Raw genomic sequence first — 60,948 nt, 5'->3', positions numbered from 1 at the left:
TGAATGCATTGTTAAGGGTGGTGGAGTCAAGTAAATTAAGTCCTCCTAATGCATATGTATTCATAATAACTGATTCTTTAACACAGAGAATTTTATTTTTCCAGATGAAATTGAAAGGATATTGTCAACTGTTTTAGGTTTTTTAACTTTTTTGTTAGTAGCGTCCGGTCACTGAACGTAAAACAGGAAGTCCCTCCCTCTTAATCCCCTTGAAACCGCAGTATGAATTTACAAAATAAAAGTATTTCCTATCCCACACAACAATGTCATATATTTATGATCTCTTCACTATTATATAGATCAAAGGACGCATAATTTAGTCAACACTTTGGTTACCAACAACTAATAGAGTTTCATGAGGCAGCTACAAAAACGACCTTAGCAAGGATTGCAACCTTATTTTGAACACAGAATAGGTTACAGCTGTCAGATGGAACAGAACACTAATCTAATAATTGGAATGCCTATCCAGTATTCCAGGGGTCCATATTATAGGTCTGATATAGGTTGTTTAAACAACCACAGATTTATTGAAAAATGGTTCATTTCTAATGGATACTTTTTACACCGTTTGCCGTGGACATCCATTGTCTTGAAATTTATGAATTTATAAATTTATAAATGTGGCCTGAAAATGTCAGTCGTGTGATCAATATTGTACTCTGAATTATGATTAACGCTTTAGTCAATTTATTTTGAAAAAATCATACCTATGTTCACAGGAAGTGGACGCTTCCCAATCCCTTTTGTGGATTTTCAGTGACTCGGCTCGCCGTAGACAGCTAACCTGCATTGTAGCCAGTCTAGATATTTTTCCAAGCTAGCTGCTGCTAGCAGTAGCCTATGTAGTTACTTAAAATAGTTGATTCCTTCTTATTTTATATGAAAATAATAGCTGTTACTCATGATGTTCTAACTGCATCTATTTTTCTGGCATGATTGTTTGAGCCTCGCCCTGCAGTGATACAGCATTTTTGGATTACAATATACCGTCAAAATAAGGTAACGTTACTGTAGGCTAAAGAGATGATTATGCTCGGTGATCCTAATAAAATACATGCCACTGTCAGCTGTAAGTGAATTATGTCAGACGTTGCCTGCTAATAATGTCGCTGATATTTGTAGCGATGTAGCTGTAGCTATAATGGGAGAGAAGTTGGTCACCTCACGATTTGCATTATCCTCGTTGATGGGTACAGCAGCTAGCCTTTAGTGAACACATTTAGGTAAGGTTAGTGGTTGGCTTGCCCCAAGGATACATTAGGTAAGTAAGCTAATAGATAAGGAAATGAACAATTAAAGGGAGTGACAGGTCATTGTAAACCTTTCAGTAGGTTTCTCTGAAAACTAACGTGCTTGTTCTCAACAGATTTTTGTAACTGAAGCAGTTGTGAATGCAAACGGCTTGTAGAATGTGACGCTTAGTTGGATATATATATATATATGCATATAAATTAAGCAGTGTTTGCGTGAAAAGCAAGCATCCATCGTTAGCCTATATTGAATTAGTTGAGGCAGATTTGTTTCTTGGACCGAAGCTGATCATTTACAATTGCACACCGACTTGCCTGTGTCATTGTTCTGTCGTCATTGTCTTCAGATCAGTGTCTTACAAGTACCAGGATGGCATAATTTCTGCCTGTAGGAATGATACATTTGGAGTAAACATAGATTTTTGCATTTGGAATTTCAGCTCCATTTCGAGTGCTAAATTAAAATAGTAAATTAAACTGCAGTTCAATGTAAAATTGGAATCAAAAGATGAATATCAGACAATAAGATTCTATTTCATGATATTCACATATGTATATGTTTTACCATTTTACAGAAATTGCATTTTTTGTGTTTAGTCCCCCTATTTTCAGCTGTGCTGAAGTTAACGGATAAATGACGAGTATTTCCTTTCGCATGTATCGTTCAGAAATAAAAGAGCAGCGAGTGTCTAGGCCAGTGGTCTCCAACCCTGGTCCTGGAGAGCTACAGGGTCTGCTGGTTTTTGTTTTCACCTTAAAATCAGCACCCAATTGAGACCCAAGACCAGGTGAGTTGAGTTAACTGTGTAATCAACTGTTCTAATTGATTCATGAAGTGCAGCGTCACTATGAAAACCAGCAGACCCTGTAGCTCTCCAGGACCAGCGTTGGAGACCACTTATCTCGGCCTATCTTTAGCCTTCGTATTTTGTGGAGATTGCACTTGGATTCTGAGGCATGCACCATCATGGCATGAAGACCAGATAACTATCTCTTAAAAGCAAATAACCCTTAAGCTGAGAGGGCAGAATAATTCATTAAGAAGGACAGCCTAGAAACTGGGTGTATCAAGTACAGCTGTTTGGAAAGTCTTGAAAAAGAAACCACTAGTGTTCTCAGAAATGAACACCATATAGGTTAGGCAAGGAAGACAATTGCAGTTGAAAGAGTCCTAAGGGCTGTGAAGAAAAAACCTAAAACAACACTCATTGACATCATCACCAGTCTCCAGAGGGTAGAGTTGAAACTATCACAAATCACTGCGCACAGATGACTTTGAGAGCAGAATTATAGAGCCTACACCACAAGATGCAAACCTCTAATCAGCAATAAGAATTGAATGTACAGATTAGTGTGTTACGATGCTACACAAAGTCAGTTAACATATGCTTATTAGGAACATTTTATCATTAGTTGAAAGCATAGGGAAGATAATATTAACTATTGTTAGCTAGTGAGCTAAAATAATTGCTTACTCATTTTAATGAACTAACGACACTTCTGAATTTTACAGTAGTATTGTTACATTACACACTCACATCTGGTTATGCAAACTTGACAAGTAGACTCCTTTCTAAATTGTCAAACATTCTAGCTGTACTGTAAAATTACAAAAATCTAGAAACTTGACAGAAAACTGACGCGAGATATGTTCATCTGGATGTTGTCATTTACATAAGTGGTGAATGTGCAAAGCAGTGGTCTTTTTTGCCATATAGTCTATCTTTCTACAGTTATGTCATGACACTGATAATAATTATTTGTTGCGATCTCACTAGCTAGCTAGTGATATAGCTATCTCACTAGCTAGCTATCTAGCGACATCTCTGTATATCTCTCTCAGTACTTAGATATAGAGAAATAAATCACATTGACACGAAAACATGTTGTTTTATACTCTGCTAGCGAGCTGGCTATAGCTATCTAGCAATTTCTATGTCTCACTAGTTAGCAAGCTAGCAATCTCTCTGTCTAATAGCTAGCTAGGTAGCTCTCACTACAACAGCTTGTCATAAAATGTTATTTACGTATGTGTGGTACAGATTGGGTAGCGTGCACATGCACAGTACAAATCGGGCAGCAGGTACAGATCGGACAGCGACAATGCCTCTTATGCTTTCCAATTGCCCTACAGGTCAATTCCGTATTTTATGGGACAGTTGGTAACCTTAAATCAAGATAAACTGCTCGTCTAGTTACAGTAGAAATTATCATTGTCCATGTTTGTGTTATCTAGTCAGGCTGTTGATGCATATTCATTTGGAATCGTGATTAAGCTTTTGCTTGCAGAACTACTTCATAGCCAAGTGTTTATGTATAAATAATGCACAACTCCTGGCCAATCAGAATTAAGTATTCAGCCAAGCTGTTGTACAGGTAAGGGATAATCCACGACAAGGTGTCAGCTATCAAAAAATAATGCCGCAATTGTGGAGTACAGAGCAAAATGTAGAAGAAAAAAAATGTCCCAAACATTATGGTGCTCGCTGTATACAGATTTTATATGACTTTACATACAAATATAGAGACTAGCAATTAGTATGCCAAGTAATAATTTTGCATTGAGCTGTAATGTCATTTAGCACTTGTAATGGAGCTGAAATTCCAAATTCAAAAATGTATGTTTACTCCAACTGTCATTCCTACAGGCAGAAATGATGCCTTCCTGATACTTTTAAGACATTGATCTGAAACAACACAAAAAAACAAAACAAAATGGAAGATAACGACGACAGTGCAATGACACTGGCAAGTTCGTGGAAATGACAGCTTCTGTCCAAGGAACCTATCTGCCTCAACAATACAATACAGGCTAACAATATCATTTTTTTATGCTGATGGAGCCTAGTTTCATATATATATATGTGTGTGTGTGTGTGTGTGTGTGTGTGTGCCTTTAAACCAATAACTTTACAAAACTTTGGTATTGTTAAATGGCGCAAAATATAATAAGGGCTAAAAATTATTTAAATTGTTTGTGGGACTGCTTGTTTTTCATTTTTGTTTATTTTCAGTGTTGTTTCGTGATGTATTTTTTGAGTTATGTTTCCAAATAAATTTTATTTTAAAACATTCATTTGGTTCTTTTCTTTGCCATAATTCATTTTATTCCATTGTGATTTTCTGTTTTCACCTTAAAGGTTTCAGGCATCATCCTCACACCTCATTATTACCAGAATTATAAACCGCACAGGTTTTCTATTTATGAGCTGTTATATTAGTTACTTGCATGGTGGGCACTCCTCTCGGTTGGAAGCTTTCTGTACTAGTTGAATCTGATAAAGATTTCAGCGTAAACTGCACACACATTTTATTCATACTTGTGCTCTCTTTTTAGTGGAATACAGTGCACATTTTCTTTAGTACATCTTTGCACAGTGCAGTTGTTTGTGCAACTTTAGTCCCTTGAAACTTTGTTGCACAGTGTAAACCTCCTGCAACACACCTGAAACTTGTTTGCTGTTCAGCTGAAACAAGTTGCAAACATTTTGGCTTTGTGAGACCAGTTTCATGCAACAGCCAATCAAAATACAGAAAACGTGTTCTGTCAAAACTTGTCAGAGAGGGAGAGCCAACAGTCCGCTTTTAAATAATTTCAAAAGAAAATGGACAGAAGCAACAAAAGAAAAATAGAAGTCTTCTGGACTTAAAAAAAGATGATTACAGTCATTGAGTTTCTGTAAGACTGCTAGCCTAAATACAGTCATATGTTTTTCTTAGCTTGTGTGAACCAATGGTAAATTAGAGTGACGTTAACATATTGTTAACTATAGCTAGCTTGTCAGTTGATCATTGTCAACAAACAAACAGACAGACTGATAATAGCTGTGGGCAGGCCTATTTCAGATGTAAATCTACAAGCAACACTGCATAAATAGCCCTCTTCCAGTTTTCCAATGCAGCCATAAAAAACTTATGAAACTCAGAAATACAAAGTAACTGTATGATAAAAATACAAAAAACTAAATGAAAACATTTTTATAACAACATGATGTGAAATATTTATATTGCATTATTTTTCAATCATTGTGTAACTGTCAAATTTCATGCAATTTTAGTTTTATGCAACTTTTTCACAAAGTTATGTGCAACTTTTCTCGTTGCACGCAAGTCACCATGTAAACCCAGCCTTAGAAAGCCACACTGATTTCCATTAGAAAATAGTGGACACAATGGTGGCTTCAGATTTTCTAATAACATATGCCAAATATATTTTCTAATTATATGTATTATGTGGCCATATAAAGTATTTTGACAAACAACGAGGGTCAAAGTAAGTTGCAAATTTCCTAATCTTCACTGTACGTCTGAACATAGCCTATGTCACTGGTCAGCCAAGCTGCTAGTCAGCCTGATAATTGTTTCTTAGCTATCAGCTGCTTGCTGCAAACCTATTCTTGATTAAGCAATGTAGCAATTTTTTACAGAATTAAAATACTTGCAGTTCATAATTATCTGATTGCACTTATTTCATTAACAGGCTTATATGAGTTTTTTTTTTTCAAGACAAGCCAAATAGCCCCAGATGTAACTGAAATATATATTTAGAATAATGCCTTGAATTTTTTGTTGTCACATTGATCTCATTTTAATATAATGAAATGTTCACAGCATGTTCACCCTCTTGTTAATTCCATGCATGAAGCATAATTTATGCTTTACACATTCATGAAATATTTGATCGTCAACTGTGTACGAATGTTTCCAGTGACATTTTTAATTCATAATTTTTTTTCTTGTCTGTATTTGTGTATGGCTGTTTCCTTATGCTAAACGCATGAACAGGATTGTGCATAAAATTTCCAAATGGTTAGCATTTATCATCTCATACATTTGGTATATGCACAAAAACGAAGTTCTGCACTTGAGTAATGAATCCTAAGTTGGTTTTTCATTGGAACATTTTTAAGAACAAGTAAGAATCATTTAAGACAAGTTTTGTGAATGAGGCCCATTATCTATACTATAAAATAGCTCAAATGCATGTTGTTTCCTGCATTAATGTGAGTGCGTAATCACTGCATGGGAGTGATGTTGGCTGGCATTTCCCTAAAATAGGTATAGAACTGTTGATCAGAACCTGAAGTTCTAAAAAGCATTTTATTTGAATTTGGAAAAGGGGGATGATGATAAACACTTATTAGAGTACTATTTGTGCATCATCATCATAAAGATAATCTTTCTATTTAAAGTTATCATACTGTGATATTGTATGAGAACAAAAGTAATTTCAGTATAAAAGCATGCAATTGCATTTTCTATGATACTGAGACATTATGAATGAAGGATCAGTGCTGACCTGCCACAGATTAAAGCCCCCATTTTATAGCATACTGTCGCTAATAGGCCAGCACAACAAGGATTTAGCCTACAGAATTTTGCGCCTATAGAGCTTGATCCTAATTATTAGCTATTGTCATGTCAAGTGTCACCATTGCGACAAATTTAATTAATGCTGAAGCTGAGATCAAAAGTAAAGTTGATATTTTATTAATCTCATGCATGTCAGTGAGAAGAAGTTTGTGAGCACTTTTCACTTCTCACCTGGCACCTGTGAGTATTTGGTTCCAACACAGTCTCAAATGAGTGTAAATGTGTTCCAAAGTAAATATTGTTTGTGTGTACAGCCAGGTGAGTACTGTGGTTATAATGCTTCCTCCAACAGTGGAAGATGTCAGACAAAAGTGACCTTAAAGCCGAGTTAGAGCGCAAGAAACAGCGCCTGGCCCAGATCCGTGAGGAGAAGAAACGGAAGGAAGAGGAGAGGAAAAAGAAAGAGGTAAGAGTGTTTGAAAGTAGCCCCATCTTTTCGTTAGTCTCGTCTTTGTAGCTTAAATAGTTACATAGATATGTATGCTATGTAAGTTGGAGAAAATGCTTTTGATAAGAAATCAATTTTATATTTCACTGGTTCCCACCCACTTATGTCAAAGTTATACATCTGTATCCTGCACTTGCCAATTCAGTTGTGTTATGATTCTCAAAATCAGGTTTAAACAACCCTCTGCAGTAATGACACTTCACTTTACCTTAGGTACACATCTATTTTTTAAGTATAGTTTGATTCCATTGTATAATATATAAAAGGAACTCGGAGATGTGAACGTTTCTTCACTCGTCTTTTGCCCCCCCCCCCCCCCCCCCCCCCCAATTGTATATCCAGTCAGAGATGCAGCAGAAGACAGAGGCTGTTCCAGAAGATTCTGACTTGGACCGCAAGCGAAGAGAGACTGAAGCTCTACTACAGAGTATTGGGATCTCCCCAGAACCCCCTCTAGGTACACAATACCCCATTTTGGGAAATGCAGTTTAAATGAATAAAGCTAAACAAATAATTGTATTTGTTGATTCAGTTTGCTTATAAGATTGGAGCAAAAATATAAATTACATATTTATTGGTGCCCAAAGAAACTACTCTTCTAGCCTAGGTTCTCTTGATTTAAAAGCAACAATATGGATGACGATTTGTGCTAATTATTAATAATGAGTGTAGTAAAGTGTATTGACCGCTTAAAATGTTTCAGTATTATCATGCATTTATACATAACTACAAAGGGGACATGTTTTCACAGTTTAATGGCCATTTTATGAAATAAAAAGCATATCTCATACTCATATTCTTAGTGGGTCTCAGTACTCAGTGTAAATTTTAATTGTATTGCTTCATTACAGTACATTACATTACATTTATTTGGCAGACGCTTTTATCCAAAGCGACGTACAAAAAGTGCATTTCATGGTCATAGACAACTGCTAAACACAGGTTCAGTAAGGTTCAATACTTATTTTGTACAGCTGTTTCTAGCCAAGAACACAGTTTAGTTCACACAGTGAACACTATTCAGACCTAACCTCTGCAAAGCCTAGGCAGAAGAATAAGCTACAGTATTAGGACAAATACAAATTACCAAAAAGTGCTGGGATGGGGCAACATGTAACAAGTGTCATGAAAAAACACTTGGGGGGCGGGGGAGATTTAGAGTGTCATTATCTATATAGATTAATCTGAGAGATGCACAGTGGTATTCACTGGCTGAAGACAACATGAACATGTCCAGTAACTTGTAGTTTTCTTTCTAAGGTCCCATTTATACCCTTAATTGCCTTTGTCGTTATCTTTGAGTAACACATTTTTCAAGTGTTTGTTCATTTTGTTTCATGCAAATAAGTATAAAACTATAATCTGTTTTTACAAATTATGTACACATCTGTTAGATTATATTGGACTTGGGATATGTCATCTAATGTCACCTACAATTTACACAAAAAGTAAAAGTAACTGCGCTTTTACATTGAGAGCTAACCCCAGGGAAAGTGTTTTTTAAGCCTGGTTTGCCTTTGGTGAGTGTTATTAAACACTTCCCCTGGGGTTTGTTTTGGAAACATATTGACCTTTTTTTCAGCAAGCTAAATAAAAATAAAAAAACTGTAAAATTACAGGAATACATTTGACTTTCTTTCTCCCTGTTTTTCTTTGAATTTTATTATTTGACCATTCCAATCCATCCTGTTGATTTGGAACCCTTTTTCTTTGGCTGTGTCTGACACTGCTGGTCCCCAGTGCAGCCTCTGCAGCTCTTAACATGGGATACCTGTTATTTTCATTATTTAGTCCCAACCCCTATGTCTCCTTCTTCGAAATCAGTGAGCACGGCCAGCGAAGCCGGCAGCCAGGAATCAGTGGATGGAGGGACGGTCGGAAGGTACCATAAACTTTCTCACCTCATATCATACCACCACATGCATTTCCAGGTAACAAATGGGCTCATTGATACACACAGCCACAATGCAAGCAATGTAGGCTGTACTGAAATAAGCAAATATATATCTATATACAAGGTGTGTGTATGTATATACATATAAATATATATATATATATATATATATATACACACACACACACATTGGGTGTGTCAAAATCAACTGTTTGATACATTGTTAGGAAGCAAGAGCACACCAATGACCTCAGCAACAGCAAACGACCCGGTAGACCACAGAAGACTACTGTAGTAAATGACCAAAGAATAGCTTCAATTGTGGAAAAAAACCCTTTTTCAACTTTAAGAACACCCTTTGGGATGTAGGCATGAATGTGTTAAAGACAAAAAGAGAAGACTACATCAGCATAGCCTCAGGGGGTTCACCACAAGATGCAAATCAATGGTAAGAAGAAAAGAATGGCCAAGTTAGTTTGCCAAAAAGTACATTAAGAAAACTAGAGTTCTGGAACAAAGTCTTATGGACAGATGAGGCGAGTATTAACCTGTATCAAAGTGATGGAAAAAGGAAAAAGTTGAGAAAGAAAGGAACTGCTCATGATTCAAAGCACCCAAACATTTCAAACAAATCCTCAATGTGGCTCAAAATAGCATAAACTGTTGACTGATGACTATACCATGAAAGTGTTATGAAATGAAAAGTGTTGCCATAAAATGAAAAAAGGAAAAAGAGCTCCTCAGAAATGTGATATTTGGAAAAGTACTATTAAGAAATGTAACTAGTATTTTGGGGAAAAAAGCCATTATAAAATAAAACCTTTTATTATGAAAAAAATGAAATTAATTGTAACAACAATGTTGTTATGAAAATGAGTTTGATGATATAATATTTATAATAATGAGTATTATCAAATTCTTTCACAATTTATTGACTCATTTATATATATTGCTGCATTTATTCGTATGCTTATATTGTAAATGGGATTCCATACTTATGCAGCGTAAAACTGGATTACTGTATTCATTTAGCTGTTTGCTATTAACACAGATCGAGAGTTAGATCTTTTAGCGGAGTTGCTTCATTCTGTTGTGACAACAGCTGTTAAACTACTGTATTTTTTCTCAGTTTAAAGCTATATTGTTGACATAAATATTGCATATTATAGTGACAGTTGTCTTAAAGAAATTGTTTCTCACTATATTTAAACTGACAAATATATGAATTGTACGCCACAGTTACTCAACAACCCCATCATTCCTTATCTTGTATTTGTGTGTTATTTCTAGGGATATTCTTCTGGAAAGATTAAGTCTTGTGAGGTTTTGAAGAAAACATGTATGGGTGTTCATTAATTGACCTAAGGTTAATCACATAGACTAACTGAGATTAGAGTGATTTGTCTTTGCTGTCACTTTTCTGCGCTGTTGTGTTATGATTTCTCTACATTGCAATGTAAGGCTAACATTACAACCGAAACAGGAATAGACATAGATTCTGTGTTTTTTAAATACAGCAAAATGCACTAAGTCCCATTCTTTTGTTCTTTACCTATTCAAATGGGGACATCAGATATAGGTAAGGACAATGGTTGTGTTGTTGATGTTGTGTTGGGTTTTGACATCCAGTGAAATTTCATACTTCATATAGGGCTGTCAGTCATTACATTGCTCGATGTTTTTTTTTTTTTAATAGTTGATTTAATTGGTTCTCCAAATACAGCAATAGTACAGTTTTGTGCTGTGTATTTTATGATGTCAAAATGTTTTTAGCACTTTAGTGCCCCATGGACTTGATCTTGGTCCAGTTTTAAAGGGCTGCACTCATGCTGCTAAAACCAGAGGAAACCATTAATTTAAAATATAAAAAAATAAAATAAATAGTTAAGCAAATAAAAATAAAAATCTAATTAATCAGTTAATCATTACAGCCCTTGTATCATTGTATCACATATGTGTTTGAATTTCCATTTGCCATGTGTTTATCATTTCCATAAATGTGACCAAGAAAGAAGTAACTGTTCAGTGGCTCAACTGATATGCATTCAAAATGTTTCTCTGTCTTTATCAAAACAGGAACAAAAATATATATATGAAGCACTGTTCAATGTTTTAATTAAATGTAATGTTTTAGCATAATATAATTTGACTGTATGATATAATTTATGAACCATGCCAGTCTTAAATATTGAGTTCCGAAGAACTCTTGCGTAAAGATAAGAGAAACCAAATATTACATGCATACATTTATAAAGATAAGGAAGTTCACTCTAAGCTGGTATGGCAGAGAAAAAAAATGTAATTAAAAATGGGAGAAGGCTTTAAATGAATACATAGCTTTCCAACAGTGTTTATGAAGTGGTAAATAAAGAAAGAATTCAACAGGCAATGAGAATTTAACTGAATAATAAAATTAATGTAGCATATAGATGTAAGTGGTTTCAATTAATATGAAGATTTTCAAAGTGATCAAGTTTTGTAACAGGCTTGCCTTTAACCATGGCAATGCAATATTAAAAGCCATAAAATAAATTACATGAAAAGGGATTTCATTACCAAATATATGATTTTGACAGTGTACTGAAAGAAATGAGTTGCAAAACAGTGTAGTTTAATGGTTAGAAATATGGACTTGATTTGATTCCTAAGTGTCCCTGTGTAAGCTGCTTAATCTAAATTGCTTCAGTATATGTCCAGCTGTGTAAATGAATATTGTGTTTATGCTGTTTAAGTCCCACTGGATAGGAGCATTTGCTAAATGCCTATATGTAAATATTATATGAGGAAAATGGTAACTAGTCACTGTGGATTCCTAGTCATAAACAACTGATGACATAGCTGAGTCCTAGGCTTACCCATGTTGTCATAGGGATCAGTCTGTGTTTGAACATTTTTTCCGACTCAGCCACTCAGGAAACCTGTACATATCTCTAAAAATATAATTGTGATGTGATCATTTTTGTACTTAATGTGAATCAGTATTTCAGTTTATATCCCCAAATGATTATGACTGATGGCTATGTGATTGTTTTAGAGCCATACTTTAGTCACCTGCTTACACAGTGGTCTCAAACTCAGTGCCATGGAGGGCCGTGTGTATGCTGGGTTTTATTCCAGCCTCAGATGTTGATTATATAATTAGTTCAATTATTTGCTGAATTAGGGATGCAGGTTTGCACATGATGGTGACCCAACGTCTATGGTGACCCGCATTGTCTGAATAAAAACTTGCTTATATTCTGTGCTTCAATGCAGTTAAATGCATATGGCTGAATGAGTAATTGGACTCAATTAAGGCAGCATTAATTGGTTGGAATGAAAACCTGCATACACATGGCCCTCCATGGCAACAAGTTTGAGACCACTGTGCTTACGGGTATAAATGCTGTGCATCTCACTGCTGTTGCATCCTATATCTAGATGCTCTAACTGCTTGGTAGTTAATTGGGCTTCGAGACTGCTCCAATATGTGGGGTCCATATAAAGGCAACAACTATTAACTTGAAAGTTCATTAAGATTTTTCACAGTCCAAAACTATGAAGAAAGGGAACAACTTTTGTTTCCCCAGATATGGGCTAATCATACAAAATATTATCTAACACAGAAGCTATTGCAGACAGCACACTTATTACCAGTGCTGTTGATTTAAAACAGTAAACATGTTCTTGTTTTTGTGGGTAAGCTATCTGTTTCAAATATGAATGAGAATTTTTTTTAATCTTAGGAAAATGTACACAAGAACATCTGCCACTGTGTTGTCAACTCAGAAGGACACTTCTATTTAAAAGAATGTCAGCCCAACAGTGAAATATAATGGTTGATCTTTATGTCAGATCGTTTTGCATGTTCGGGTCCTGGGGCTCAATGGAATCATGAATATACCACCCAGGATGCTTAAAACGGCAAAAATATTTTTCAGTAAGGCAATGATCCTAACTATACCTCAACCATGAAATGGTTAATGGACCACACAACTGTTTTGCAATGGGCATCTCAGTTTCTAGACATGATCTTTGTTGGAAATGTATGGTTTGAATTGAAGAAGGCAATCCAGAAGCACAGACAAACAGATCTGAATTTTTTCTGGGCAGCCTGTATTAGTATGACAAAATGTCATTTTACAGTCTTGTTTGTTTTTTTTAAATCTCTATAAATCTCTTGTCTTGTTGCTGTCTTGGCTCTGTACAGCAGAATTCACTCTCAGAATAAAAGTTGAAAAAGTGTCTACAGAATCTAGACCTCTAGAGGGGTAGAAAGTTGTTTTGACATGAACAGGCTAGGTTAGCTCATGTTAGCTTTTAGATTTTACTCAGATATAGCCTGGCTACGTCCTGATGTGTGTGTGTGTGTGTGTGTGTATATATATATATATATATATATATATATATATATCACACAGAGCCATTTTCTTTTTTCTGTCATGTCTTTTATGTTGTATTTTCTGGTCATATTATCAGTAGTACCTGCCATTTTGTCAGCTCTTTTTTTGAAAGATCTATTATTAGATCTTTCTACAGCATTTAAAGTCTGAAGTACATTGTGCTTATTTTCTCCTTGCTTTGCGTCAATAAATTTAAACATTATGATAATCATTAAATATTACATTGTGTGTTTCCTGCCTTGCATGCACGTTTATGTTGGTGGGTTGGGGGTATATATATATATATTGGCTAATGGTGCATGTTTTCTCCCCTGCGCAACACCTTCTGCTGCTCTCCCAAGGACCCTACAGTGGGATACTGACCCCTCTGTTCTCCAGCTGCAAGCTGACTCTGAGCTCGGGTACACCTGCTCTTTCCTTTCTAATTCCTTTTTTATGTGTCAGTTACACATGGGCATCCTGTATGATTTCCTTTTTTTGTCAACTGGGCTGTGGTCTTACCATGTGAGGAGTAGGAGTATGGAGTAGGCCTATAGAGATTAAATTATGATGGCAGAATTTGATTTGATTCATGCGGAGACTGAGGTACTTCAGATGATTGGACTTTGTATACTCCTTGCACTATCTTGGTTGGACAGGGAATTTGATGATTTGATGCCTTCATACAGTATCTATGCGTTGTCCTATCTAAACTGCGGTAAGGGGATAGCTTGCATTCTGTCGCTTAAAAAAACAGTTATGAATGTCATGGACAGTGAGAGGAATTTCACTGCCAAAGAGTGATTTAAAAAAATGTAACTTGCAGTTACATGTTGTTTTACCTTAAATAAAAGTTAATTTATTGTTTACTTATCGGTGAATTTAGAATAAACCTAAATAATAAAGACAATATTGTTCACAACTTTTTTTCACTCATTGACTCGCACACATCTAATCCACCTTATTAGATTTGCACTCAGCAGGGTTCATCCCCCTGGTGTTGTACCCAAAACATATAGTTGTGTAATCCTGTGATTTGAGAGGAGGGGAGGAGTGTTAATGTGGCACCTGTTCTCTCTCTCTCAGCCGCCGGATGCATAGACTGGGGGCCTCTAAAATTACACAGGTGGACTTCCTGCCCAAAGAGGTGGTGTCATACTCTAAGGAGACTCAGACTCCTCTGGCAGCTCATCAGTCTGAAGGTAAAAACAGATATATCCACATACATTCAGATCGATGGTGGTATCGGTGGCTGTGGGTATCGAAGTGAGCCTGAAGTGACTGGTTTTATGTGCTCTGGGCTGAAGTTGGGGGGTGGAGCCACCTCCTTGTTTGTTGGAATCATTGTGCAGAGCCTGTTTGATTTAGGCCCGAAGGTATATTAGCTTGCTTTCTTGTCAGGTTCAAAGGCCTGAGAGATGGTGTGAGAGGATAAGCTTAGTCTCCTGGTAAATTATGATTTTCTCTCCCAAGGAAAAGAGAAAAGTTTTGGGAAAATGTTAGCATTTCTGCATGTTAGCATTTAAGCTTTGTGTAAGTAGAAGCGCAGGTGATTTAAAGGAAAAGTGAGTTCTTGAGATTCTGCAATTTTGTAGTGAACACAGTGAGGTTATGTGTATGAAATGGCAGCACAAATTGGCAAAGTTAAATTAAAGAAAATATTAAGTGTTAAATGATACATTTAAATGAAAAGAAGTATACAGCTCTCATCTTCCTTTTCTCTTTCCCCTTTTGCAATTTATGTTTAGAGTTCTTGTTTTGTCTTCTTCCCTAAAATCTTCATTTAGTGGACACCAGTACAGTGCCTTTCCCTACACAAACTAAACAAAACTGTGGTATTTGTTTAGTTTTTGTTAGTTCTTAGTAGGGCATATGCAAGAGTGAGGAGTGGTAATGTAATATTTTTCATATATTATTCAGTTGTGCATCTAGATGATTATTTAATAAAATTCATAAAATGTACATTTTAAGGATTTTTTTTCATGAGTTTGTAAAAAATTGTGAATTCATCCTATGTTTTGTGTTGGCTGTTTAAAACATTTGTATTTACTGAAATGATTCACTGTCTGAAAGTATCTGTCGCCCTACTTTTTTGTTCTTGTTGATGTTGTCCTAACATTTAACCGCCTGGATTTTAAGGGACAGTCAGGGGATCACATGTGTACCCTTTCTCCTCAGAGGAAGAAGAGGATGAAGAAATCACTGAGCCCAAACCTGGGCCAGAGACTGATCAGCAGGAGGAGGAGGAGAACAGGGAGACCAAAGAAAGTAAGGAGGGAAGGATTGACAGATTGAGGGGCTCCTGGAGTCCTAGTGTTCTGCTCACACTGAGCGTGCATTCATGTGCATGTGTGCACATGCGTGTGTGTGTGTGCGTGCGCACATCTATATGTGTGCTTTCATGTGCTCATGTATGTGTGTTTGTGTCTCAGTCCACCCTAGGGAGCTCACAGAGGAAGAGAAGCAGCAGGTTCTTCACTCTGAGGAATTCCTCAGCTTCTTCGACCGCACCATCCGTGTGGTGGAGCGCGCTCTGGCCGAAGAGTCCGATATCTTCTTTGACTACAGTGGCCGTGATCTGGAAGACAAGGAAGGGTAAGATGACAGGAAGAGGTGAAAGCGGCAGGAGACTGGTGACAGGGAAGCTTCATGAACCCCAAAATAGAGGATGCTTCTACATGCTAATAATCACTGTGCCTCTAACCATTTATAGTATATTCTTAAGGAGACCAATGCATTTTATTTGATTTCAATGAGATTTCTTTGAAGAAGAAAGCATTGTCTAAGACATATTACTCATTTATACTAATGGACATTTACCTGAGCAATTCAAATTAAATGCCTCATTCAGGGGCAAACCAGTAGTGTCTCTCCTAAGATTCAGTCCTTCAGTTTTCTAATCACTTGACCTGTTCCATAACTATTAGATCACACTGCTATCACATTACACATGCAATTATGTATGCAGATATATGTTATATTTATTTTCTGTCTGTTTCTGTTTTTTTTATAGCTTAACCTGGAGTGGTTGTAAAATTTCCTTACAGTCATAGTTTCCGCCCCTAGAAATAAATCTGTGAGAGAATTGTTCAGTTAACTTTATTGCAAACCAAATGCCTGAGGTTAACTAATTCATCAATTGGTTATTTGACTAATATATTACAACTTTTCCATAATGTTATAATCTTGTATACCCACATTGATTATTATTGTTATTGTTATTATTAGAATTGGTTCAAATGTGCTATGCTGTGGCAGTACATGCCCTCTAAAATGTCACCAAAGCTTTCAGGGCACAAACTTGTATTATGATTGAATTTAATGACATGCAATAACTATTTTTATTTTATTTTTACCTCAGTGATGTTCAGGCTGGATCAAATTTATCCTTCAACCGCTTGTTCTACGATGAGCACTGGTCCAAACATCGAGTTGTCACTTGTTTGGACTGGTCTCCACAGGTATTTCTGATCTATGCATATACCTGTTCATTTCACCCGTGTTGAATATTGCATGCAAGTTGCATCTAGAATCATTTAAAAATATATTTGAAACGAGAAAAATTTGACAGTCTGTTTTCTTTTGTTGAATCACCAGTACCCTGAATTGATGGTGGCCTCTTACAACAACAATGAGGATGCCCCACATGAACCGGATGGGGTTGCGCTTGTGTGGAACATGAAATTCAAAAAGACCACGCCAGAGTACATCTTCCACTGTCAGGTGTGTGCACGGTATTGAAATAATAATCAATACAGTGAGTTGTCTCCCTGTCTTTGTGTGTGTGCATGTGTTTTTCATTGTTTGTTTTCACACCCACATGAGATTTAGTGTAACATGCAACTCTTTTCATGCCAATACTAAATATGCAATGCATAGATGTCATATATATACGGTATTAGATAACACAAATATGGTAGTAAAAATTGTTGATTTTCTTGTGGCCGCTTTCCTAAAATGTACATAAAAAAGACTGAACTGCAAAATACAAATATGACCCACCACCAGGGGTATAGTCACAGAAAATGTAGAATCTTAAAATCTGTTTTTAAAATGCTATGCATAAAACTGTCTGGTTAATAACATCCATGTGAAGAGGTAAATAACTGCATTCCCCATTGAAGAAAAAGGTGCAGTTTTAAAATGGAAGCTTTGCAGTCTGAGATTGTTGAATTAATGACATGCAGGTAGGGTTGCCAACCTTCCCACATCAGCATAGGGGCTCCCAGAATTTCCCTTGGCCTCATGGATTTTTTGTAATTTTACTAAACTAGTTAAGGTAGAGCTAGTTAATGTCCTCGGGCATGTTATGTTGGCAAGATATTTTCGGAGTGGGCTGGCGTGACCCAGTTTACAATCACCAGTATGAGTGATAAGAGCAAGCTGTGAGCTTAAAAATACCACATAGAGGGGTATGACCAACGGGTTGCCATAAAAGAGCTGGCATTACATAGCTGAGATGGGACATCTGTCTTCTATTAGCGATTTTGGCCACAGCATGATTAAAGGTCTGCAGTACCAACTGGATTTGCGTTTTTTTATGCTGAATGTGTTACACAGTAATTTCCTCTCTTGGTCCATGCCTTAAGCCTTTGATCAATAGAGCGGGAGAGTGCGCTGAGGCTGTTCAGTTTCTCTGTGCTTCGTCCCTAATGAAGGTTTGCTTTTGCTCATTATTCGCTGCCGTACACTTGATTATTATTTTAAGTGCACTATTCTCCCTATCATTCTCTCAACGGTGAATTCTTATTGTTGGAGAATTAAACACTAAGTCTAATGAATATGTTTTAGAAATGTTTAGAAAATTTTACCCTTTGAAATCTCCCTCAATGCATATCTTTTTAATGGATGGCCTACTGATTCTGACCATGTTGAAGGAATAATGATGTCCAATAGCCAACATAAACAGTGCTGTTTCCATATTGCACAATCAAGAATAATGTATGAATATAGACTTTTAAGTCTCTTTTTAAATGAAAAATTGTGTTTGGTTAATGGATATTATTTCAAAGGGGTTTTGAAGTTATTAGATTTTATTTAGATATCTGGTTAGGGTTAGAAATTTAGTTTCATTTTTCTTAGGATTTGCGATTTCTAGTTCAGGTCTGTCATTTCGTGGTTGGTTAGGCGATTGTCATTTTGGAAACTTGTGCAATCGTGTACTGTGAATCTGTGTTACAGGCTTGTATACATTAAATACCGCAGTCTTTCTTTCTTTGCATGCTGGTTGCAGTGTCGATATGGATTATGGACTAAAAAGCTGCCTCTCCAATTCTCTCCTCCTTGCAGTCCTCGGTGATGTCAGTTGGCTTTGCCCGATTTCACCCCAACCTGGTTGTGGGGGGTACTTACTCTGGACAGATAGTGCTTTGGGATAACCGCAGTCACAGAAGAACACCAGTGCAAAGGACACCACTGTCTGCTGCTGCGCACACAGTAAGCTCTCTTAACATGGCTGAGATTTTAATGCACATTGTTCAGATTATTTGCATTGTGATAATAATGACTATGCATATAAACATGATTATGGTTCTGATAATGCTGCTGCTCTTAATAATTATGATTGTAGTCTTATTAAAAATAATAGTATGACAATGATGATTCTTGTTCCTTGTTTTCTTTTTGTTATCACTATGACTGTGTAAACAGACATAAGATTTTCTTTACTTTTGTGTGGAAGACCCACCCGTTTTGTACTTATAAACATGTTTAATAGTGCAAGCAACAATTTGACATACATATTTGAAAACCAGGTATAACTATGCTATCATAGCTATATGTGACATAGACTTTTCCAAGTTTTTTTTGCATTATTAAACCTATTTAGGAGCATTTATTTCAGTATACAGGCATATATTTCCCTCAAAGGTCTACTACATTCCCCTGGCATCTGTGAAATGTTCACTATATTTTCTTTAAATCTTTAATAGGCTTAACTACAGAGCTAATCTACAAAATGGCTGTTTAGATGGTTTAAACAGTAGCACATAAACTGATGTTAAGCATATGTTTTCTGTGTCCTTCACCTCCAGCACCCTGTTTACTGTGTGAACGTTGTGGGGACTCAGAATGCCAACAACCTGATCACTGTGTCCACTGATGGGAAGATGTGTTCCTGGAGTCTGGACATGCTGTCACAGCCCCAGGTGAACAAAGACCCAATGATGTTGCTCTACTGCTATAATTAAGGCTGTGTAGTTTTCCGTATTTTCCTTTGTACGATTGAATATTTACAGAAGCAGGTTTGTACAGATGAGCCCCACATCAGATTTAGTATCTGATGTTATTAGCTCAGTGTCTTAACCACTGATCATCTGTTAAGTCTGATTGTTTTGAAAATGTATTTAACTGTGAAGTGTTATTGATGATTGAACTTGTTATTCCTCAAACAGGAGAGCATGGAGCTGGTGTACAATAAGTCCAAGCCAGTGGCGGTCACAGGCATGGCTTTTCCCACTGGAGACGTCAACAATTATGTGGTGGGGAGTGAGGAGGGGATGGTGTACACAGCGTCACGTCACGGCAGGTCAGTGGATCCAAATGTGCATGTATCACATTTATGCGATCTGTATCTGTATTTTCTATATGGTCTAATATCATAAATCCTTGAAGAACATACAGTATTTAGCTGAAAGTATGTAGGACTTATAAGGCTGATTTTACAAATCCTTCTGTTCACCCAACCAGTTACTTACCCAGCAGCTGGTGATAAACCTTATGTGCCTTTAACAGTTCTGAATCACAGCTTACATTATTAAAATGTGTTCCCCTGCTGTTTTCTTACCTTCAGTAAGGCCGGCATTGGGGAGATGTTTGAGGGCCACCAGGGGCCTGTCACTGGTATCAGCTGTCACAATGCTGTTGGCCCGATTGACTTCTCCCACCTTTTTGTCACCTCATCCTTTGACTGGACTGTGAAACTGTGGACCACAAAGGTAGGAGAAAAAGTATTATTTATGCTATAAACCAGGGAATGAAAAAAGCATACTTAGACATCAAATAACCAGCAGTTTACTGTAAATTGAGTAAATTGAGAGAGAATATCATTGCAGGCATACACACACAAGCTCATGTTTTTTCTATAAAAAATATTAAAATATGTACACAATTTCAGTTCAAATGCTGCAGCCTTGAAGTAGGCCATCCATTATGCATAATTTTACAAGCTGAATGCGACAGATATGTCTGGCACTTATTTTGGAGACAAGGCCAAAACAAGCTTTTTATTGAGATGTGATTGGCATATTGTCTCTTAAGTTGTCACTTTGTTGGCTTTATTGAATAGCAATGAATGCTTTAAACTTTGAAACTATTATCGATTTTATTATACCAATAGCTCATATATTTATATAAATGTTGAAATGAAAATATCTCTCCCTCTCCCTCTGCCTCTCCTTTCCTCTCTCCCTTCCTCCCTCCCCAGCACAATAAGCCACTCTACTCCTTTGAGGACAATGCTGACTATGTGTATGATGTGATGTGGTCTCCAGTGCACCCTGCACTATTTGCTGCTGTTGATGGAATGGGACGGTTGGATCTGTGGAACCTGAACAATGACACAGAGGTGACATTTTAGTAGTTTATTTTAATGTGTTCCACTGCTGGGACATTAATGCTGATTCTCACATAGACCACTATCCTGTTTATAAAGCGAAATTATACATTTGTTTATAAGAGCAGTGAATAGACCCCAGTTACTCTTGTTTAATTCCTGGAAGGCCAATGTGACTTTACTGACTTTTGAGACAAGCAGCACTACATCTTTTGACTTCATTGGGCTGATTATTCGCACATTTGGAGTCTAATGACACTGTTACATGATAATGTCACAATCTTCCCTCATCTCCAGGTGCCCACTGCAAGTGTGACCATTGAAGGTGCGTCTGCCCTCAACCGGGTGAGGTGGGCCTCAGGAGGCAAGGAGGTGGCAGTGGGCGACTCTGAGGGACGTGTCTGGATCTATGACGTAGGAGAGGTGAGGGAAAAAACTAAACTGAAAAGCGTCATTGGACCTGTGCTGAATGTAAATAATGAGAACATCTCATGGGCCTAATGCTCCTACTTTGGCTTCACTGTGAGCATTCTACTTTTAACCCTCTGAAGTGGTTAAAAGTAGGGATGTATACCATGGCCCTGGTCTGCCTCTGATATTGAGGCATCTGTAGGGCTCGCAGTGTGGATGGCATCAGTGTTTGAGGAGCACAGGTAGCAGGGGTACGTCCTCCTAAAAACACCAGTGTGTACTGTGAACTTCCTGACTGGGCTGCTGCAAGTAGTAAGAAATTAAGAAATTAAAACTCATTCCTGCGCTCTGAAAATGTACAGTGCTTCCCACCTTGTCAAAGAATCATTTTCACAGTAAGAATATTCAGGTTAACTGTGGATCCTGTCACCCACAGCTGGCTGTGTCCCATACTGAGGACTGGACTCGCTTTGCTCGCACGCTGGTGGAGATCCGTGCCAACCGGGGCGATGGCGAGGAGGAGGGCGCCATGGAGCTGGCAGCGTGAAATGGTGGCACTGGTCCGACAACATGGCCGCCCTACTTTCACTACTGCGCTACAAAAGGGAGCACATGGACGGTGCACACAAACACACACGCGCGCGCACACTTAAGTCCCAGTCTTAACCTGTACTGTAATCCAAGCATGCATGAAAACGTTTTGTTGCGTTTGTTTCACAAACAAATACAGCGGCCACATGTTTCTGTTACTGTTCCATAAATTAGCTCTAAAATGGCAGTTTATTCTGTTGTCTGAGCTTGTATTGTACAGTAGAATATAGCTTTATTTAATGCCTGGAAATCTATGGTGATAAATTAACAGGTTGTGTAGCTGCTAGTAAAATCATGTCAGGCTTTCAATGACAATGTGCAAATGGGTTGCTCGCCCAGTGTAGGAGAGAGAGCCACAAGTGATGAACACTAGTATCTCACTCACAGCATGCTTGTAAAGTGTATCTCTCTACTAATGTCCTGTAGCTTGCTGCATGAAAAGCAGTCAAATTATTGAAAATGTTGTGTGGAATAGGTGCCTGAATCTTTGCTGTCATGTGAATGTTAAGGTGCTGAAAATTAAATTGAGATTAACTGGTTACATATCGTAATGTCTCAACTGCCACTTTGTTTTGGTCACTAGATAATATGCAGCTAATGCTTACGTTTGAAATGAAGCGTCAGTGTATAATATTTAAAGTTTGAGAAGTGGTCAAAATAATATGCCTATTAAACTCTTAAACATACCATGACAAATTTTCTTTCAGTATGTTCAGATGAATACAATTTTCAAGAAGTCTTGGTTTCACTTAATTGAAATTCGGTAAATTCAGTTCTAGAGCATATTGAAGTCTATCGGACCTATCATGGCTTTTGCTACACACGTAAACAACTGATTCTTGCTAGCAACCACTGTGCCCTGCCTGCCTAAAAGCAAATCACGTCTGTTGACACATGATGAAAGGTTAGGTTTGTGAGCAAACGGGGGGGGGGGGGGGGGGGGTCGGGGGGTCGGGAGAGAGAGAGAGTCCTACGCCCATGGCTGAAAACATCCTAGTTTAACTTCCCCTATACTATTTATTTCTAATTAAACTTTCACAAGTTATCTCCTTGAATTAAAATAAAATATGACTTGTCCTGTCCTATGGTAGACAGTAAACATTACTGTATAGAATCTGCACCAAGGTCTGCATCCACTGCACCCTCATATACAAAAAATGAAATGCTTTATCAGGGGAATATGATTTTCTTACTTGTGTGACTGAATTTGAATCTGTGGATGTCCACCACAGTTTCTGGTAATCTGTCATAAGGCAAAAGCAAATAAATCAATGAAAACAATTACATAAATACATTTTCAAAATTAGAAATGCTTACGGGATCTTCAGGTTTAATGCTCCGTGGAAACTGTTGGCATATCCACAGTAGTGGATACACGTGTGCTTATTTTTATTTTACCTAGCAACTGCTGAGCTGCATGGTTATTTCACTGTGGGATAGCACTGCTGTTAAAAGCTGATTGTAGACATTTGATTTATCAGATGGGTTGTTGTTGCATGATGAGGTGCCCTCCCAACTGTAACCATCCTTCCATGGGCAATGCTGTGGACATTCTTGCACTGCATTGTCAGATTTTAAGCCACAGTTGGCATGGCATGGCATGGTCAGGCTTTTGCTTGTTCTTATGTAGCTTCTCCCAGTATTTCCTCATATTTTTCATATTTGTCAGCCCTTATGGACTGAAATCACAGCAAGGGAAAAAGGTATGTGTGTTGGCTTTTGGGTACATTTATTTATCTGCAACACTACCCTTTGTTAGTAAGGAAACTAATAGGTAAAGTGGACTTTGAGAATGAATCATACCGTTTCAGCTCTGTTCTTGCAATTCAGATAAAACAAAAGCCTGAGATCAGTTAAAGCCATTTCTAAAGACCATTATCAAAGACCATTACTACAAATATATGTGCAATGTTTGCCTATATACAGCATTTAACTAGAAACAAAGCAAATAATTTCTGAACTATTCAGTGAAATGATGTTAAATGATGAAAAACGCATAACCTTCCCCCCATTCCCAACCCTGACCGCAAACACTGATATTTTATGCATAAACATAAAAGCACTTAACTCATTGAGGGGTGTGTTGGAACATTGGACGTGCTTTATTTCAGAACTCTTCACAATTTATTTAAACATCTCACATATACAAAATAGGTACAATAAACGTTCTGTTTGTTTGAGAGAGATAAAGAGGCCTCTTTTACCCATTGGAACGGGGAGAAATATACTTAAAGAATTAACACTGGGACTGAGGAAAATAAAAGTAGAGGGGGAGAGACGATGTTACCAAACTAAAAAAATGAAACAAAAGGAAACAAAACAAAACAAACAACTGGAATGGTCCACCTGCTTAACGAGGGGGTTATCAGCAAGACAACTCTGTATCCAAGACAGCACAATGCAGTACAGTAAAGTGGTTTCCCTTGCAGTTTGCACATATAGCACCGTAATACTGCTTCAAGTTTTTGCGCCACATAATACTGAGCTTAGCACCTTTGACAGGGGGCTAACCGAGGCCTTCCGACTCGTGCGTTTAGGATGTGTGGGTCAGACTTTAACACAGACGAGGTAGCTTAAACCTTTGGAAGCTGTGGTTTTAAACTTCCTCCTCAGAAAATACACAAGGACCACAGTTGACACGTGATTCTTCCTGATTTTTATTACACTTTTCTTATTTTACAAACGATGGCATGTCCCCTTGACAAGGTGTTCCCTGTACGTCTCAGGCTGCTGTGTTAATTTGCATTGCACCATGCTCCATTCAGTCCAATTTTGTCTTCACCAATAGGCCCCAGTTTAAGCACATAGATGAGTAGAAAGAGTGAACATTTGGTATCAAAAAAACAGAGGAAAGGCGTTTCATTTTTTATTTTATTTTATCGTGGGTCCATTCATTTGAAACAGACTGGGCCAATGTCCAAACCAAATTCCTGATCGTCTCCACCGATGTCCATTGGTGCGATGTCAAGGATGGGGAGGCGAGTTGGTTTTGTCGTTCTGTACTCGATGACTGTCTTACCCCACTGGCCAGTGTGTCTCTGCAGTGTCAGAAAATTGCAACACACATTTTACAAAGGATGAAGCCATATAACATGTCTTGTTATTACAGATTGATTCAGAAAACTACTGAGAAAGGTATCTTCTAGGTTTGGTCTTGGTCTCTAATTAATTAATTAATAAGACAATAAAAGGAAAACTACTGTGGCCACTACAGTGAAGGATAAGTGCCTAATTATTAATAGAAATGCATGGCTGTGGGAAGTAGCCTGAGTAAATTAACTTTGGCTTTGTAAAGGCGGCATGAAGGTATCAGGACACTTCTAGAAAATGCAATCTGGGTCTTTATGCTAAATATATTTAGCATGCTCTTTTAGAAAAATAATTTTAATATATTTCCCTAAGATAATATCCATCAATTAATTAATTCATATACTATTATTCATATACATCCATTTTTTGATTGTGTGATGTGATGGGATGTGTGGTGTCATGTGGGTTGGTGTGGTGGATTTGTTCCATTGTGATTTGTGGTTTGATGTGTTTATATGTGGCGTGATGTGATATGACTGTATGTAATGTGATGTGCATAATGTGATGTGAAAGGCTGAGGAACGTACAGTGCAGCCATCCTCCAGCACGTTGTAGGTGAAGCGGCTGTTGCCCTCTGCCCTCAGTTCCACATCATTGGAGCCCATCAGCCGAACGGCCTTCTTCAGGTCACCGCTCTCAGCGTCCATGTAGGCGATGCTGTTCCTGCAGTGGTAGGTGATGTTCTGGGAGGCGCGGTTGGCCAGCAGGCGCATGAAGGCCAGTTGTGTGGCCATGGACTGAGTGCTAATGGTCTCATCATTGTATGTGAACTGAAAATATGAAGAAAAAAAAAGAAAAAAATATTAGAATATAAACAATATTTTAATCTATAATAGCTAAGATATTTGCTAAGATATAAGTGTTATTGAAAAGTAGTTGCCCTGAAAACATTTAACAAAGCTGACGATTCATTTCCGGTATACTGGTATATCACAGTGTCTGGGAGATCTTTGTAGCCAAAGATGATGTAATTTACAACTGCCTCTATCATATGTATATTAAGAGTACTGTAAAATCAAATTTGTAAATCAGCTACTGTGTCCATTTGAAACAAATTAAAATGTATTTTAAAAGCAGCTGTTCACTCAATGCACCTCTGAGCCACCGTTGATCGTCTCGCCAAAGAAGACGTGTGTCTTCTCGCTGCTCCTGTACCAGTTCTTGCGGTCGATGCTGGCAGGCTTGGGGTGGATGCAGGTCTCTCCAGTGGAGAAGTCGCAGTAGGCCTGGATAGCGTCCGAGATGCAGCCCTCATTGGGATCGATCCAGTAAAATCCTGCAGAGGGCGAATGGCTCACATTTGTCCAGCTCTCAGCATGGCCTCCATGTCATGTTTATGTTAAAAGGTTCTTCATTACTGGATGTTGTGACATGAAGAGCTTTTGGGGCTAACTAATTTGACCAGGTCACACCACACTTTTGTTATTTGTTTTTAATAGAATGATACTCTCTTATAGGTTTAATAGAGTATAAACCTCTCCTCTCAGGGTCAGAAGTGGGTGGAGACTGAAGTATGAATTTAGGTTATGGTATACTCCCTTCACAAAGGGTTTACCAAAGGCTCCTCTGTAACATGGAAGGGCCCTATCTAGTTCCAGGGTTATTGACAGGCAAAATGGTTAAATCTGGGAGCTTTCCATATTTCCACACCAACCATACAGGGTCCCATAAAGAACTTAAAGGGTTGGATACAAGCCAAATAACCCTTTTTTCCTGAAAGTGTAGTTTTTAGGTTATATTTTTATGGTTTTATATTTCTCTTCTTGGGGTTTGTAATGAATGTATTGTATATTTAGAATAGTACTTTAGTTATTGGTGAGCACAGTTAACTTGCTCTAGTGGCATTGTTACTTACTGGTCAGGGAATGTTGTTAGCCAGGTATGGGTCATTAATCAACTTCTGTTTCCCTTATGTTCTAAGTCACTCTGGATAATTTTCGGCTAAATAAATATAATGGATGTAATGTAAATGTACAATGTAAATGAGGGGACTAGGACATAAACCCTTCTTCTTCAGGAGGGTGGGAGGGAGCTCACCGGTGGTCCAATCTGGGTGGCCGAGCCTGATGTCACGGCAGGTGCGAGCAGGGTTCTTCTTTGAGCCTTCTGGGGAGAGAATGCTATCGATCTGGGTGCTGAGAGACTTTATTGTGGCATCGACCTCGTAGTCCTTAGCTCTGAGGGCTCCCTGGTCAGCTCTGTACTCATCATAACCACCAAATTCATAGCCATTGCCAGCAGGACCAGCAGGGCCAGGAATACCAGGGGATCCAGGGGGGCCCTGTAATCAGGCACAGTGATATTAGATCTGATTCTCCCCAGGGCTCACACCCAAGACAGACATGGCTTCCGTAGTGTTTTATAACAGTTATAAAACAGTTTTTGTTCCAGAACTAGAGACACTAGAAATGAAATATAGATGTTTATACAGGATCTTTCTAGAAGCAACATTTATCTTTATTAAGTTATCAGACACTAATCTAGTTTATGCTATAATTTTTAAAGAATTGTTGAGAATATGGAAACATATGCTTTCATGATTTTCAAAGGTTGTTGGAGTCTGGTGGTGTCATTCCATCACACTATTTATTATCTGAACAGCCTATTGCCCTCAAGAATGAAAAAGGGTGTGAGTGTTGTATATTGACAACACTCTCCGCAGAAATTTCCACCGTGAAGAGATCCAGCCAAAACCCAAACAATTTCAGTGTACAGATACATCTTTCTTTGTTTCCTTTCATTGAGAGGATGTACTTACAGCTGGGCCCATGTGACCGGGTGGACCGCGGTGGCCGACAGGTCCCACGGGACCGTGAGGGCCAGCTCTGCCGTCCTTTCCGTGGGGACCATGGGGACCAGCTGGGCCCTGAGAGAGAACAAGAGGCAGGGGACTTTAAAGATACCTACTTATGGAATATTATGCATACATTACTGTCAGATTTAAAGACTGAGGATATGCTTTATTCTTTATGCCATCTCACAGGCAAATAAGAGAGCACATGTACACATGTACTGTATGTACTGACATGTCATGTATACAGTATACATGACAAGTGTGATCCAATATAACAGTATGTAACGTACCGCTAAATTGTTTCAGTCTTTATGAGGAAAAAAAGGAAAACCAAAGTCTGTTCACTTTCTTTTATTCGGAAGCTTAATGCTACTGCGATAAAACCCTGCAAAAATGCACGTTTGTAGTGAAAACAGTTTTAACAATGATTGATGGTAAGGTTTAAAAAGCAGTTTGGTAAATAAGAAGTGATAAAAAGACACCCGTTAGGTTTCGTTTGAAAGTGTTCAGAGGCTTTCGATGGATTCAGGGTGATATTTTAGGAAACCTTCCCATAGACACTTACTCTGGGACCGGAGGGGCCAGCAGGACCTGCAGAACCTTGCTCACCAGACATACCCTGCATTACAGAAGTGGGTGAGTTACAGACACCTGACAGAGGTCATGTATACAGATAAGAAACCACTGAGTCATTTTTGAACAGTAAAAATCAGGGGAAACTTCCACAATATGAATGGACTAAAAACGCATTTTCATGCGAAGCTTGTCTGGCGGGTTGGTTTGTATTAAGTGGCACTCACAGATGGCCCGTTCATTCCCTGCATACCGGGGAATCCACGCAGTCCCTTCATGCCTCTGTCTCCCTTGTATCCAGGCCCACCCTTCTCACCACGAGCTCCGGCAGGACCCTGAAACACAGAGACACACAAAAGGCATAAAGTACTGGACCAGGACTCCTGCATAACCTGCTCAGCAATTAAGTCAATCTCCAGCCCTGCGCACAGTGAGCTGTATGGAAAGCACATATATGCATTATGATATATGCTATCTAATATGGTATATTTATATATAAATAATGCAACGTTGGTGGCACCAATGGCTTGGATACTTACAACAGCACCTGGGGCACCAGCGGGGCCAACAAGTCCAACAGCACCAGAAGGACCCTATAGAGAGGCAGATGACACTTTTGAAATTCACAATTTAGGAATGTACCGTCATAACGCTGCGGGTCCTGGACATCATATAATGTGACATCATTATAACTTGTCTGCTGAGATCATAATCCTCTGGTCTGTTGAATATCTCTGTGTCCAAATCTTATCTACCTCTTCTTGTTTTCTCTTTACTCCACTCCAAACATTAGACCGAAAGGTCTGCAACCAAACCCAAGCCCGACCGGATCTGACAAGGTATCTGTTTCAGGCTGGGTTCATGTCATTTTTTTCATAGACTTTTTCCAGTAGCTAAAACGTGTTACTGTGCCTCAGATGAGAACAGACAGACAGGCAGATCTGAAGACAGGCAGGGGTGACAACTCAATCTGAGATGTTTTCAGAATGGCTACATTAATAGGTATACTAGGTCTCTGAATTATTTTGGTAGAGAGGGAAACTCACAGGCTCTCCACGGTTGCCAGGTCTGCCCATAGCACCAGTGTGCCCCACAGCTCCGGGAGCTCCAGCTAAGCCCAGAGCACCATGAGCTCCAGGCTCTCCACGATCGCCCTGCAGAGACGCAGCAAGGAAAATATTTAACCACGATTTCACTAAAGTTTTACTCAAGTTATGTAATAATAAATATTTTGGTAACACTTTACTAGAACCCTTTGACATAAGGCTGGCAAGACACTGTCACAAGATGGTATAATAATTTGTCAGTTTATGTTATGATGTAAAACTGTCATACTTTTATTGGTAAATGTTATGACAGATGTTACTGTCATAACATATCCCAATAAAATTGATGACAGTTTTATGTCATTTGACAGAAACTGATATCATCAGTTATGCCACCTTATGGCAGCTGTTATGCCTTATGTTGGAGGGTACAAGTGTTACAAATACTTCTCATACATTTATCAAATATATACTTTAAAGCACATCAGAGGAGCTTTATAATTTATTATACCAAATAATAATTATAACTAAATGATCATTACTACAAAAATCTTTATTATTATCTAACTTTATATGTTCAGTTAAGGACAGACACAAAGAAACAAGCTGTAGTATTACTCCAAGTGCAATTATGAATGATTTTCTAAGGGGTTACTACCCTTCATGTAAACCTGTAATACAAGTAAATTCAGTAATTCAGTCATTTATTTTGTATTCGGCTGTTCCATGTCACCTTAATGCCAGCAGCACCAGGTCGGCCTGGGGGACCATCATTACCAGGGCTACCCTGAGGACAAAAAGTAAATAATGTTATTCCTACGATGACATGCATGGATCCAGCTCGACGGACATTGTGGTGATGTGCTAATGGGTGAAATCAATGGAGGCATTACATTTATAATATTGATGGTCATCCTGTTTCCTAATGGACCTGATAGGTCAACTTATGGGTACAATAGATACTTAATGGTGTAGAGCGAGTTTCTCACCTCACGGCCAGCATCTCCAGGAGCGCCAGTCATGCCAGGCATACCAGTGTTACCAGCGGGACCACGGGGACCAGGAGCTCCAGCTGGGCCTAACCGACCGGGCTCACCCTGAACCACACAGTGCACAAGTGTTAGCACTGAATGCACACATTCCTTGGAGAGCTTATCATGGTAATATGATGTTCCTGCTGTACTGCATGTTCAATAATCCATTCATTGATCTTTTATATACAAAATGGTGCCTATAAAGTGTTGAAGAGTTAAATGCTTTAACAAATCCTTAAAATCATGACCTTTACCAAAAGATATTTTCAGAAAATAGTCTGCATTAAGCTTTCCACAGTGGAAGGGAGGGGACTGATACTGCTATCTGTCATTAGAATTTGTTTATCCACTGTACTCACCACTGCCCCAGAGCCACCAGGAAGACCACGGTCACCTCTTGAGCCAGGAAGACCAACAAAGCCCTGAGAACCAAGCACACCCTGGGGTCCAGGGGAGCCAGCAGGACCCTAGTGGGGGGGGGGGGGGGGGGGGGGGGGAGATGATACTGAACATGAGGTAACAAGGCAATACAAAAACACCTGCCACTGGTGGGATTTCCAGCGAAAGTGATTCTCTGAAGCGAGAGATGGCACATCTGCCATAACAACAGTAATGATGGATCTGTGAAACAAGCCAAACTTCATATCAGTTGTGGCTTCTAAATGTAAAAGTACACCTGCCCAACCTTCAGGAAAAGTGCTACTTTGGATATTCCAGGTGTACACTCAAATCACAGATACTTGCAAGCCATTTTTAACAAGTGGAAGTGATTTAAATGTCGAGGGGAAATATGTCTGTCTTGGCCTTATAAATGTCATAGAATTGCTTTTAACCGGATACTATGGCAAAGGAGAGGAATACTGAGTAAGAGTGAAGGGTTAGAAAGTACATGTTCACTTACTGGAGTACCCGCCTGTCCAGGGGCTCCCTTTTCTCCCTGCATACCAGGAGGGCCAACCATACCAGTAGGTCCCTGGGAACCACCTGGGCCAGGATCACCACGAGGACCACGGGGGCCTTCCTTCCCAGCAGCACCCGTGGGGCCAGGGGGTCCAGCAATGCCCTGTGTGTACATGATGGAGGAACGCCACATTACTGAGGACACATATCAAATGCGAACAGCAGTGTGGTAAGAGATCCAGGCTCATATTCAGAAGAACGTAGATCTGCATAAATCTCAAGTATGGCACCACTGCTCTATACTTGAGCATAGGCCTAAACTTTCTAAGGTAATATCCAACTATGTAGATAGTTTAATGCATAGAATTATGTAAAACTATGTAAATTGCTCTGGATACGGCTCTACAAAGTCAGTAAGTAAGCATACTCAATATTGAAAGATGTGTATCAATGCTGCATTCTTCAAGCATACACTGAATGCAAAGCTGCTGATATTACTGTACTCAGCTGTTTACATGTAAGGCCTGATTTTGCTCATATACAGTAAATTAGGACAAGCAACAAAAGACCAGTGAAGTGGGCAATGCAGTCCTTTTTTTATTTCTTCTGGAGCTCTACATTGGTCTTCTACATAACTGGAAAGTGTATTATGTGGGTGGTATGAAATGTTACATTGAAAGCAGTGATACTCACAGCTGGGCCGGAAGCTCCAGCGCGTCCAGCAGGGCCAGGGAACCCAGTCAGACCCTGGGATGGAAAGAAACACAGGTGATCACCAACAGGCCATGTCCTCTCTGGTGAGCCTCTGAAAACTAGCCACATCTCTAAAACAGTTACTTACAGTGGGACCGGCATCACCACGGGCGCCTGGGGGTCCACCAGGACCAGCTGGGCCCTGAGGAGAGGAGAAAAACATGCTAAAGCCCAATCACTCAAGCAACAAACAATGCAACAAAAAATATGGGAACGTTACTTTGGAGGATCTATATTTTACATTATATAGACTTCTGATTTATAGTACATTATTATTTTAATGATCCAATGTTATTTCTTATTCCAAAATTTGAATTGCCAAATGTGGCTCTAGGTACTACTACTGTGCCACCCACATCCACAAGAGGAGCGCAGCAGGGGAAATGTTGCAGGTAACATGGTACTACAGAACATTTGGACCATTTTTAATAACTGTTAAAATGTCAGAGCATTGTTGGGATGAACTAATACACCATAACTTAAGGAACCCTGAGATCATAAACTCACTCTAACTTGAAGATTAAACCAACTGTCTATCCTCACCGATATACATGTGTCTGCAGAAATGTGAACATTTCCCATCCTCAGTGAACAGTAATAACAGGATGATAATAAAATGAAGCCTCACAGCAGGTCCAGAGTTTCCGGCAGGGCCAGCAGGACCAGGGGCGCCAAGTTCTCCCTTAGCCCCAGCGACACCTTTCTCTCCTCTGGCACCAGCCTGGCCACTGCTACCCTGTGGAGGACACAAGACACATACCACTTCAGCAAACAGGTACACACCAACAAATTCTAATACCACAGTAAGCTGAGCATGGTTGGAGCGACAGATATGAATAAATAAAATGATATATAAAAAAATACAAAGATATGAATGTGTGTGACTGCATAGGTATGTGAACACGGGAGGGATCTTACAGTAGTTTCTTGTTGGGAATATGTCCAATTAAGAAGGCAACATAGCCTGGCCTGGGACATTTATCCCTCCAAATAGTGAACACACAGTCCACAATATTTATAAGTGAGAAGCTTAAGTATATCAGATCTTTATGTTGCAGTCTGTATGTTCTGTTGATTGTAGCTTGTGCGTGAGTACTCACGGGGGGACCAGCAAAGCCAGCAGATCCTGCAGGACCACGTTCACCACGCTCTCCCTAGAACAGAGAAACCAAAGATATTCTAATCCAGTCCAAATCAGCATGAGCATGTTCAGGAATATAAAATATGTAAGGAACTAGTACATTTCACACTAACACCAAACACATAATTCATAATGCATGGAACAGCCCTATTTGTATTTGATGTCGAGACTTCAAGACCAAACTGCATACAGTGTTAGCCACTCTAGATGAACCTCAAAATGAATAGCTAATCTAGAATGAATAGCCTGTTCTTGCACTTGTCCTCTTTATTTATTTACCTTTTTTCTTTCTCTATGGATAACCAAATCCCGATATTTGTAGGCTCATCCAAAAGCCTGTCCAAATGCTGCAACATCCTCAATAAATCCATAAGAGCATGGATGAGTGTCCTTCAAAATACATGCTGCCAGCTGGTGCTTCTTTTCACTTTTCTGTCCACCACGTAATGAGCAGGTGAGCTGCATTGGCGCAGCCAGTCTACAGTTGTCGGACTGACCAGCAACAGTCCTGCTAACTGAAACCCACCCTCTCTGGCTGATGCTACGGCCAATTTGGATTGTCCTATGGCCCTTAGTCACTGCATGGCAATGGTGAAACTGTGGGGCAAGTTGCTTCACAGAGGTTTTGCAGAGGTACAGGTGACCTTGTTGAAATACTTACAGGTGCACCACGAACACCAGGAGGTCCAGCTGGGCCAGAAGAACCACCCTCACCCTAAAACACAGAAGAACTCCAAATACATTACACTGATCAAGCGCAGAGACCACAACCACACAACCCACTGACTTCAACTGACCTCACTGACATTGATGTTAACTAATTAGGTGACTAAGTGTGCTTTTTCTCCTAACTAATAAGTAATCATTGACGGCTGTTGAGCACATGTGCTAAGCTGCATCTTAAATAACAAATGAAAATTTGAGGTGAAAACCATATTGTAACTTAACTTTAATGATAGAGCCTATACGATATATGCACACTGCTTCCCCATTTAAACTGTGACCAGTTCTGAGATGAAATATCATTTAACTGAAAGAAAAGAGATTTACTACATCACGGATTAGTAATTATCAGTTATTGCAGAACAGATAACAGCTGGAGCTAACCTGTCTGGATAGCTACATTCTATGAGCTAGTTCCGTAGTTTTGTGACAGATTCAAACTGCACATTGGCTTAAGTCAAATTTCATATATACTACATACATATATATATATATATATATATATATATATATATATATATATATATATATATATATACATAGATTTTTTACTTTAGATGTTTTATGGCTTTCCAGCTGGCGGGATCTCATTTGTCTTATGATACATTATGGGATCTCATTTGCCTCATGATCTATTGGCTATAGCCGATCCGCATACTACAGAAACATTTTCTAAAGATGAAATGAGTTTTTCTTGTAGGATTCTCTGACTCATTAACTGAGAGAAAATGAATATGTAAGAGTTGTTGAATCAGGCATAAATATCCATTGTCATGGCATTTTTTTTTTCTAACAACACTTATTCCTCAGCACAAGATTCCCAGGTAAAATGTACCTTTTCACCATTAGCACCAGAAGGTCCAGGGGGTCCGCTGGGTCCAGGAGCACCCTGAGAGAGAAAGGGTAGGACTTTTGTTCAGCTTGAATATATTTTCTTTAAATAAGGGGACACATCAGTTAACATACAAGAATGTTGTTACACAAGAAGAGTACTTACACGACCGCCATCTCTGCCAACGTTACCCTCTGGTCCTCTGTGTCCAACCTCTCCCTAATGGCCAAAAACAAAGACTTTTAGCTTTAAATATCTTTAGACTTATTCTGTGGTAACTAAGCCATAAAATAGTCTTATTCTGTAGTAGTAAGCCTTAATGTTGCCATCTTATTTCACTGATTGCAATGCTCTGGTTTACAACCACTAGAATATTGACTGGCACTGAACGAAGATTGATCACCTTCTCGCCTTTAGATCCAGGGGTGCCGGCTGCACCACGCTCACCGGGCATTCCGGAGGGTCCGTGGGGTCCAGCATTACCAGCGAGTCCGGCAAGACCGGGCTCACCCTGAAGGTCAGATGAACACAGTCAGTCACCTGGCCAAACATCCATCCATCCATCCATCCACCCAGGCAGCCTTGCATTCACTAACTGCAGTACCACATCATAAGCAGGGTGGCACTCGGCTTCCAGAGCAGAGCTTAGTATCCAGGTTCAGTTCGAGGGTGGTACATTTTCTTAAGGCACCCTTGTTCAGAGTGTCTTAAATTTTATATATTATATATTTATGCATATTATTATATATTTATCTCTTACGCTATCATATCATAAAACACCGGCAAACAAATACATGAAACAATTTATTAAAAAATTGTGTGAATAAATAGTATTGAGCTGCTATGCGATGAAATTTAAAAAAATGTAACTATAAGGCTTGATTAGGTCTGCAATAAAGCATGCTTTGCATGGCAAGATTAGTGACAGGCACAGAATGAATGGGGTTCCATGCGTTAAACATCAAGTGGACCAAGTTCACAATGTATGTGACTCAGTCTGGATTTTCATAATGACATTCAAGGTGAGTGCTTACTGGTCCTCCATCAGCTCCAGGGGGTCCAGTGGCGCCACGAGTTCCAATGGGGCCCTGAGAGCCAGTTGCTCCAGCAGGCCCAGGGTTACCACGCTCGCCCTGGGCAGAGAGTAAGAGAGGGGGAGAAGACAGTCACTCATTGGGCCTCTGGCCTATATACTATACATTCATGACCATTCATGACATTCATGGGTGCTAGTATGGCATAAGTGGTAGACATAAGGGCTTGTGGGCTGAAGTTATCAGGTTTCTCTCTCTGGTGCGGTACTGCTTACATGCGGTACTGTCTTACATAAAATATTTCTGAATTACTTCAGTAAATATCCAGCTGTACAAATTGATCATAATGCAAAATAAAATGTAAGCTGTGATAAGGGTGTTTTATATGGAAATACATGCATGTGTTTCCAGTCTAAGCTACTTACACATATTAAGGACAGCGGAATTAATTTATACAATAAAATAATGTTGTGTATTACTTTCACAAGCAAGACAGCACTGCTGGTGTAAAGGCTCTGTGTGGTTCTTCAGGGCCACAACTGTTCATGGTCCACACAATTCAATTTAAAAATGTTTTTTTAATTTTTTAAAAATGAAATTTTATTTGTTCGATATTCAAAGGGTGTAAATAGCATTTTTGGATGCTATTGTTCTTGCGCTGGCTCTCCGATCCTTACGCTCCCATACCCCACAACCTGGATCATGTTCCGCCACCTCCCCCCCCAACTCCCTGGTTACCCTGCTCACTCTCATTTAGGGCCACCAAAATTTACAGTAAAGTTTACAGTATATATAGTACAACAAGAAATAAATCCCTTCATATTACAGGAATTAAAGGAATAACATTCAAATCGAAGAATCTAGTAGTATATGTTGGTATTAGTGTTAGTAGTTATAGACTATTATTAGCATTATTAGCATTTATCATTCATATATTATTTTCTGTATATAAATAATAAATGCTAAAAAAAACAACGATATACTAACACTAATACCAACAGTGTCATATGACTGCTATGATGCTAGTACTAGTGCAACACTAGTAATAATTAATCGTGCTAAGCAATATTCAATAATTATCACATAATGGACAGTATTTATTAGTGTGCTATGATATGCCCGCAAAGACAGATAAAACCCTATTTGGATGCCTTTCTGTGCACAGAAGCAGTTGTACTGTAATGTACATAAGCTTCAATAGTATTTTATAAAAAACAATATTTTATCATAAAAAAAAAAGATTCACACAAACAGTGAGGGCACAGAAAACATACTAATGAGTGAGAACGACAGGATTACCTTTGCCCCAGCAGGGCCATGAGGTCCCATCTCTCCAGAGATACCCTAAAGAGAAATCAGACAGATGTAAAAATCAAAGGCTCTTTTCCCTCTAGAAAAGATTTAGGAAAAAGGATTAACCATCACAAAGCATAGCAGAGGTAGAGATAATGGACGAAAGATATCCATCATTATTAGTGCAATTAGAGAGCGCAGGGTAGCACCATACATTAAAGGTTTCAATAAGCCTCACTGTCTATCACTAGTTTAAGGGACTCTATCTCTATCTCTAGGCTATCTCTGTTGGTCTCTGGCTCCCCCATTCCATTGCCACTGTGAGCTGATTAGCTATAGTGATGTTGAGCCTGAGCCATGAGCTTGTTGACAGTATTCATGGGAACTTCAAGATTAGTGCATGTGCAAACAGCCAGATAAGTTGCCAACTAGATCAGGCATTTGATGTAATATTTTATTGTACTGTAAAGTCGGTCCCATTTTCATGACTATATTTTATCATCAGAATTCTGGACATTCAACATTTTAGTTTACAAAGCATACACGCATACAAGTTCATGCTCTGACTGAAATGGATAACTGCCCATCTTAAACTATTTTAGACCCAGTTGCTAGCTAGTAAACCTCTGATTTCCAATCTGATATCAAATCGCCCTGATGGATATTCGCTCATGATTCATTTGGTCGCCATCATGTATGTGGTACATTATCCCTGCTGTTGTGTCACTGACGGGAACTGGAGTGATTTAACCACTTTAATTTAGGTTCAGCTGATTCTGATCACTGAGTGTCACAGGGCATGTACATACTTATAATAACGGGCCTTAGTGGGGTTTAGCAGCAGTGGGACAAATTCAGAGGACACTCACCCTGTTGCCAGGTCTTCCAGCCTCACCAACACCACCAGCTGGGCCAGGGAGACCCTAGAGAGAGAGTTTATTACACATTCACTCAGTCATTCCTTCAAACCAAAACACTCAGTGACTCAATCACTGACATTTACTCAGACACTCAAAGCATGACATATATCTACCATATTTTAAGGGAATGTATTTTTAAGATGACATGTTGTTCCTGAATATGATCTCTTACCTGGAAACCAGGAGCACCAGAAGGTCCTGTTTCTCCTCTTGGTCCTGCGTTACCCTGCATAGGGATAACAAGATGTATTTCAAGCAACCAGTTTGCCACAGCTTCTCCTTTTACCTTTGCTCTGTAGCATTTTGATAAATACTTAAGTGACAAATAACAAAGCATATTTAAGAACCGCCCTTACTGCCAAATAGCAGGCATGAGGAATGTGTTGATTTATCATAATATCACAATATTGCTAAATAGGTTTACACAAGGTAATGGCAATATGTTTGTCTACTTTTGGTGTAATCAATATGACTTTTATGTGAAAATATATAAACATAAATAAATAAATCTAATGGAAACAGCACTAATACTGGGATATATATGGATTTATTAAACTAAATACGTTCTAAATACATCTTGGAATACTGCATTAGAGCAACGCACCATTACAATAACATTACTCAGTTTGTTCTGTTAGGATCTTGGGCTTCTGTATTTTGCCGTTACATTTTGAGCAAATGAGCAATTTGAGGATTTACATTACAACAGGAGGCACAAAAGACAGTTTTATTGTTTATGTCAGTGAATTGCTTAATTATTATTTCTTTAATGTGCGTAGTTGTTCTGGAGTCAACACTTACAACAGCTCCAATTGCTCCAGCAGGCCCGTTATTACCATCAGGTCCAGGGGCACCCTAATCAATTAAAAACAATTGAATTTCAATCAATACACTTTTCATATTTGTGGCTGATGAAAGCCCCTTTTAATCAGCACTGAATAAATGTAAAATGCTGCGTCAATAATAGGAAATCTCTCTAGTGGCCATTTAAGAGGCCTTAAACAGGTACATGTGCAGAGTAATATTGCACTGAATAGTTGCTGTGGAATTATCCCCCATCTGAAAGCAGAACATTTCATGCTGATGAGATGCTTACTCTCAAGCCAGCTGGTCCAGTTGCACCTTTGTCACCAGGCTTTCCAGGTGCACCCTGTGAGACAAACAATGACAGTTAGAATTTACAAATTATACTATACTTATGAAATGGAATGATACTCAGTAAAATACAGTATCTATTACAAAAATATATATTTTGTTTCAAAATATATGTATATTTCAGGATGTTGACAAACATTTTACAGGGATAACTGTATACTGCTGAAATTTTCACTTTTAAATAATATACATATTATTGCAATTAATGGTATATGGTTTATGGTAACAACTTGTTTTATGTATTTTATGTCTGTCGCTGATGTTAAGGTGTGTTGTAAATAGAAAATTCAGTTCTATTCTATCACAAGCAGCACTTTTCTACAGAACACAGTTCTACTTACGGCAGGGCCCTTGGGACCAGGGAAACCAATGGTACCAGCCTGTCCTCTGGGCCCAGTTGGGCCAGCAGGTCCAGTGCGACCATCAGCTCCAGGAGCACCCTGGACAAGATAAGTGATACCACAAATCAGAAGGAGGTACATGGCAAAATAATGAACAATATGGCTTATGAAAAATAAATGCTGATTCACGTTTGACTGAAATGGTCTTAGGTAAAGGAAATGCATACTCACAGTTGGGCCTTCCTTTCCATGGGGACCACCGCTTCCAGGACTGCCTGGAAGACCCTGAGTTAACACAACACAATATCTTATCAATAACAATAAAAATAAAAATAACAATAACAAATGAAGCTAAATCATGAATTTTACATGAAACTGCTTCATAAAATCACAAAATTTCAAAACAGATTCAGTGGGTATACAGGGGTTTTTCTAGAAGCCTTTAACACACTCATCCAAATGCTGGTTAGGGGCCTGTGCTAAGCTTACACTTTTTTAAAGTTAAACTGCCTATCATTGTAATTGCTAATTGTCAGCATTTTTACCTAGATGAACATGAAGGTGCCCTCGTACAGTGTCAGAGCAATGAGAATTTGTTTCCTGGTTTAGAAAAACCCTGGGCATACATGTGTGTCACTTACACATTCAGCATGTGCATGTGGATCTGGGACAGGACACATGTACGCCCTCTGGTGGCATAGGGCAGGTACTTACTCTGGCACCTGCAGCACCAGGCTCACCAGCGCGGCCTGCATCCCCAGGGGGGCCCCGAGGGCCAGCGGCACCGGAGGCACCGCGGGCACCAGGCATGCCCTATAGGAGAAAGAGAGGAAAATCTTTCAGATCTTAGTGTCTATACCAACAATGCAATGATTTAAGGCAAACAAAGAGATGTGACAAAAATCGGAAAAGAAGGAGCAGAAATTTCCATGAGGATAGTAGGGGATTGGTATTAATGGGAGAACGAGATTTCATTATCCCCGATATGTGTGGAGCTGTCTCTACAGCAAAAAAAAGATTGGTTCAAATCAGTGAGTTACTGATAGCCAATGGTAGCTATGCCTAATTTTGTTGTCAGGAAGCCTCATTCTCCCATCACTAATGCTTGAGAAATTAGCATTAATTTCATTGCCCTTGACTCTTTAATGTAATGATGTAGGTTCTGAAATGCTAACTGATTTAACATTATCCGTGTGTATAGAAAATGACAGGCCATTTTGTTCACACACTTACCATGGGACCAGCTCTGCCCTCGACTCCAGGAAGACCACGAGCTCCAGGAACACCCTGTTTTGAGAAATAAAAGAAAGTTATTAATCTCTGATTACCTCTGATAATAAACAGCAGACACACAGAAAATGATTTCACCTTTCTACGTGTAATACTGTCAAAGGGTCAAAAACCATCTTTTTTTCAGGGGGGAGGGTGGTGGTGCTTGACAGGGTCAAAAACCATAGCCAAATGGTTCAAAAAGGTTTTTTGCAGCAAGTGTTTCTTAGGATAACAGGTATAAAAACTCCAGAAAAAGTCAAAGAAATCAAAGAACTTACTCGCTCTCCACGGTTGCCAATGAGACCTGTTAGGCCCACTTCTCCAGTTGGACCACGTTTGCCTTCCTCACCGGCGGGGCCAATGGGACCTTGGGGACCAGCAGAACCCTGCATGGGAATCAGATTTTAGTACAGCTGATGGCAGAGAGAGAGACAAACACCTTGTTATCAGTAAAACCTTTACACCATCTGTTTTGCTCATAGACTTACTAAAACACAGTAGAACTAGTTCTGTGCTTGCTGTATGGTCCTTAACTATTAAGATAATACACTGGGGGGGGGGGGGGGGGGGGGGATTCAAACTTGGTATCTTGCGCAGTGAATAGCGGCAGTGCTATTCATTGCACAACAATGCCACCCTTAATTAAAAACATAAATTCATCATATTTAAAAAATATTATTCACAAATAAACATTTGCCAACCTCATAATTCTAAATGCATTTTATTTACGGTATATGCAGCTTGGCTAGATACTCCTTAATACAACCTTGTGCATAGATAAATAGAACCACCATGATACAGGTTCAACTTCTAGAAGGAAAATTACACCCTTGAGCAATGGAGGTAATTATATGTCACTCTGGACAATCAAAAAAGTAAATATTCAATTTCAATTTTGATATTCAATACATTTTCCTTATGAGGCCTTGATTGCCTTATGAGGATGACTGCAGAGACCTAGAATACTTACAGGCTCTCCCTTTACACCGGCATCTCCCTTGGCACCAGATAGACCAGGATCACCCTACAAGTACATTATAAAAAAGATTAATGAAAGGTTTAGATTGAGTATTTTCATCCTAAGAAGATGATGACAGGGCGCTCATTGAATATAAAGTCAGTACTCCCTTGAAATCTCAGTTAATTGAATGATTAAATTTAAAATCACACTAATGACCTGTCTGTATGCAGGGCATGCTGCACGTACGCAGTCATACTGTAATGCAATTCATACAAGTCTCAAATTAAACTTGGTTGTACATTTTCTGAGTAAAAAGATATTGCTCGGTCTTTGTTATGAGCCAGCTAACATAGCTATCCTGCAGTTAACTGCAGTACAGCAGTGCTAAATAGCAAAGTCTTGTTCATTACAGTAGTTTATCAAAACTACTTTACACTTGTCCTGGTTCAAAGATCAATTGCTACAAATTCCATTTGTATAGACATGCTTAATATTGGGCATTTTTTTATTTTTTACATTTCCTTTTTGCTATAAACCAGGTTTGTAGCAAAAAGGAAATGAATAACTCATTATTGATCCTACTATATGCATCACACGGGTTCAGATTCTGAAACATGCAGTTATTCCAGTTTAGTTTACTAGTTTAGACTGTAAGAATGGAAACAGACAGAAGTGCCCTGGATGCTTAACTAGCTGTTAAGTTTCAAATCCCATGAGAGGAGAGAATGATTTAAGCTGAGTACAAGAAGTGTATCCTATATAACTTCTGTTCATAGAGTAATGCTAATTTTAATGTAACAGTAGGAAAAATGTCATTGTCGTTGATTATTCTGGATAGACGTCTGATGACAATATATGATATCATAAAAATATTAAAATACTGGCAAATGCAAGTATGGAAGATCTTAATAATGTGTCAAAGAAAAACGAAGTAAACTATGTGATGCTCTGAAGTCTGCGCATACTTACACTCAGACCTCTTTGTCCAGCGGGTCCAGATAATCCCTGTGCTCCGGGTCCACCTCTTGGTCCTGGTAAACCAGGGGCACCAGCAATACCAGGGGTACCCTAGAAATAATAACAAATAGGCCCTCTTCTCAAAGCTCCACACATAGAGGTATTTCACCTTTTTCCTGCTGACATCCTGCATGCTTCGAGATGCTTTTAAAGATTCACAATTACAATATAATATCATAGTAGCATTCAAATGTTGCTTTAATCTGATCCGATCAACTATTACTAGAAATTGAACTTCATAGTTAAAAAACTATGAAGAGTTTTCATTTTCATATTTATTGTGGCCAATATTGAGAAGTATATAATTTTGTAGTATAGCACAAAATTTAGTAAAAAAAAAAAAAAAAAACAGATCATAATTCTTTGATGATAACACTACAACGGCTTAGTTTATTGAAAGAAAAATGGTAGATATGGTTAGTTTGGCCCAGTGTAGTGTAGTGAATCATACTATAGATCCTTTGTATTTTCTTTCTTTTAAAAATTTTAGTCTGAAATGGACACCTACCTGCTGATTTAATATGAAATTTGCACATAAAGTCCTATAAAATAACTGATAAAAACTAAATACAATGTAAGTAGATCAGTGCAATATGAGTGGATACTTACAGAAGCACCTTTGGCACCAGCCAGACCATTGTTACCAGGGTTGCCCTAAAATGGTAAGGGAAGAGTGGTAAGTCACTGTGACCACTTACTGTGACCAAAGAAGGTTCGGCAGTGATGCTAGTGCAGGTAAGTACGTACGGCAGGGCCAGCTGGACCAACAGCGCCGTTGGTCCCAGGTTCGCCTCTTGCACCCTGAGCACCCTGTACGCCGGAGGCACCAACAGCACCAACCTCTCCCTGAAAAGAAAAAAGATATAACGATTGGAATCACAAATACAAAACACAGCTACTCCTTTATACATGTCTAAATTTCAGGCTCTTTCCTGTCCTTGTAATGTTAACCGTTCTGTAAAATCTATGTTCTACATGGTCGTTAAATGTATGTAGATTTCTAATGCTGCACACAAATTGCTCTTTGAGGACAGTAATGATCTATTGAATACTGATTCAGACAGTTCAAATTTTATTTTTAAGAGGCTTTATTTCTGACTTGCAACACAGGATTGATTTATATAGTAGGAAATACTTCAGACGAGCAGCAGTGAATTCATGGGGAGGATCCTTGTTTAGTTTCCTGTACCTAGCATCAGTATGATTTGCCATTACCATGGATGATTGAATCGCCAAGTCAATTGTTATGAGATGCAAAACTAACTGGCACAAATGGCAAGACTTCTCCCTAATGCAGTTCTGAAGGACATTTAAGAGCCAGATTCTGGCTTGAGGACTGCTTTTTTAAGTGCACTCCCTGCTCAATGAGACTTGTGAGATGTGCACATTGTCACCTGGGATACACAATTGCTTAACTCCAAAATACGTGGTCCATGTATTAGCTAATCTACTTATAAATTGAAACTGAAGCTCCAATTATGTCTGACAATTAAACAGAAGAGAGTTTCAGCTACCGTATTAAATGTTATTATTGGAGCCTGAATATATGAATGAGGGGTTTCAACAGGTAGAGACTTGAAGAGGGAAATGCTGTACTAGTATGCTGATATCCCATTTGAGGGAAACTAGTCACATTTTCAATAGATCTCGGTTGTCTAACGGATGAACCATTTTGAGTCCAGTTGATTTGTCGCTGCTTTGAAGCTCTTCTCTTAAGTGTTGTACTTTCACAGGAAGTCTTATCATTTCTTTCCCTGAGCACATGAGTCTCAGGCTTCATAAGGAAGTTATGTTTCTAGTTTCATAGTTACCAGTTCTCATTTTAAAAATATATGTTCATAGGAACAGAGGCAATTCATAATCAAGTTGAACAATGTTCTTAAGCTGCAAAATGCAATGTTCCACCAAAGAGGTTTTAATTTTTTTTACACAAGCTAATCACAGTTCACTGTCAGCAAAGAATATTTTGACTGTAAAGATGATATAGTTATGACTGTAATGGCAAATTATAGGATCCAATTAACAATGTCAAGTATATGTGGGAGCAAGCTAGTAGTATTATCATGTAGTGTATCAGGATTTTTTAATCATGCTTGTATTGTATCATGTATCATTATAGTTACAAAAACTAAATGTCATGTTGATTGTGATGGCATGATGAAATGCATACCTTAGGACCAGGGGCTCCTGGGAAACCTGGAGGACCAGCTGCTCCCAGTGGACCCTGAAGGGCAACACCAAAAAAACAAACAACAAAACAATACATTTAGATTTGAAAGATCCTTTGTATTCTTTCAACCTAAAATTAAGTCACAAGACACAAATTAAATTAAGGCTTATTTAAAAAGGTTGAATAGAGTCCCTTGTGTCCTGGAATTTATAATATGCCTTAGGTTATTAAAATATGTCCATTTTATTTTTTGTTATTGCGGAAAGCACTGTGACTATGTGCATTTTTTGCACATAGTCACATAGACACTGAACCCAGACACTAGGCCAAGATCAGGTTATCCACCCCATATATCCTCGCTTTTGCCACTACAAACAGCAGCGTTGTACAGCCCTTACGGACCATTTTCCCAAAGACCAGTACTCACGGCAGGGCCGGCGGGGCCAGTGTTTCCATCGTTCCCTCTCGCGCCAGCGGGGCCGGCTCCTCCAGCGCGGCCTCTCTCACCGGGGAGACCGCGTGCGCCCTGAGGGAGAAAAAGAGCCGAACAGCGTGTTTTACCGCCACGCGAACACGGGCCAGGGTGCTCCGCCCTCTTCAGCGCTCACACTGATCACACAGACTGAACCGCGTTAGTCATCGGTGACACTTACAGCCAGACCGGGGGATCCATTGGCACCACGTGCGCCAGTCTCACCCTACGGAGAAGAAGAAATAGACAATTGTTTCTACAAGATGATTAAATAATAATGACAAGTAGTTTCTGTGCTTGTTTTTTTAGTGGGTCCTGTGTAGATTAACATTTTGACTAATTTTGCTTCTGATTTGTCTGTAGCTTACTGTATGTACAGCATCCCCACCTACCTTCTCTGCTCCTCAGCCCTGAAGTGCTGCTTCCCTGCTCAATTACTTTCGCTGGCTCCATTGTATTGCTTTAATTTACATATAACTCATTCTAACTACTGAGCAAATCACTCTGCTGGGTCTTTTCTTTTTTTCGCTTAATGACATAATAATTTTCACAATGGCATTTATTGTCAGCAGTTCGAACTGATTAAAATCGGTTAAATCGGTTAAAATTCAGTGTACCGTCATAATTTATTTGATTCAAGAAAAATCACTATTTTATTTTCCATCTTGTTTTGTTTGATGTCCAATGTTTTGTTTAATATCGCATGTTTAAGTATGACTAATGCTGTAAAAACAGAAAACATTTACCCTCCTAAGCATTTGGTTTTTTTACTTGTATTCCATAAGATGAATGCAAATCAAACATTTTACTGAGTCCTTGTGGTTTCTGGCTTCTAAGTGGAAAAAATACAGCTTAACTTGGTATATAGTGGCAAACATATTGCATGCAATGTGTAGTGTAGTGTACACTGTGTGGCAGCGTGCCATAATGGTTAGAGAACTGGGCTTGTGAAGGTGGTACCTTTGATTGTCAACTGGGGCACTGCCATTGCAAGGTACTTAACCTGAATTGCTTTGATAAAGAAATACTATTGGTATAAATGTATAGTTTATTAAAATGGAATCTGTGTCTCCTTACCTTGGCACCAGCTGATCCAGGCTCCCCTTTGCGTCCATCCAGACCAGTGTAGCCCTGAGATGATAGAAGTCTGTAAGTTATTTTTAATCTTCCTTGTAGTCTTATAGACCAGTGCTCTGGTAATGAAATAATCCATAAAAGTATGTGAATTCTAATTTTTAAATCATCACTTCTCCCTTGTAGACACTCAATAAGCAAAATCTCAATGTCATTACAGATAAAAAATATTATCAAAGATTTTGAAAGTTTTATATGGCATGCCACATTAAAGTACCCTGTTTTGTGTTGACATCAGAATAAGTTTAGTTGTTATCTGTTATGTTATGACTATGAATGCTTTACAAAATACAATGTAACCTTAATGTTATTAATTTATGTAACACTATTATGATGCTTATATTAATGTGTCGTGGTGAGTCTACAATTACTGTATTATCCAAATATGCAGCACAGCTGCAAAAACTGTTTATACTGTATGAGTAAAATGATTTGCTTTAGTTTAACATTTAGATTAAACTGAGCCATCCTGTTTCCATAAGTTTGATTATTGTAGCTACTTTGTTCATCCACAAGATGAAGCTGCAGTGGTAGAGCATTTCAGGAACCAAATGAATTTCAGCTTAGTCAGGTTAAATAGCCAGAGTAACCAACAGCAGTGCTATACCCTTCCTGTGAAGAACTTTAGCCTTACAAAGAGTTAGAGACTCACTCTGTGTCCCTTCATGCCCGGAAGGCCTGGGGTTCCAGGGAAACCACGAGCACCCTGAGGTAAACAGACAGAAGGAGCTGAATAAACCTCATATTAAATGCATAAAACAGTACCTCATTTGAAAACATTTGCCATTTCTAGACACAAATTTACTCTATGGCTAAAAAAAGCATTGTATAGGGAGATAAAACCACCATGCCTTGTGTTACTGAAATTGGAATGCCAGCTCATGCTTAGATATGCAAGTGCATGTACACACTAAATAATATATAAACACAGTACACACTCAGAAGAATGATAAACATCATTTTATAGTACTCATCTGAGGAACACTTGAATTTCATTTTTCTCACTCATTTGTATAAATATCTCATTACTGAAAAAGTTAACTTTCCAAACTCTTATAAGGTGTGTGAAAGCGTTCCTGAAATTAAGGCTAATGAAAAGTGCCATTAAATCATTTTAGGTGCATAAAATGAAGGCATATGGAACAGTGATCAAGCTGTAAACTTAATAATTTATTGAAGCGCTAGTTAGCACAATTAAATTGTGCTCCTGGATGCAAAACATATTCACTATTGTAAGAAAATATAAGATGGATTATTTAAATAATGGAATGCGTAATAGCCAGGGAGCATGCTCATGTAAGGTACAGTACTTGCATTTCTGATATAAACTCCAGCTCACAGCAGGACTCCAGCAGCTCCCACTTACCTGCACTCCAGGTGCACCTCTGTCTCCTGCCTTGCCTGGTCTGCCATTGTTACCCTGAAAGGATAATATCATTATTTACATATACATTATAGCTCTGTATTCATTTGCCTATCTTTGTTTAAACAATGCAACATTTACTCATGTGATTCTCATTGTTGTGAGTAGGTAACTTGTCAGTGTACATTTATTTGACATATTTGACAAAAATAATATCAAATGGTAAGTTTCTTATTCATGTAATCTCCATGACCTAATTTGAATTTCCCTTTTTCTTGCTTGTGTAGTTCAGTCCTAAAGATAACAGGCACAATCAAAATAATGTCAATAGCGTAAACTATTATATCAGATTAATTGCCATTAAAGGGCCTTTAGCTTACAAGAATCCTACAAGTGAGTTGTCCACCACTGTATTGACTTCCCAGCAAAACTGTGAAGCCTGGATTCACACAACACTTTTCTCTTAATGTTAACTTATTAAAGCGTTAGTTTTTTCATAGCAAACAATTTCTAGATTCACTATGGCTATTGCTAAACTTGCCAAATTCTATTTGTAAACTGCACATTAATTGCATTTAATTATGAGTCAAAGTTAAAATTCAGGCCATAGTTTTTCATGAGTGTTTAAAAGAAAGCAAATATTATATCAATGGAAAGCATTGTTTCAAATGACTAAATCTCACAACTATTGGAACACAACTAAGGGCTAATTGTAAGGCACAAACACTTCATTCAGGTTTCACTAATTAATGAGTCACTAATTTTACACAAATTTCCTAATTACTATTTTTAAAGGCAGTGAATTTTTTGGTTTCATAATCTAAACTACAGCTGTTGAAAGTTATATGCCACATCATAATTGTAAGCCCATTCTATTAACTTCTGTCAATGGAGGGTGCACACTAGTGGGCATCCTCCAAATTGAATGCAACTAAATGGTTATACTTTGCCATTCTCCAGCTGCTCTACTGTATGTTGTGACTCTCCTGGATGCAGCTGGCTGATCACAGTCACACAATCAACCAGAGGAGTCACTGACTTTTAATTGGGATGAGGATACCTTATGTAAACTATGTTATGGCCGATCATGTGATGCCGTACATAAAAGTCAGAATTTGATCTGAACCATAGATACATCACTGTTAACAGAACACATGCCTTCACTAGAGTCCCCTAAACTGCACAGTTTCAGGCAGAATAAGTTTGGCATCCCTGCTGGTGCAGGAAAACTGTCCTGCACCAGCAATTTCCCTGGATGATAGAAGCAAAAGCAGTACCCTTGTGGCTGTGACAAGCCATTATCTTTTACCAATCCAGTCTTTTATGATGTCACTCTGTGGCGTCCTCTCCTTTTTGTGTGTCCAAAGTGCACACTTTCTGTGCACAGTAAATGGTTATTTCTTTGAGAAAATAACAATGACTTACATCTTCGCCAGTTTTTCCTGGGGGTCCAGGGGGTCCACGAGCACCAAGCTGGCCCTTTTTCGGGGATACAAAAGTACAAACGATCAATAGTCAAGGAGATGACTCTGCTGGGTGAAGGGGAGATGGAGATGACAAGGAGATGACATCTGTGAAAGCTTGAGGTACCGCGATGGTGCACTTACAGTTTGTCCAGGTTCACCAGGCTCACCAGCATGTCCTGGGAATCCTTGAGGGCCCTGTTCACAAAGACAAAGTGAGGAAACTGGCGTGGAGAGAGCTGCACCATGGAACATTAAGGCTGTTTGATGGCCGTCTGGTCATTTTTGAATCGAATGAAATTGATACTCACACAGTAAACAATTTCAGGATGCAAATTTGAAAATCACGTTTTTTAAAATTATGGTAGCAAACTGATTTTTATACTTACATGGCTTCCAGGAGGTCCAGGTGGGCCTCTGGGTCCCATCATGCCCTGATAATGAAAACGAATGAATGAATATGCACATGAAATTGATTCATAAATGAATTAATGATAATACTTAAGACCTCCCACACAAATTCCTTTTTGTGAGAAAAAAAAACAAATGTAATGCTCAATCAACTCATATTGAAGAAAGTAAAATAGTATTCATAAAATGTAAATGTAAAATATCAAATATTATTCAAATATTATTGATCCACACCAAAATGATACTCAGCAGTTGTTTCCTTTGTCAAGTTACATTATTAAATAGTTTTTTTAAATCAATGTGGCTATTCCTACTTCAGACAAAGACAAAGCAGATTTCCAGAATATTCTTACCATGGGGCCAGGGCCTGGGTCTGGGCCTTTTGCACCATACTGAGCAGCGAAGTTCTACAGGAAATAAGAATATGTAAATAAATAGTCCAGTACACACATGTACATATATAGTATAAAGACAGGATCTGTAGTTGGGGTTTAGGAGACAGGACTCAAAATCAAAATTCTGGGTGGAGTGCTCTTGGCCTACTCATCAAAACGCTTGAGATAAACCTCAAACCTCAACTATATAAACAGACTACAACAATTCACTTGCAGTTACATCACAGCTTGCAATATAAACTGTATGCTTTGCAGGTACACCTGAGCAAATAAAGCTGTGCAATGTACCATAAATCCTGAATATGAATATATTACAATTCACTGGTTTTACCCTGCTAACCTTCCAGAAACCTCAGGTCATTATAATTTTTAAATGAACCACCATTTTAAAAGGAACAATGAAATGTTCCTGGAAAAAATGAGACAAGTTTGTAATGGGGTGGACTAAACAGGTGGAAAGCTCATATGGCTTTTTGAATATCAGTGAAACAGCCACATTAACTCAGTACACACTGAGTTAATGAAGGACAGAATGCATACTTTGAATGATATCAGTAGCAGTGGATGCTAAATAGTGAAGAAAATCAGGTATGCTGTTAACTAATTGGTCAACCGTTTGATGTAAAAAAAAAAAAAGGACGCCCTCCCTCTTTATACGGTTGGTTAATGAACAAATAACATCTATAACATTTTAGTTCTTTGGTGATAGATGCTCCCATGCCACGAGGGAACAGAGCAGTTGCAGTACTGACAGTCCAGTATGCACAATTACATGTCCAGTCTTAATTAACCTTTAATGGGGTTGATACGAGTCCCACGTACCACATCAGAGCTTCTGAAACACTGGACATTTCACTATGCACTCTCCAGGGTAATTAAACCTCTGGTCAGGTCATCACCAGACTGTGACAGTGGTAGGGATGGTCTGAGAGAGGAGGTTTCAACTTACTCCACCAAGTCCAGGGGGTCCAGGAGGCCCAGGGGGGCCAGGAAGTCCAGGCATGCCATCTTTGCCGTTTGGTCCCTGAGGACCCTAAAAACAGAGAGGACAGGGGTAGATGCCAGTCAAGAAAGTTATGAGAAGCTTTTTAGAATGAGTGAGGTACGGCTTGTTATATGTATACATGATTGTTAACACGTTCATTTTGATGAATTGTGATAGTTTGTCTATTGTTAAATAATTCATTATTGTTCTGTAGAAATAATGTATATCTAGAAAGTAAACACAAAAAACATTTATTGTTATTTATTATTTAATTATAAATATAAATATAAATTTTTTATTAATTGCAAAATATTTTAATTGCACTTACTTCTACTACAGGAAGACAATACAAATGATAATGAAAATGACTTAGTAACCAGCATGAATTATAAACAGAAAATAAACTATTAGAAATGGAAATAAAACCTTGTCCTCAAGTTCAAATTTGTATTTAAATATAGGCTTCCATAAGATATTTGTATTCAGCATGATTGGGTAAACTGTTAAACCTTGCCCTATTTAATTTACCAATCAGATCAGGACATTTTATTTTAATTTAAAAAAAAACTTATGTTAGGGACACTTCTTGATGAACAGTGATAAAAGTTTTTTTATTTACCCTGTCACCTCTGGGTCCTTTGTCTCCTGATAGACCCTGCAAAGCACAATTATACAAAATTGGATAAAAACAAAACAACAACACACAGGCAGTGTCATTATGCAGTGTTCATACTACTAACATTCATATTACAGATTCCATGCAGTCAGTCATTACCAGTGAATTTTCTGTACTTGTGTTCTTTTATGTTTTTCGTAACTGCATCAAATTTTACCTTCTCATTTCTAAAAAAACAGTGGTAAAAATGTGTAACTATTGAGTATAAGTAATGTGTTCAATAATTTAGCCACAGTACAGTAATATCATTATCTGAATTAATTGGTATGGCAGGTGCAACACTTATGCAACCAGTCTGTGCACAAATATTATTTAAAAACTGATTATGCTGTATTATGTTGTTATATTGTTTTACAACTAGCAAAATATTTTATATGAATGTAAGCCCACATTTTAGATTATTTAAGTACTTGACAATGCATATAAACTAAGAATTCTTAATATTTAACACAATAAACAGAAGTATAATCCTTTAGTGGTGATGGTGATGATGACAATGATAACAAACAGTAAAATTTTCAGTGTTAAATTAACTAGTACAGCATACATTCGGTCCCTACTGACCATATGTACTCTGTTAGAGTTGAATTAACACTGGACATTTTCCTGCGTAACGATGATCTTCATCAACCAATCATCATCAGCATCAGCATCATCAAGCAAGCAGCTTTATTGTGGTCATAATCATTAAGTGTTTTAGGAATGACACATCAATCTGCCAGGTCGCATGCACAGTTTATGAAATAAACGCTGTAATAAAGCTTCTTAAATCACTTATAGTAAAGCTGATTACCAGTGGGCAAATATTAATGACTGAATAGTATTCAAAAATCTATTCAATAGTGTGAGGAAACTTTGAATGCTTAATTTGAAATTAAACATTTCTGCTCACCTTTGGCCCCTGGTATTGTAAAAAGAAAAAATCAATCATGTATCACTTTGTATTTTGTTTATAAATGTAAATATGCAAGTCATCGTTATCATACAGATTTATGTTCTTGCTTGCAGGCACATGAGCACAGATATAAGATGACGTAATAAAGAGCACACATGCATAGTCATGCACAGAAATAACTGCAATAATATACTATATATTATTGTCATTATATTATACTATAATACTACATAGTAATTTACAGAAACTTAATCAAGCAAAAGGCTGGACAGAAATTGGCAATATAAATGACGCAAGCTTGACATCAACTAAGTTATCGAGAAAGTGGTCTCAGACTTTTCTTTTTAACTGTCCAAGAAAATAATGATATTCATGCGACAAATCTGTAACAATCTCAATTATAAGACAAAGAAATTTAAAAAACTGACCTCAGAATTTCCATAATGCTTACTAAAATTCCCATGAGTGAAACAATCTTCTTGCCCAGTACCCTGTCTAGTTTTACATTTTCCAAGATCTGTCTCTTTCTAAGAATTTTCTTAGTTCATGCAGCCCTTCCCCTTGGCGGTAGCAGATTAGGGTGGGGTGTTGCTTGACTGACATTAAATCTAGCCAACAGAATTCATATCATTATTATTATTTTTTTAAATAAATAATTTGGCACCCCATATGAGGCAGTGTAGGTCCAATTCCCACCCTAATTTGGAATGTCCAATTGTCACTCAACCACATTCATGGGGAAGTTCATAAAGTCCTGCCCCTTGGAGGTAGTGGATAAGGGTGGAGTGTCATTTCATTGACAATACATCTAGCTGACATAATTCATGTCCTTATTTTTTTTCTAAATAATTTGGCACCTAACATGGGGCAGTCCAATTCCCACTCAAATTTGGAATGTCCTATTTTCACCCCTACCACATTCACAGGGAAACCCCATTGCATGGGACATGTGGTTATCGGACCTCAGTGCAGTCCCACGGCTTTCCTCTGAAACATATGGCTCAGCCACCTGTTCCTCCCTATGCACCACCACCCAACCAGCACAGAGGAATCAAAGGAAGACCACTCATGAGTAGCTGGCATGCAGGCTATGAGTGCTCAGTTGCCCACTGGGGTAATGCATATCATTATAATACCAGGAAATGGAAGGTGAATGACATCATAGATGCATTTTAAAGCATAAATCTTAAATACTGCTGCCATTATTGAGATTGTTACAGTCAGAAAGAGGAAGAATTTGACTATATACTGATGTCAAAAGATTGAAGTAAAGGATATATAATTTAATAGAAGTGTACAAACCGTTTCAACTGTGAAAATACATATAGAGGAGAAAAGGAGAAAAGAGAAAAGGGAATGCTTGGTCACAATTCATAAAAGTAATATCGTGAAACAAAACATCTGAAATTAATTTAGTGTACAGTGGCTGACACTGAGATATTGATGCCTACTGCTTATAGTCTATTGGACAGACATGTAGACAATAATAACAGCACCTTACAAGCAAAATGACATGACCGTTCATAATTACAATGACATTCTACCTCTGTCATTGGTCCAGTAGTTGTCCGAAAGCAATTTAAAGCTTCTTGAGTTTTTATGGCAATGGTGCCACTTTTTATCATTGTAATTACATTGCTAGAACATTGTTACAAAGTAGCTACATCTTGTGAAAACACCTCAGAAGAAACAATAACACCTGTACATTACAAACCACAATATGTAAGCATTGCATAACTATAATGTAGTCAGAGGTGGAAAATCCAGGTTCAGAAAGTAAAAGTCCTCCCTAGTATTTTGTTCCAATCATTTAGATTTATTAATTAGCACAATTCTTCAGCCAGGAGGTGGAACTAATTAGTGAAATCAGCTGGCTGAGGTCATTGGCGGAAGAAACACATGACAGGACTTTTATATTCTGACTCCTGGAATTTCCACCTCTGAATTGAATTGCTTGAATTAAAACATTACCGTGTAATGCTAAAATACAAAGCAATTACATTCGTAAACTGTCCAATTAATGCAAAGTGTAATAATAACAATTAATAATATGGTTAATATTTCAGTTTAATATAAACAATTAAAGTTTTCCCCAAACACTACTAATCTCATGACAACACTACATTTTCCACATCAATTTGGACAGGTGAAAACCTGTACCTCCACAGTGCAGTAGGTCGGTCTGCGAATTCTTATCTAGGTCACTGCAGCCACTGCTACTGAGTACTGTGCAGATTGCAGGTGCCTGATGGACAGAAGGAATGCCCCTACTGAGCGTCGGAGGATACGCCCTCTCTCACTGGGCAATGCAATGGCCAATATGTCCACAGTGAGCACTGCTACAGTCCAGACTGGACCTGCCCCTCACTGCAATACACTACACTCAAGCGCAGGTGAATTAACCAGGTGCACCTTGCAGCGGCAGTAAAAGTTAGGTAATGAAATACCAAGTGAATCGACTCCTCTGGTCAGTTTGGAGCCTGCATGTGCCTGCTGCATGTTAGGTGTACAGCACTGACACACTGACCATACAGCTCAGCTGGGGGACAGCAGAGTGAATAAAGTCAGTGGTGGCATTATGCACTTCAGATGAAGGTGAATGCCTGTGCTCACCCAGATAGAGAGAGGATGCTGCAGCAATGAAATAGGACTATGACAAATCGGCATGCAAATCAATTAATTATATATACTGTAATATGCTGAAAATTCCTATTTTATACTATTATTGATATAACTGACTGCACTGAATCTGCTGCTTGACAAACCATAATACAACCTAAACAAACAATACAAACAAATCTAAACTCAACAGTAAACTTTTTTGACACATTCAGGATGCTCTACACCAGCGTATCCCAACAGTGTTTGTGGCGATCGACCGTCCTGAAGGATTTCAACTAGAGATCTCACTGAGCTGCTAATATGCAGAATCAGGTGTGCCAAATCAGTGTTGAAATGAAAACATACAGGATGGTAGATCTCCAGGAACAGGGTTAGGAACCACTCCCCCACACCATTTTGCTTCTCCAGTGAACATTCTAAGATTGTTCATTCCTATTTGGCTTTCCATTTTAATTACAGTGGATAATGGTCTAACTACCGTGTGGGTTGTAAGAGTAAATTATGCCTTCTCAGTGGCGGCATATCCTGGCCGTTTAAAGTATTTTTAAAGTATTCATAGCTGGTAGTTATGAACACCACGACCCACCACATTTTGAGTTTGTACGTTAGTTTGTGTGTATTTTTGCATTTTGCATGCATGTGTGTGGTTGGTGTGCAAGTATATGTATGCTCATCTGAAATCTTAATTCGTATATATTATATAATATATACTGTCCATATTGGCGCAAGCGTCTGTGATATGGCCATGGGTGAGTTGGCATGCGTGTCAAACTATCTGTGTGAATGTTCATATCTGCATTTGCAACTACACAATCTACCTGTGTGTGTGTGTGTGTGTGTGTGTGCGTGCGTGTGTGTATGTATGTATATATATATATATATATATATATATATATATATATATATATATATATATATATATATATATATGCCAGATATGAACAAAATTAAGCTAACAGTATTTTTATACGTATTAAAGATGTTAATAAACTTAAACCGTTGTATCATTGGTCTAAATACAACGCTAAATCAATCGTCTACCTAACCGCAGCAAATGCCACAATTACTCGGAAAACCTCGTGAAAGTTGAATCGGAAACATTGATATCCTGTCTTTAAAGAACCACTAGATGGCGCCCGCAGACTTTAAACAGCCCACCTGCTAAAATGCGGTTATCAAATAAATAGTCATTTAGAAACGGCAAGCACTGCCTATCGATATTGTAGGTAATCGTTCCTACAATTAGAATACTTATGTAGTTATATGGTAAATGTGACTGTTAAAAATCAGTGAATACATTTTAAGTAGTTAGAAATTGTGCTACCAGGCTGTCAAAATGCCTAATATAGTGAAATCTTGAAAAAGAGGAATGGCATCTGCCTAGTTTAACATCTGCGAAAATGACCTGCAGGTGGCAGTTTTCCACCTCCCTAAAATAGACCTTCCTAAGGCACTTCAGACCATCTATTTAACTCATTAAACGTTCTCTTATATTTCCTCTATATTATTTGATCAATCTTGACCATCAAATGAAACCTGTTTATTTAGCCATATGGGAACGTTTTTTCTCTCTCCAAAAATACATTCTACCTTTAATTCTCCCTAATTTCACAGAAATCAATTCGTCAAGGCGTAATTGTATCCTTAGATCAACTGAAGATTCCATCAGATGAGGTTAATCCGTTTGTTTTACACGGCCAGCGGGAAATCACTCTGAAGCAGGTGACGCCGTCCATGAGATTTTTCAAGTGTGTCCAAAAATTCAACTCCTAACGAATTCTCGTTTAGAACAAGAAAAACCTTAAATCCTTCGCTTTAAAAATACATATATAATTAAAACTTACATTGACATGTTGCAAGGTATGAAGTTACTGCGAGCAGCAACACAATCCGAGTATCCACAAAGCTGAGCATGTCTACAGGTCAGACATGCAGACTCCTTGTGATGCGGTGCCTTGATTTAGTTACTAAAAGTACGCATGCAGTCTTGGTGAGCAGAGTAACTCCAAACTTAACAGAAACTGGCTGCCGGGATGCTAAAATCATCCGCTCTATTTATACGGCAGGAGGTTCCTTTGACTGCGTGTCAAAAAAACAGATCATCAACCAATGGGAGTGGATCCGTTCTAAACCCCGCTCTTATGATGTGGTCCCTACTGTACCGCCAGCCTCCTCCAGAAATATTGGCTCTGCTAACTCGGTGATGACGAGTGCAGCCGTCTAATTGGACCCATTCTTGTGAGGACGTGGACAATGTGGAGCTTAAAAAAGGAGAAACGGACTTTTTTTCTCTCTTTAGACCTTTTCGGGTTCGCCCTAAGAGTTGGCACATTGGGGTTCGACCGTTGAGAACACAGGAGCTGTCCAGGTGCCACGACATACCGTTTTCCATACAAGCGTTTCGCGGACCAACAGGTGCCATTCGACTGTGAGTCGTGGGTGCCGCCTGATGTTCCGAAATAAGGCAATTCCGTATCGACATTTAGAAATAAGACATTTTAGAATTGATAAAGTTTGTGGAAGGATGATTTTATCATCAGATACGAGTATTTATGTTTTTTTTTTCGAGTTAGTGTATGCCAAAAAAAGAGTTCGTGACGGCTGTGTGATTCGACTTCTAATGTTAATCTCCGGTATCGTTTTTAGCCTACATCTGTATTAAAAGCTTTGCAGGCAGCCAGTGAGGGAAGACGCTACATCGTGTTATATGTAATGTGTAGCCATTTGTCAAAGATCTATGGGACGTATTTTTTCACGACATTGGACCAAATGTTAATTTTCTGAAACAATTTTGAAATTATAACGCTTGATTCATGTCTGTTTTCGTAATAAAATACATATTTCTGTGAAGAGCATCCAACAGAAATCTCCATTTTAATATTTCACATAGCTCAGCGATATAGGCCTACAACAAAGCGAATATTGGTGTATATAATTACAGTATTGCAATGATGGAGTGCTATGACTTGATCAAATGGTCTGTCAGTTAGCCTGTAGGGGTCTCATAATTCAATAGTACTCGTTAAATTCAGTTTAGGACGATTTAATATAGGCTAATAATAATAATATATAGAACTTGATTTGGATAGCCTAGCACATTTTTAAAACAAAGTTTACAAAGTGCTTTACAGAAAATAGCAAAAAATAGCAAAACCAGAATTGGTTTAATAAAAATAATATTAAAAAACAAAAAGTAAAAAGAAAAAAATAAATACATAGAAAATGTAGAAAGAAGGAGATAATAAAGATAAAATTGAATGTGAAAAAGGTGCCCTACCAAGGGCTTTTGTCTGGGGACTCAAAACCCCAACAATCTAAGGCGTCTTTAACCCTAAAACGTTTAGGGAAATGGGGGATAAGGATTCTCTCAGGGGACTCAAACCCCAAAACTATGAAACACAAAACCAGGGACTCTCTTTAATACAGTCACCCTAATTAAAAGCAACAGTAAATAGATACAGATACACTGCTGACAGTGTTGATGGCTGTAAGGTTTTTTGGGAGAGAATTCCAGAGTTTGGGGCCATAGGAACTAAAAGCAAATTCCCCACTTTTTATCCGGGTTCTAGGAATGGCCAGCATATTGCTGTCAGATGATCTAAGTGACCTAGCCGGGATATACTTTACAATCATATCACTGAGGTAAAGTAGGGCAAGACCATGAAGACATTTAAAAATTAATAAAAGAATCTTAAAATCAATTCTAAAAGATACGGGTAACAAATGAAGAGATTTGAGAGCAGGTGTGATATGATCCCTCATTTTAGTGCGTGTTAGGATTCTAGCAGCAGAATTCTGAACTCGTTGCAGGTTCATAATGGACTTCTTGGGTAGGCCACAGTGCATTACAGTAATCGAGTCTGCTAGACACAAAAGCATGTATGACTTTTTCACTGTTGGCAGTGGAGATAATGTCAGAAATATTTCTGAGGTGATAATATACAGTTTTTCAGACATTGCTGATGTGGTTATTGAAACTTAGATCACTATCGAAGATAACTCCTAGATTTCTGAAGTGGTTTTTGGCCTTCAGATTCATGGAGTCTAGCTAGGGTAACAAATGTTTTCTTTGTGTTTCATTTCCAATAACAATGACCTCTTTCTTGTCTTTGTTTAACTGCAGAAAGTTCTGAGACATCCACAAGTTTATGTCATTCATACAGTCAAGTAGGGAGCTGATAGACTTGTGGGCATCAGGTGCTAACGACAGGTATAGCTGAGTGTCATCTGCATACTTATGGAAGCTAATGTTATGTTTATTGATAATACTACCTAGCCGAAGCATATATAGATTAAATAATAAAGGACCTAGAATCGAGCCTTGGGGGACTCCATATGATATGGCATGGCGCTCGGAAACATGAGTGCCTAAGGCAACATAGTATTCACGACCAGATAAGTATGATCTTATCCACTTTAAGACAGTACCAGAGAGGCCAACCCAGTTCTGCAGCCGATCGAGTAGTATGTCATGGTCAACCGTATCAGAGGCAGCACTAAGATCTAAGAGAACCAATATAGAGTGATTACCTGAGTCTCTATTAACTCTCAGATCATTTAGCACCTTAAGGAGCGCTGTCTCAGTGCCTCATTAAGATTATTTGTATGGAGATAGTCTATTAACTGGATGGACACTACTTTCTCAATTATTTTGCCAAGAAAATCAAGGTTAGAGATCGGTCTATAGTTACCAAGCACAGAGGAATCAAGATTGCTTTTCTTCAGCAGAGGCCTGACAATAGCTGTTTTGAGGATATGTGGATAAATTCCATGATGTAGTGACTGATTAACAATATTCATTACATCTGTTGATATTAAACTCAAGACTAGTTTGAAAAGGCCAGTTGGTATTGGATCAAGAGGACAACTTGAAGATCTCAGGAGCGATATTACTTTGTTTAGTGTGTTAAAATCAACAGCTGAAAAATCAGACATGCTGCTGTTTGCACCTCTATGCGGTGGAACAGTAATCAGTCTCTGAGGCACAGTGTTCTCTATGTTATCTCTGATAGCCATAATTTTATTACTAAAGAATGCCGCAAACTCATTGCATTTATCAGACAATAGGAGTTCAGATGAGATGTGAGGGGAGGAGTTAATCAGTCTATCAGTGGTTGAAAAAAAGAATTTTGGGTTGTCTTTGTGATTGTCAATAATCCTTGAGAAATAAGATCTCCTTGCCAGCTTCATTTCATTAAACTTTTTCAAAATATTTTTGTAAATAGCCTGGTGTACTGTCAGCCTGGTGCATCTCCATTTTTGTTCTGCTCTTCTGCATTCTCTTTTTAGTTTTAAAATAGCATTTGTGTTCCTCCAGGGGGCTCAAACTTTGCCTGTGATAGTCTTGGTTTTCAGTGGGGCAACAGTGTTAATACAGTGCGTCAGTCTAGAATTGAAATTCTCAACTAAAGTATCACAGGAAGAGGATGGAAGGGGAGGGAGAGAGAGCTTAAGATCTGTGAAGGCTGCAGCACAATCATCAGTAAGATAACACTTGGTAGCAGTCCTCTTATCAGTCCTTGTGTTGGTACAGAGTGACATTTCAAAGAAGTCACAATAATGGTCAGACATTGCTACATCAGCTATTTGAGGGACCTTGA

At 38.4% G+C, this 60,948-nt stretch overlaps 2 protein-coding genes across 11 annotated transcripts; one reads left to right on the top strand and one right to left on the bottom strand.

The window, feature by feature from the left end:
* The first annotated feature begins 741 nt into the window (after nt 1–741).
* On the top strand, nt 742–22,569 carry dync1i1 (dynein, cytoplasmic 1, intermediate chain 1). 9 transcript variants are annotated; one of them, XM_035391375.1, is made up of 18 exons: nt 742–1,002; nt 6,919–7,032; nt 7,417–7,531; nt 8,899–8,956; nt 10,542–10,547; nt 13,692–13,751; nt 14,416–14,531; nt 15,508–15,597; nt 15,762–15,924; nt 16,691–16,790; nt 16,927–17,052; nt 18,619–18,765; nt 19,362–19,475; nt 19,722–19,855; nt 20,120–20,264; nt 20,753–20,893; nt 21,179–21,304; nt 21,729–22,569. In XM_035391375.1, exons 2-18 carry the CDS (start codon nt 6,925–6,927, stop codon nt 21,837–21,839), a joined length of 1,860 nt encoding a protein of 619 aa, XP_035247266.1. In that variant the 5' UTR covers nt 742–1,002; nt 6,919–6,924; the 3' UTR covers nt 21,840–22,569. The 9 variants fall into 9 exon arrangements, with proteins under 9 accessions (XP_035247266.1, XP_035247239.1, XP_035247218.1 ...); XM_035391348.1 differs by having other exon boundaries at nt 8,866–8,956; XM_035391327.1 differs by having other exon boundaries at nt 8,815–8,956.
* Nucleotides 22,570–23,962: 1,393 nt separating this feature from the next.
* Nucleotides 23,963–57,388, bottom strand: LOC118214884 (collagen alpha-2(I) chain-like). 2 transcript variants are annotated; one of them, XM_035395171.1, is made up of 51 exons: nt 57,193–57,388; nt 54,029–54,036; nt 52,724–52,732; nt 51,775–51,810; nt 51,120–51,203; nt 50,129–50,182; nt 49,754–49,798; nt 49,509–49,562; nt 49,327–49,380; nt 47,905–47,958; nt 47,191–47,244; nt 46,482–46,535; nt 45,586–45,630; nt 45,360–45,458; nt 44,933–44,986; nt 43,510–43,608; nt 43,372–43,416; nt 42,715–42,813; nt 41,755–41,808; nt 41,063–41,170; nt 40,746–40,799; nt 40,227–40,325; nt 39,744–39,797; nt 39,513–39,611; nt 39,113–39,166; nt 38,818–38,871; nt 38,189–38,242; nt 37,966–38,019; nt 37,103–37,147; nt 35,804–35,902; nt 35,173–35,280; nt 34,935–34,988; nt 34,773–34,826; nt 33,876–33,929; nt 33,174–33,227; nt 32,702–32,809; nt 32,162–32,215; nt 32,014–32,067; nt 31,322–31,483; nt 30,780–30,887; nt 30,376–30,483; nt 30,120–30,173; nt 29,387–29,494; nt 28,880–28,933; nt 28,568–28,675; nt 28,333–28,386; nt 27,732–27,839; nt 27,011–27,254; nt 26,068–26,249; nt 25,501–25,743; nt 23,963–24,921 (listed from the first exon to the last, which is right to left on the bottom strand). In XM_035395171.1, exons 1-51 carry the CDS (start codon nt 57,260–57,262, stop codon nt 24,775–24,777), a joined length of 4,065 nt encoding a protein of 1,354 aa, XP_035251062.1. In that variant the 5' UTR covers nt 57,263–57,388; the 3' UTR covers nt 23,963–24,774. The 2 variants fall into 2 exon arrangements, with proteins under 2 accessions (XP_035251062.1, XP_035251069.1); XM_035395178.1 differs by lacking the exon at nt 52,724–52,732.
* Nucleotides 57,389–60,948: the final 3,560 nt, after the last annotated feature.

This window comes from Anguilla anguilla, chromosome 1 (assembly GCF_013347855.1).
Source record: "Anguilla anguilla isolate fAngAng1 chromosome 1, fAngAng1.pri, whole genome shotgun sequence".
NCBI lineage: Eukaryota > Metazoa > Chordata > Actinopteri > Anguilliformes > Anguillidae > Anguilla > Anguilla anguilla.
The sequence above is the reverse complement of the archived record's forward strand: the minus strand, read 5'-3'. Positions and strand labels throughout refer to the sequence as shown.

Bases quoted from the DNA above. Each gene is read 5' to 3' on its own strand.
- LOC118214884 (XM_035395171.1), bottom strand. From the start codon at position 57,262: ATGCTCAGCTTTGTGGATACTCGGATTGTGTTGCTGCTCGCAGTAACT. The intron at 43,417-43,509 runs GTACGTACTTAC...TTACCATTTTAG, and splicing joins TTGGTCCAGCTGGCCCTGCC to GGCAACCCTGGTAACAATGG. The intron at 41,809-42,714 runs GTAAGTATGCGC...ATGTACTTGTAG, and splicing joins CTGGACAAAGAGGTCTGAGT to GGTGATCCTGGTCTATCTGG.
- dync1i1 (XM_035391327.1), top strand. From the start codon at position 6,925: ATGTCAGACAAAAGTGACCTTAAAGCCGAGTTAGAGCGCAAGAAACAG. The intron at 7,033-7,416 runs GTAAGAGTGTTT...TTGTATATCCAG, and splicing joins AGGAGAGGAAAAAGAAAGAG to TCAGAGATGCAGCAGAAGAC. The intron at 19,856-20,119 runs GTCAGTGGATCC...TCTTACCTTCAG, and splicing joins ACAGCGTCACGTCACGGCAG to TAAGGCCGGCATTGGGGAGA.